This window comes from Bufo bufo, chromosome 7 (assembly GCF_905171765.1).
Source record: "Bufo bufo chromosome 7, aBufBuf1.1, whole genome shotgun sequence".
NCBI classification, from domain to species: domain Eukaryota; kingdom Metazoa; phylum Chordata; class Amphibia; order Anura; family Bufonidae; genus Bufo; species Bufo bufo.
Genome location: NC_053395.1, coordinates 30,380,918 through 30,453,006, shown reverse-complemented (window position 1 = coordinate 30,453,006; position 72,089 = coordinate 30,380,918). Strand labels below are relative to the sequence as shown.

At 48.1% G+C, this 72,089-nt stretch overlaps 1 protein-coding gene across 3 annotated transcripts; it reads right to left on the bottom strand.

Moving 5' to 3' along the window:
* Nucleotides 1–23,561: 23,561 nt before the first annotated feature.
* On the bottom strand, nucleotides 23,562–65,958 carry USP31 (ubiquitin specific peptidase 31). Of its 3 annotated transcripts, XM_040439336.1 has the most exons (16): nucleotides 65,358–65,958; nucleotides 56,359–56,484; nucleotides 55,483–55,571; nucleotides 55,236–55,328; nucleotides 52,395–52,530; nucleotides 50,987–51,131; nucleotides 46,208–46,376; nucleotides 44,310–44,421; nucleotides 43,728–43,822; nucleotides 42,243–42,320; nucleotides 35,698–35,827; nucleotides 35,421–35,540; nucleotides 32,758–32,983; nucleotides 32,037–32,195; nucleotides 31,803–31,955; nucleotides 23,562–30,061 (listed from the first exon to the last, which is right to left on the bottom strand). In XM_040439336.1, exons 1-16 carry the CDS (start codon nucleotides 65,877–65,879, stop codon nucleotides 28,662–28,664), a joined length of 3,753 nt encoding a protein of 1,250 aa, XP_040295270.1. In that variant the 5' UTR covers nucleotides 65,880–65,958; the 3' UTR covers nucleotides 23,562–28,661. The 3 variants fall into 3 exon arrangements, with proteins under 3 accessions (XP_040295270.1, XP_040295272.1, XP_040295271.1); XM_040439338.1 differs by lacking the exon at nucleotides 35,421–35,540; XM_040439337.1 differs by lacking the exon at nucleotides 55,236–55,328.
* Nucleotides 65,959–72,089: the final 6,131 nt, after the last annotated feature.

Here is a 72,089-nt window from a genome sequence, read left to right as displayed (position 1 = left end):
GGGCAGTATAACTACCCCACAAGTGACCCCATTTTGGAAAGAAGACATCCCAAGGTATTCGCTGATGGGCATAGTGAGTTCATGGAAGTTTTTATTTTTTGTCACAAGTTAGTGGAAAATGATGATTTTTTTTTATTTTTTTTTTTTTCTTACAAAGACTCATATTCCACTAACTTGTGACAAAAAATAAAAACTTCCATGAACTCACTATGCCCATCAGCGAATACCTTGGGGTGTCTTCTTTCCAAAATGGGGTCACTTGTGGGGTAGTTATACTGCCCTGGCATTCTAGGGGCCCAAATGTGTGGTAAGGAGTTTGAAATCAAATTCTGTAAAAAATGGCCAGTGAAATCCGAAAGGTTCTCTTTGGAATATGGGCCCCTTTGCCCACCTAGGCTGCAAAAAAGTGTCACACATCTGGTATCTCCGTATTCAGGAGAAGTTGGGAAATGTGTTTTGCGGTGTCATTTTACATATACCCATGCTGGGTGAGAGAAATATCTTGGCAAAAGACAACTTTTACCATTTTTTTATACAAAGTTGTCTTTTGCCAAGATATTTCTCTCACCCAGCATGGGTATATGTAAAATGACACCCCAAAACACATTCCCCAACTTCTCCTGAATACGGAGATACCAGATGTGTGACACTTTTTTGCAGCCTAGGTGGGCAAAGGGGCCCACATTCCAAAGAGCACCTTTCGGATTTCACCAGCCATTTTTTACAGAATTTGATTTCAAACTCCTTACCACACATTTGGGCCCCTAGAATGCCAGGGCAGTATAACTACCCCACAAGTGACCCCATTTTGGAAAGAAGACATCCCAAGGTATTCGCTGATGGGCATAGTGAGTTCATGGAAGTTTTTATTTTTTGTCACAAGTTAGTGGAATATGAGACTTTGTAAGAAAAAAAAATAATAAAAATTTTTCCGCTAACTTGTGACAAAAAATAAAAAGTTCTATGAACTCACTATGCCCATCAGCGAATACCTTAGGATGTCTACTTTCCGAAATGGGGTCATTTGTGGGGTGTTTGTACTGTCTGGCCATTGTAGAACCTCAGGAAACATGACAGGTGCTCAGAAAGTCAGAGCTGCTTCAAAAAGCGGAAATTCACATTTTTGTACCATAGTTTGTAAACGCTATAACTTTTACCCAAACCATTTTTTTTTTACCCAAACATTTTTTTTTTATCAAAGACATGTAGAACAATAAATTTAGAGCAAAATTTATATATGGATGTTGTTTTTTTTGCAAAATTTTACAACTGAAAGTGAAAAATGTCATTTTTTTGCAAAAAAATCTTTAAATTTCGATTAATAACAAAAAAAGTAAAAATGTCAGCAGCAATGAAATACCACCAAATGAAAGCTCTATTAGTGAGAAGAAAAGGAGGTAAAATTCATTTGGGTGGTAAGTTGCATGACCGAGCAATAAACCGCTAAAGTTGTGGAGTGCCGATTTGTAAAAAAGGGCCTGGTCTTTAGGGGGGTATAACCACTTAAGGACCTTAAGTGGTTAAAATGTATTGGCTTTGTTTCCCCCGAAGTCGCACAAGAGTTCAGTGAATTCATTCTGTATTCATTTCTGCATTTTTAAAAACCAAACCCGACTTCTTTCCAAGCTACAAATTGAAGGGAATCTCCAGATATCATATAATGTTTACATCAATGACACCCCGGTAAGGTGACCAAGATTGGAAATTGTAGAAAAATCTTGTTTCTAAGGCTTTCTTGACTACATGATGTAGATACTTTACTGCAACAGCTGAAGATAGGAAACACGAAGCTTGACAAGGTAAAGAGCGCACAAACACGAAGTAACCATTATGTAAGTCTAAAATGTAGTTCTGGCTAAGTTTTCTTTTTTAAGGCACTTGAAGAAAGGTTGGCCACAAGAGGTGCTGTTCTATCCAGATCGTCATCTATATGCAATCTCTGACTAGTAGATGTGTGACGTGAAAGTGGATGGTGATTTGGATCCAGGGTTTATCTAGACCACCAATGGATCATATAATGGCACCTGGTTCAGACATATAGTCGTAATCGGCCTCTACTGGAACAAGGCCACAAAGGTCCAGCAGAAGACAACCCTATTTGGAGCTTCATGTGGAGTCATCCATTTGCTCTAGGGTCTAGAATTAAATCTCAAATAATCTATTAGAGATATGTCCCCTAGGTGAAATATTCTATAGCAATAAAAACTGTAAGAAAGGCGCCTCGTCGAACAGTATGTTTGCACAAATGGAAAGTTCGGTTGACACCAGAAAACAATTGCTTAGGTGCTCATCTTACTTAGTTGTGCTATAGACACAACTCCTCCAACACTAGAGGTGCGCTGCAATCCCGCGAATATAGGAAGGGGCATCCAGCTGGCCAATGGTCACTCAAACAATGGAAGATACCCAGCGTGACTCCACGTGTCGTGAGCCAGTTTTTTTCCATTGAGTGACTACATGTAAAATACACATGTTCTGTATAGCTGGATGGTGGTCCTATATCATTATTTCATCTGCTGGGCCCAGAGTATCTAAATGTGACACTTTGTTCCAACATGAAAATCTTAAAGAGCACCTTTCAGTAGGATCAACCCTATTAAACCAAGCATACGGCGTGGTAGTGTTGATCCTGCTGATTACAATTATACCAGTCTTAGGCTACTTTCACACTAGCGTTCGGAGCGGATCCGTCTGATGTCTGCACAGACTGATCCGCTCCTATAATGCAGACGTTTGTATCCGTTCAGAACGGATCCGTCTGCATTATAACTTAGAAAAAAAAACTAAGTCTGAAAGTAGCCTGAGCGGATCCGTCCAGACTTTACATTGAAAGTCAATGGGGGACGGATCCGTTTGAAGATTGAGCCATATGGTGTCATCTTCAAGCGGATCCGTCCCCATTGACTTGCATTGTAAGTCTGGACGGATCCGCTTGCCTCCGCACGGCCAGGCGGACACCCGAACGCTGCAAGCAGCGTTCAGGTGTCCGCTTGCTGAGCGGAGCGGAGGCTGAACGCTGGCAGGCGGATGCATTCTCAGTGGATCCGCCTCCACTCAGAATGCATTAGGGCCGGACGGTTGCGTTCGGGGCCGCTTGTGAGCCCCTTCAAACGGAGCGCACGAGCGGACACCCGAACGCAGGTGTGAAAGTAGCCTTATGAATATTAGTTGTGGCGTTCCCAATAATAAAAGATTTAGGGGGCCATTTATTAAGACCGGTGTTTTAGACACCGATCTTAATAAGCCCTTGCCCTGGCGGTGGATCAATCAAAGTTTTTTTTAAAGACGCCGGCCTCTACATAACTTCGGTGCATCCACCTCCCCGTCTAAATGTAAGACAGCTTCCTGGCTGTTTTGCATTTAGACCATTTTCTACGCCAGCCTGTCCCCTTCCCCGCCCACGCCATGCCCCCTTTTTTAGACCTGGCATGAGCGGGAAAAAGTCGCAGATTGTGGTGCAAATAACCTTTGCTCCACAATCTGTGACAGAAATACGCCAGAAAACTGGCGTATATCTGATAGTCATGGGTGCACCTAGCCTTTCTGCTGCCTGAGACGAAAACTGAACCGGTGCCCCTCCCCCCCCCCCATTCCAATTTCTTAACCTAACTCCTTTGCCACAATAAAAGCACTCATTCCCCATGGCCCTTCCGCTGCCCCCCTTCTTGCCTCTACCTGGTGCTGCCTGAGGTGATCACCTCACCTGGCCTCATTGGTGGTGCACCCCTGCTGATAGTAAATGACCCCCTTATTCTTTATGCACATGAGGTCTTCAGTGCACCGAGGGGGCAGGGCATAGCTCCTCAGCTTTTCAGTACTGGTCCAGCCCCTTGGTACACTGAACACTGCATTTGCATAAGGAAAAAAAAAAAATTTTCTCGGGAACTCCACAACCGATTCTCGCAAAACAGGTATCATTTTAATCAGCATGATCATCCCTACTTGGTGAAATAGGGTTGATTCTGCTGGCAGGTGCTCTTTAAAGGATTTATTCCACAAAAAACATTTATCATCAAGCTATCCAGTTTCATCAGACATTTATCACCTATCCTATGGGGATAAACCCTTTAATAATTGTCAGAAAGAGTTGCCATGAGGACTCTGAAGCTAATTAGCTGCAAGCGTTGGCTATATCATCAGAAAGATAGAGAAGAAAGGTTTTTTCACATTGGCTATGCATCTAGAGGGGATTTTATATCATGCGTTTGGATGCCTTGCACCTGTACTTAGGGTACTTTCACACTTGCGTTGTTTGATTCCGGCAGGCAGTTCCGTTGCCTGAACTGACTGCCTGATCAGGCAAACTGTATGCAAACGGATGTCATTTTTTCTGACTGATCAGGCATTTTTCAGACTGATCAGGATCCTGATCAGTCTGAAAAATGCCTGATCAGTCAGAAAAATGCAATGCATTTTTTTCTCATTTTTAAAGGTCTGCGCATGCGCAGACCGGAAGGACGGATCCGGTATTCCGGTATTTTGAATGCCGGATCCGGCACTAATACACTGCTCAAAAAAATAAAGGGAACACAAAAATAACACATCCTAGATCTGAATTAATTAAATATTCTTCTGAAATACTTTGTTCTTTACATAGTTGAATGTGCTGACAACAAAATCACACAAAAATAAAAAAATGGAAATCAAATTTTTCAACCCATGGAGGTCTGGATTTGGAGTCACACTCAAAATCAAAGTGGAAAAACACACTACAGGCTGATCCAACTTTGATGTAATGTCCTTAAAACAAGTCAAAATGAGGCTCAGTAGTGTGTGTGGCCTCCACGTGCCTGTATGGCCTCCCTACAATGCCTGTGCATGCTCCTGATGAGGTGGCGGACGGTCTCCTGAGGGATCTCCTCGCAGACCTGGACTAAAGCATCTGCCAACTCCTGGACAGTCTGTGGTGCAACGTGACGTTGGTGGATAGAGCGAGACATGATGTCCCAGATGTGCTCAATTGGATTCAGGTCTGGGGAACGGGCGGGCCAGTCCATAGCATCAATGCCTTTGTCTTGCAGGAACTGCTGACACACTCCAGCCACATGAGGTCTAGCATTCTCTTGCATTAGGAGGAACCCAGGGCCAACCGCACCAGCATATGGTCTCACAAGGGGTCTGAGGATCTCATCTCGGTACCTAATGGCAGTCAGGCTACCTCTCGCGAGCACATGGAGGGCTGTGCGGCCCTCCAAAGAAATGCCACCCCACACCATTACTGACCCAATGCCAAATCGGTCATTCTGGAGGATGTTGCAGGCAGCAGAACGTTCTCCACGGCGTCTCCAGACTCTGTCACATCTGTCACATGTGCTCAGTGTGAACCTGCTTTCATCTGTAAAGAGCACAGGGCGCCAGTGGCGAATTTGCCAACTTGGTGTTCTCTGGCAAATGCCAAACGTCCTGCACGGTGTTGGGCTGTAAGCACAACCCCCACCTGTGGACGTCGGGCCCTCATATCACCCTCATGGAGTCTGTTTCTGACCGTTTGAGCAGACACATGCACATTTGTGGCCTGCTGGAGGTCATTTTGTAGGGCTCTGGCAGTGCTCCTCCTGTTCCTCCTTGCACAAAGGCGGAGGTAGCGGTCCTGCTGCTGGGTTGTTGCCCTCCTACGGCCTCCTCCACGTCTCCTGATGTACTGGCCTGTCTCCTGGTAGCGCCTCCATGTTCTGGACACTACGCTGACAGACACAGCAAACCTTCTTGCCACAGCTCGCATTGATGTGCCATCCTGGATAAGCTGCACTACCTGAGCCACTTGTGTGGGTTGTAGACTCCGTCTCATGCTACCACTAGAGTGAAAGCACCGCCAGCATTCAAAAGTGACCAAAACATCAGCCAGGAAGCATAGGAACTGAGAGGTGGTCTGTGGTTACCACCTGCAGAACCACTCCTTTATTGGGGGTGTCTTGCTAATTGCCTATAATTTCCACCTGTTGTCTATCCCATTTGCACAACAGCATGTGAAATTGATTGTCACTCAGTGTTGCTTCCTAAGTGGACAGTTTGATTTCACAGAAGTGTGATTGACTTGGAGTTACATTGTGTTGTTTAAGTGTTCCCTTTATTTTTTTGAGCAGTGTACATTCCTATGGAAAAAAATGCCAGCATTCAGGCAAGTCTTCAGTTTTTTTCGCCGGAGATAAAACCGTAGCATGCTACGGTTTTCTCTTTTGCCTGATCAGTCAAAATGACTGAACTGAAGACATCCTGATGCATCCTGAACGGATTGCTCTCCATTTAGAATGCATGGGGATGAAACTGATCAGTTATTTTCCAGTATAGAGCCCCTGTGACGGAACTCTATGCCGGAAAAGAAAAGCGCTAGTGTGAAAGTAGTTACCCGATGACCGCATCCACCACTCTCTATGCATCTATCAAGGTTAATTCTTGATCAGAATGAATTAAAAATCGAGTTAAGTAATTGGCGTTCAGCGACGGTATGGAATTGTGTTATGGCTAATTGCATTGTAGGAATTATATTTATTAAAACGTTATAATGTGGGACTCATAATCCGTATTACATACCGTTATCTTCTCTGGAGGACATGGAGAGATGTTGCCCGATGTCTTGATATATTATATCTGACCTACATTCTGTAGTCAGTGATTTTATAATGTTATTCCTTGCAGGGAACATTCCTGTCTATGCTGATCTAGCATACAAACCATAGCATGGTATCAGAGATATGAGGCAGGAACGGCGGGGAACCATGGTCTCTCCTTATAATTTGGAAATCCCTTTAAGGGATCTCCAGCCTACTTCCCATTTAATTATGTGTAAGCCATTCATAGTCTTCAGTGTTAGCTGCTTCTTTGAGGTCCTCTAATAGGGAACAGGTGTCTCCGGCTTATCTTCTCTGTCTACTGGGAGTTTCATGGTAGTCTGAAGTTCATCTCCAAGCTCTAGAGATTCATATAGGTGATGATTATTCTTATAACCCACAAGGGAGGTAGGTAGGTCAAGGCTGTGTTTTCAGAAAAGCAAATGGTGCTCATGCCTAGTGGTCTCAGCCACACTCTGTCTTCTGCCACTGACTAGTTTTTTCTGGACAGTGCTCACCTCAGGGACTCCACCCTTTAGGAAAGCGTCCTCAGATGTGTCCTCCATTTCCTTTCTGTTTGGCTTGAGATATCTTGAAATACATGGCACCAGATCACCAGATTAGAAATAAAAAACCTTTATGTTACTCTATTGGGCATGGCAAGTAAGCAAAGGGTTTTTTTCTTCTGTCAAAGCTTGTCATCTTGCGCCATCCATAAGTGGATATCTCAAGACAAGAAGAAAAGTAAGGAGGACACGTCTGGGATGTCTACCTCACCTACAGTATACAGTATACCACCTATTTTATACTCGCTGTGATCACAAACTCCAGCTCGTTTGCATTACCAATTTCAAGTTTAAAAACTATTTACACCTTCAGAGAAATTTTTATGATTGCATTTTATTCATTTTGGGCTAAAAATAATTTTTTTCAAATGGTCCTTATTAAAAATGCAATAGTTAAAAATGAGTCTGTTAGCAAGCTGTCACTTTTATGTTTTCCTTGAATCCCGTCATCTAATGGCTCGTGTAGAGCTCTTGTCTCTGATCTCCTGACCTCTTAAAAACTTATTTAAAGCCATATTCTTATCAGCTTGAAAGACATTGAGCTCTAAAGGGGTCTTCCAGGAGTTTTCTACTGGGTAGGTCATCAGTATCTCAACGGTGGGGGTCCGACACCCAGGGAGCCCCCACCGATCAGCTGTTTCAGAATGGACCAGTGCTCCTGTGAGCACCACTGCCTTCTCCCTGCTCACCAAGCACAGCACCGTACATTGTATAGTGGCCGTGCTTGGTATCACAGTTCATTCCCATTCACGTCAAAGAGGATGAGCTGTGCCTAGGTCATGTGACCGATGAACGTGACATCCCATGGCCTAGGGAAAGCTGAGAAGGCGGCGGCACTACTGCAAGTGCTGGTGCCTTCTCAAACAGCTGATCGACGGAAGTCCCGGGTGTCAGACCCCCACCATTCAGATACTGATCATCCGTATCAAAGTCTGGGAAAACCACTTTAATGAGTGTTTATGAGGTCAGGAGATCAGAGATAAGAGCTACACGTGTGGCGTCAGATGGCGGGATTCAAAGAAAACACAGAGACAGATTCTAAACAGACTGATTTTTAACACTTAAAGGGCTTCTGTCACCCCCCATTGTGCAATTTTCATTTGTCGACATTAGCTATTTGTTAATGTCAGCTGAGTGCAATCATACATGTCCTACCTTTGTCTGTGGCTTATTTATTGTAAAAATCATACTTTTATCATATGCAAATTTCTTTACTACCAGCAAGTTGGGCGTGTACTTGCTGGTAGCCGCATCCGCATTGCTGGTAGCCGCCGCATCTGCCGCTTCTAGACACGCCCCATCTCCTCTTGATACACAGGGCCAGCGAGCGCTCTCCTCCTCCCGTTGGCCCCGTCTGCCGCTGAATGCCTGCGCCGTAACGTTCCTCGATCGGCGCAGGCGTACTGAGTGAAGGTCGCGTGCTTGCCAGCTTCTTCCTCAGTGCGCCTGCGCCGATTACGTCACACTACACCCAGAAGAGAAGACTGACGATTATCGCTGATGCCGGCAGTCTTCTCTTCCGGGTGTAGTGTGACGTAATCGGCGGAGGCGCACTGAGGAAGGAGCTGGCAAGCGCGCGTCCTTCACTCAGTACGCCTGCGCCGATCGAGGAACATTGCGGCACAGGCGCGGGAATTCAGCAGCAGACGGGGCCACCGGGAGGAGGAGAGAGCGCTCGCTGGCCCTGTCTATCAAGAGGAGATGGGGCGTGTCTAGAAGCGGCAGATGCGGCGGCTACCAGCAAGTACACGCCCAACTTGCTGGTAGTGAAGAAATTTGCATATGATAAAAGTATGATTTTTACAAGAAATAAGCCACAGACAAAGGTAGGACATGTATGATTGCACTCAGCTGACATTAACAAATAGCTAATGTCGGCTAATGAAAATTGCACAATGGGGGTGACAGAAGCCCTTTAACATTTTCAATAAGGACCAATTGAAAAAAAATTTTTTAGCCTGAAATTAATTAGGTGCAATCATAAAAAATTGTGTCCATAGCATTTAAAGTAGTCTGAAATTCCTTTTCCATCTCTAGGGATGTAGATCATTTAGCTTAGAACCAGCAATGAAGTAGAGGAGCTACTTGGCCCCAATGCAAAAACTATACCAGAGCCTTCCAACCAGGGCTGAATTTGGCATTTCTGGGTCCCTCGCCCTCACACCGCTAAGCTCTACCCCCATTGGCACACTAACAGCTGCACCCATCCTTCCTTAGAGCTGCACAGGCAGTGTGTCCACCCATTTGGTTTGTTTTTAGGCCAACGTCTTCAGGTCAGCAGGGGGAGGCCCCCCAATCTGTGGGGGCCCAACCATTTGCTTGGTATGCGTATTGGTAAAGTCTGCCCCTTCTCCCACATACCATGTGTTACCTATACCACTGGTGTCTTCGTCTGTGGCAGAGGAGCCTTAGGGCCCCATTCAGGTGGCAGGGCTGGGGTCCAAATTCTACCACTGCATTCCTCATAGCTACACCCCTACAATGGAGGTAGGTGATATATTGCTCTATACGAAGTGTTGACTGGTAGATCCCAAAATGGATTTATGAAAGCCAAAAAGAAGACACTACTGACCCCATCCAGGGAGGACAACCTCCATCATGTGCTCCCCGCCGAGGCTCTACCTCTGTCCGCACTTTGGGTTTAGATTAGTAGAGCATTCGTTATCTTGGTTGTAAATATAATTAGAATCTCGGCTTTGATTTATTAATATCTGATTAGATTAAAGGTTTAGTCATGTCGCCTAGAGCTGCAGGGGATTATCGTAATATGATTTTTCTCCCGGTCGGCAGCCCTAACGATGTCTCTAACATTAGAAATCTAATTCCTTACATAGGAGCGTGAAATTCACACCCGGTTATTAGATCCGACCCCAAATCTGTCATCTGCATGGGAACTCAAGAACATTGCTCTTTGACGAGCATAACTTAATCTTCATCATCCAGGTGACTTCATGGGCCGAGATGCCGTGTCTTTACGAGGTACCCAAATTTACCCAATAGTCTTAGCCTTGATGTCATTTCTTTGAGTTTTGCTTATTGAAGGGGTTTTCCAGATTGCATCAACATCCTGTAAAATAATCCTTTATGAAGGTGGCTGTATTCTTGTAATGTATTTCTTTCACCTTTATTGCTCCTATCTCCCGTTCTGGGCTGTGATCACATGACCATGTCCATAACATCTCCTGTGATGTTATGTCCATGGGCGGAGCAGTGATAGGGGAGTGTCTATGTAACTAGCTGGGTGGGAGGAGCTATAACCTAGCTGGGTGTTGTTAGGAGCTGGGCTTGAGACGTGGCAGAGGAAGGAGAAGTGCATCATGGGTTTGGTTGTATACAGGAACAGGAAGTGCTACATACAGGATGGAAACAAACCAGAGGGATTGGTTTACATGGTGAAAACGAGTCAGCAGAGTCCAAATTCTAAAAAAAAAAAAAAAAGCATAGGGAAAATGTACATGAGGTAACAACTACATAAACATATCTGTTAAACCCCATACAAATCCTAGAAAACCCCTTTAAATAGACTGTCTGATCTCAGACAATGGGGGCATATCGCTAGCATATGCCCCCATTGTCTTATAGGTGCCAGTCCCAGCGGGAACGGAGCCCCGCAAAGTGGTGGCTGGAGGACTCCGGTCCGGCCACCACCAAGCGCTCTCCCTATAAAAGTGAATGGGAGCGCACTGCGCATGACCGGCCACCGCTCCCATTCACTTCTATGGGCCCCACGGAAATAGCCGAGCCAGTGCTTGGTTATTTTTGGCGACCCCATAGAAAATGAATGGAGGGCGGCTGCGCATGCACATCTTTGCGATATGACCCCAATGTCTGAGATGAGACAACCCCTTTAACTCCTGCCTGGTAACAGTATATAGTAGTTCGCTCGAGCCGCCATACTGTTACAGCGCAGTGTTGACGCCAGTGCAGGAGTTGCTCCAGCTGTAAGTGGTTAGAAAAACATGATTTTAGGCTTTCGAAAGGATTCGTTCAAAGTAAACTATCCAATAGTTGGTGTAAAGTTTTATGAACAGGTTGTCCCCTCTGGGTCCCTTGAACCCCCTGTGGGTGCACATGGATCACGTTGAGTCCACCATGGAGACAGATCCTGAGCCAGAGACCCCCCTCAATGATCCATGTGCCCTATTAGGGCGTATGGAAAGGGGGTACCGCCATTTTATTACTGGTTTGCTTTGATGGCCGTCATTGGACACCATTTCTGGCAGAGCAGGCTTCTTCTTGGTATCTGGGGGGGGGGGGGGGGGGGGGGGGCTTCCTGTGACCCTGCTTGGGATTTCTGGACGGACAATGTTTTTTTATTAGCCCCCAGCATTATTGTACCTGCTTTATCCATACAGGAGAGAGGCCTCTGAATCAAATGTTTTTTTTTTCTCTCGCAACCTCTAAATGAGATTATTAAACGTGCTCCCCAGGACTTCAGCAAAATCAATTCTTATCGATCCACTTCCTGAGATGCCTCCGAACAGCAGCTAAAAGAATCCTCAGAAAACGTCCTCCTCACCAACTAATAAAAATAAATCAGTTTAACAAGAGACCAGCCCGATAACGTGCATGATCCAGGGGCCAGGGGGGAACGCCGCGCTGTATGCCGAAGCGGCTGAACATCCACAGCTGGACCAGTTCACAATCAAATCCTTCTATGGAGCCCGACACACACAAGATTACAATCAAGTGTAGGATACGCCTACGGCACAGATCATCAACCTTCAGCCCTCTGGCTGCTGAAAAACTACAACTCCCAGCATGCACACAAATGTATTTTCATTCCGTGTCCGTTCTGGGGTTTTTTGGCGGACAGTATACGGAATCATTCATTTCAATAACATTTCCTATTATTGTCCGCATTATGGACAAGGATAGGACTGTTCTATTAGGGGCCAGCTGTTCCGTTCCGCAAAATACGGAAGGCACGCGGATGTCATTCGTTTTTTGCTGACCGCAAAATACATACAGTCGTGTGCATGAGGACTTACTCGGCTGTTCTTGTAACTCCCATAGAAGTGAAAGGAGGATTCTGGGAGTTTTAGTTCCAGAACAGCTGAGGTGCCGGAGGTTGCTGATCCCTGGCCTAGGGGTTCGCAGTTATATGGAGTCAGAGCGCAATATTTTGCCATCACAAAGAATACCATGCGGTGGGATCTTTCAAGATGGTCGCAGGTGGCTGGTGACTTTTTTTTCCTTTCGAGAAACATTGAAGTTGGTTACAACAATGCCATAATTGTAGGGTACGACCACATGGCACGGCCGTTCTGCGTTCCAGTACCGTGCGGCCGCAGTGGGCTCCAATTAAAGTAATGAAGACATCTTTTTACGGAACAGACATATGGATGGTTCATGTGTTTTCTGCATCCGTATGTCCGTTCCGCAAAAGGATAGAACATGTCCTACATTTGGCCGCAAAATATGGACCACGGACCCATTGAAGTCAAAGGGGGTGCAAAAAATGCGGAAGCAAAATGGACAGTATTTGTATTTTGCGGATCCACAGTTTGTGGACGCCAACATACATACAGTCATGTGCATGAGGCCTTACAGTGATTCACAGGCGATGCCCTAGCCTAGCCTATAGCTAAAAGCGACCTTGCAACCATCACAAAATGTCCATCGTAGTTGGATTGTATGTGTTGTCGCAATGGGGCAGATTTACTAATGAAAACGTGCAAGAATTCTGGCGTACATGGCGTCCGCCACATTTAAAGAAGGACCCTCCTGACATGTCTGTTGCAGTAACTACTTGCATTCCCTATGTAATAACAATTTTGGAGCATCCATTCTTATGGCTCTAAACCCTAACCCTCTATTATTCCTGCTAGAAGTTATGAATGGATTGCGAGCAGTTTCCAATGAATGGTCCAGATGGGTGTTACCAGTTGGGGAGGGGATATTTCTGTCAGGGTTGCTAGTGTCATACTGTGCAGGGACACCCTCCCAACTGGTAACACTAAGAAGGAACTTTATTGCAAACTGATGGCAATTCATAAACTTCTAGCAGGAATAATAAAGGAATGGCAAAACATGGAGTCATAAGAATAGATGCTGCAGAATTGTTATTACATGGGGAATGCAAGAAGTTACTAAACCAGACATGTCAGGAGAGGAGACAGGTCTTCTTTAAAAAGTAAAATAAATATATTTAAATGTAACTATAAAAAATATAAATAAGGCCTCATTCACACGACCGTTGTTTTGGTCCGCATCCGAGCCGCAGTTTTTGTGGCTCGGATGCGAACCCATTGACTCAGTGTGCTTTCCACATCCGTTGCTCTGTTCCGTGGCCCCGCAAAAAATATATAACCTGTCCTATTCTTGTCCGTTTTGCGGACAAGAATAGGCAGTTATATCAATGGCTGTCCGTGCCGTTCCGCAAATTGCGGAACACACACGGACGCCATCCGTATTTTGCGGATCCGCAATTTGCGGACCGCAAAACACACAACGGTCGTGTGCATGAGGCCTAAAGCTGTAAATATAAGTAAAATAAAAAAATACAAAAATAAAAGCATATCAGACACTTTTGTGACGTATTTGACAAGATAAGTGTGGCTTTTTTGGGGGGGAAAGGGGAGCGCCCTAAGAAATTAACCAGGGATAGTCTTTCATACGCCATCTCAGTATATAGTCCACTAGTGTGATATGCGCCAAATAATTAGGAGGCGCACACTTCTTGGGGTGGGAGGTCCAGCTAAAATGACGCAGGATTCAGATTTAATTTATGCCAGGTTTCCATAGGGCATATACGCCAGGCTATACCCGGGCAGTGCTGTAATCATCCCATACAGGGCACATTAGCGCTGAGTACTGGATGCGTTCAGGGCGGGAGAGTGGAGACAGGGCTCAGAGGATCACAGCTCATAAATATTCCCCCCCGCTAACATGTCATGAACGTTACAGCCGCCAACACATTGACAGCGGCCCTCCAGGGGCCTACTCTCATGTCTGTACTACATCCTCATCCTCCGCTGTCTCCAGACTATATTATTAGTGACTATGCAGAGACATTTAGACATTGCGGGAGATTTATAAAAACTGGTGTAAAGGAAATAGCAACCAATCAGATTCCACCTTTCATTTTCCAAAGAAGCTGTAAAAAATGAAAGGGGGAATCTGATTGGTTGCTATGGGTAACTAAGCCAGTTTTTCTTTACACCAGGTTAATAAATCTCCTTCATTATATATACTGTGGGGGAAATTTATTAAAGCTGATGTAAAGTAGAACTGGATTAGTTGCCCCTAGCAACCAATCAGATTGCAGCTTTCATTTTTCAGAGCCCCTTTGGCAAATGAAAGGTGGAATCTGATTGGTTGCTATGGTCAACTAAGTCAGTTTTCCTTTATACCAGTTTGTTAAATCCCCCCAATAGACATTATTGGGGTCATTTATCAAACTGGTGTAAAGTAGAACTGGCTCAGTTGCCCACAGCAACCAGAGTCCACCTTTTATTTTTAACTGCTCCTTTGGCAAATGAAAGGTGGAATCTGATTGGTTGCTACGGGCAACTAAGCCAGTTCTACTTGACACCAGTTTGATAAATGACCCTATATATACACTGTATTTTATATATATTTCATACTTACCAACATTTCAGTTGGTAAAATCGGGGGCGTATAAGCACCACCCCTGGGAAAGCCCTGAACCCTCATGGAGACACTCACTTGTGGGCAGGGTTTATGTTCGCCCAACCCAATTATCCCTCTGGGACAACGCAAATTTGCTGGGACTGTCTCTGAAAATCAGTTGGCAACGATGATATATATATATATATATATATATATATATATATGGGCTTAGACCCCAATACTTGTGATTGGTGGGCACCCTGCAACCCAAGATATATCACCACTCCAGCGGCTAGCTAGCAAAAACAGCACCACCCCTGGGAAGTGTCTGGTACTGCAGCTCAGCCTTAGGTTATTAGTGAGGGAGGCAGGACATACAGGAGCGGAGCATTCGCAGGGGGCTAGGTTACAGAAAAGTAGCTTTGCAGGTCCATCGTGAGAATGTCTTGGGCCGGGATATGCCGGAGCACTTTCCGCATTCATCTCCCTGACCCTTCCCTCCGACATCTAAGCGTTCCATCGCCTTTACGGCCTCTTTTTATGAGACCCTCCACATTTATTGCATTGCCGGTCGTTTCAGGATTAACTGAGCGTCGCCTCCGCTCCAGACATTGCGTGAATCGGTTCCTAGATCGGAGCTGGTGATGATCCATTCCTTGCAGCGAACCTGGCAAGGCTCCACTCCCTCCGCACTCCATTAAAGGTTGCTTTATTACGAGCCCCGTGAGCCGGGAAGAGGGGGGGGGGGATTGGCGGCGAGCAGAGCGGTTTGAGCTTTGTCACTAGTAATTCATGCTTGCAGTTGTTAATCAGATTGGTGTTCATGGGACAGTAATTCCTTTCTCAAGAGATTATCCATCTGATCGGCTGAAGCTTGCGGGGAGGGGGGGGGGGGGGCTCAGAACGACCAAGAGATTTGTTGTTTTCTAATTTCTTTTAACGCGTTGTATTTACAGGGATGAGGATGCTCAAGATGACGGCCGACAGACCCCCCAAGAAATCCTCCCTTTTCACACTATTCCCCAAAGGGCGACATAGCTGCAGATCTGTAAATCTGCTGGAATAGAACGAATGAGCTTCCATAGTGTATTTAGTACGCTGACACTTGCTCAGCCGTTCTTTATTAGTGGAAAATACAGTTTATCGCATTGTTCCCTTCGGGGAAGTCTGCGGCGGCGGCGCCTTCACTGTGTGAGGTTCAGTGACCAAAGCAAGTGGAATTGATTGTATTGATAAATGTTTACATTCCCTATGAAATAACATTCCTCCAGCCAATTCTCTTAGGAGTGTGCATTGTGCCCTCACCTCTGTTATTCCTCTTAAAAATGTATGACTTACACTGACTACTGGGTATTACCTTTCCCCTCAAGGGGTTGGGTCACGAAACATAGTCTATTTTTTTTCAAACCAGCACCTGGATCTGAATACTTCTGTAATTGCCTGTCATTAAAAAATTTGTATAGCTACTGAGCTATTCAATAAAATGTATCTGTATAGCGCCACCTGCTGTTTGTTCTTTTCCTTATTTTTTGTCCATCTCACTGAGCTGGGCTCATGTACACAGCCGTTGTTTTTGTCCGCATCTTTTGGGAATTGGATGCAGATCCATTCACTTCAACGGGGCCGCAAAAGATGCGGAGAGCACACCGTGTGCTGTCCGCATCCGTATGTCCGTTCCGCGGCACCTGCAAAAATAAATAAATAGAACATGTCCTATTCTTGCCTGTACTACGGACAAGGATAGAACAGTTCTATAGAAGGCCGGACGTTCCGTTCCCCAGAATTGTGAACGCACGCGGACAGAATCAGGGTCTTGCGGATCTGCAATTTGCGTACCGTAGATACGGCAACGGTCCGTGTGGATGAACGCTTAATCTTTAACTGCCTGCAACCATATGTTCTGCTAGGACAGTGGTCGGCAACCTTCGGCACTCCAGATGTGGTGAAACTACAACTCCCAGCATGCTCCATTCACTTCTATGGGAGTTTTGAAAACAGCTAAGCAAGTGTGCATCCTGGGAGTCGAAGTTTCACCACAGCTGGAGTGCCGAAGGTTGCTGATCCCTGTGCTAGGAGCTATGGCAGTTACAGGGAGAGAGCTGCAGCTGAAAGGCCACGCCCTCTTGGCTGCTAGGCTGAAGATAATCTATCAAAACCATTGGAGCAGTGAATGGGGAGCTCTTTGGGCCCATGTGAGGTACAGGGCTGGTTCTGCTTTGTTAGAAAGAGATTGTCACGTACTATATGATATCAGATTTTGATTTTTTTGCATCAATTATGGCAATAACCCCTTTAATAGGGTGTAACCGTACACAGTCTATGGTAGCACTGATTATACTGCATAACCCTGGGTTCACACCTGAGCGTTCTGAAAGGAGCGCTCTGTATGCGCGATTGTACGGGCGTTTACAATCGCGCATACAGAGACAAGCGAACACACATTGTCGCGCATTCCCGAAAGTCTATTGTACGGGAACGCGCGACAAAACGCCCCAAAGAAGCTCAAGTACTTGTTTGAGCGTCGGGCGTTTTACAGCGCGATCGTACGCGCTGTAAAACGCCCAGGTGAGAACCATTCCCATAGGGAAGCATTGGTTTCTCCTTGTTGTGCGTTTTACAGCGCGTAGGAACGCGCTGTAAAACGCTCAGGTGTGAACTGAGGGTAAGGCTACATTCACACGACCGTAGTGTTTTGCAACATAATGGGCAGAGTCTCACCCCACTGCACTGTGTCCTCTGAGAGCATCCATGACAGATCAGTGACACAGCTGCTGTCCCCTCACACTGCAGCGTCTCCATGTTCTTCTATGTGAAGCAGCTTGAGCCTGTCTGCCTTCTGTACCGTCAGCTCTTACATGCAGGAGACCAGTGTGAAGCTACATCTCAGAACTACACTGGAGAGTCAGCACACACAGATAGTACAGGCTGGTTTATAAACCTGCAGCTAATCACTGTATACACTCACCTACTATATATCTGCACTCCTGGTTCTTTACATAGGGGAGAGATTATGTCTTCAACAGAATATATGGATATACAGAGTGAGGGGGAAGAGCTTGAGAGCTGCCAGGACGGATTTGATTGGTGATATCACAGAAATTCAGCCACATGGGAGAGACTGAGTTGCTGATTACACATTAAAGCAAGATATTAGACTTGAGGTCACATGACCAGGTTCCCATAATGAAAAGGTTTAAAATGTATGGATGAAGCAGAGTTAAGATATAACAAAATTACACTGCTAGTATACTGGAGGTGAGTTAGTAATATATGTAAAATAAAAAAAACAGAGCGCTTCTTTAAGACAGTAGTTTTAATGAAAAACAGGCTGTAGACAAGCCCTTTCTATAGAGTACAGCTAACATTATATTATCTTTTGGAATTACTCTGGAAAGGGGTTGTCCTACCAGTAAATACTAATTAATCACCACCAGTAGAACAAATATGACAATGCTCACAATTTACATGCATGGAAAAAGGTGATGGGGTGCAGACTTATTCCGCCCCCTGGTGTTCAAAGTGCACAGCAATGTGTACGTCCACCTAATGAGCTGAGTGCTGGTGGACACACATGCTCATTCACTCTCCCAACTCCCCCACTGCTGGTCCTAGAGATCCTCAGTTCACTGAACAGCAGCTTGTACAAAGGACCAGGAGCTCTGTAAAAGCAGAGCAACGAGAAGACTGATTTGTGAACAACCAAGTACTTTCCTTTTTAATCCTTGGTACAATTATCTACAGAGGAACTTACTAGGGACTATAGAGAAGGCTGCAAGAAGAGGAAGGAGATTGACTGGAGAACTTACGGGGTAGCTGCCAGAAGGGGAAGTAGAATAACTGGTGGCGAAGTGGAGTGCATGCAAACATTTACTGGTCACATGACTGGTTGTAGAATACCACTCCGGATACGCAGGTCTTCAGGAAGAGTAAGGTTTATTATGGCCAGCCAGGAGCATTAGCACAATTTATATATACGTGATCATCCTAAACCTGTGATGGCTAACCTCCAGCACTCCAGCTGTGGTAAAACTACAACTCCCAAGATGCACACTTGCTTGGCTGTTCTCAGAACTCAACAGAAATGAATGGAGCATGCTGGGAGTCATAGTTTCACCACTGCTGGAGGTTAGCCCTCAGTGTCCTAAACTACACATACATGTCTAATCCTCATCGGATGGGTTCCACTCTCTATGCTACAATAATGCACCTCCTTTGTCCTGTCCAGTCTGATTTATTGCCCCTCGCCTGAGTTGAAATAGAAGTGGTCCTGGCGGTCTACTGATGAAGCCAATCGGGGCCACATCTGGTTATACACGCTGGCCATTCAAATGAATGGAGACTGTGTATAGTATAGATCAGGGATGCTCAACCTGCGGCCCTCCAGCTGTTGTAAAACTACAACTCCCAGCATGCCTTAATAGCTGTAGGCTGTCCAGGCATACTGGGAGTTGTAGTTCTGCAACAGCTGGAGGGCCACAGGTTGAGCATCCCTGGTATAGATGGTCCCGAGCGAAAATTCCTTTGACAGATTTCCTTCATTGTAAGGTTTCATGCACACGGCTGTTGCCCGTATGGCGGCCCTCAAACAGTGGGTCCACAATATGTGGGCACCGGTCGTGTGCTCATCGCATCATGGATGTGGACCCATTTATATGAATAGATCTGCAATCCGGAAAGTGCGGTGCAGAGCGGAGGCATGGAAGCACTACGGAGTGCTTCCGTGGGGTTTCTCTCTGTGCCTACTTCTATTTATTTGCGGTGGGGACAAATCAGGAACCCATTCAAGTTGAATGGGTCTGGATACATCACGGGGGTGCCCATGCATTGGAGACCGCAAATTGCATTGTGCAAAAGGCCTAAGGGTAGGTTCACACAGCTTTTTGGAAGAGGTTTTCAGGGAGCTTTTCCTGTAGGCCTTTCATTAGCCAAAGCCAGACGAGAATCCAGCAGGGAAGGGGGAAGTACAAGTCCTTCCTTTATATTTCCAATTCCTTTCAAATTCACTTCTTCAAAAACTCTGTGTGAACCCACCCAAAGAAACCCCTTATGGAAATGCTGTTTAAGCGATGGTCTAAAATCCTATTCCCTGGAATAGGTTCACATTTTTCATTTGCAGTCCCGCAACCAGTCAGTGATGGGAAATCGCCCAAGATTTCCGAGCGCTCTGAGATTATCGTGCGCATTACTGACAAAACTCATAAAGCTTTAATCTCGACTTCCCTTCATCATGAAACTTCATTTAAATCCATCAGTTAATGCGTTTTGAGAAATAAAAAAAATAAAAAAGAGTGCATCAGTGGGGCGTAATATTGCTTATCTTTAACCATACGAGCGCAAAAAAAAAATCCTGCGTTTGATTCGTCTCTGGAGCATTGGATTAGGTGAGAGGCAGCACAAAAGGGGAGAAAAAAAGGCGCACTGCAGTCTATCATATTTCTGGAATTAGTGTGATAAAAGCTTTCAAAAATAATTTTAGGTTATGAAGCACAATCTAAAAGTGGAACCTGCGGTGTCAGAGTGAAGACCTTAATGAAAATCAAATAAACTCCATGAAGCAAGTCAGGTTCTTAAAGGGACGGAAATTAACAAAAAGATGTAACAGCGTGGCTGCACTGCGTAATCCTGTATACAGTATAGAACATGGTAAGGGGGAGTAATGTCGCCGGTATGCCCCGGTAAAGCTGAGCCAGAGGATGGAATTGGGCCAACTGAATGATCCCTCATGTGCCCCTATTTGTACTAGGGATCTCAAACCTAGGTCGCAAAACGACCATGTCCAGGAGTCGTAGTCGGAACAGTTGAGAAGCCACAGTTTGGCTCACCCCATAGATTTAAAGCTATGGACACTAGTTCATTAAGTTATTTATATTGGAGCTCTTATCTAAGGTCTGATTGGGGGTCATTCACATTGGAGTCTGCGCTTAGGGTCCTATTAACATTGGGGGTCTGATCTGAGGTTTAATGAAAAATGTTTACTCTAAAAACTAGGTGCGTCTTATAGGGCGAAAAATACAGTTAAGTAGACATTCTTTACATAGGTTCACAATAAAGCCACCTTAGCTCACGGTATTACATCAGAACGGATAAGACACGCTAAATTAACGCTGCCCCTCCTTGTGAACAGAAAAAATATATAAAAAATTAAAATAAAGCACCGATGGGATGAGCGCTTAAAAAAATTCAAATGATGATCCATTTAATACTGTGCCCTCGATATTGAACAGTCAGAATTATATTTTCTTTAAAACAAATACATTTTCAAGCACAGATGAATTAATATGAAAGCGGCTCCGCTATAATTGGGCACCGTGTCACAGCACAACTCATTATCGCCCTCTAGAGGGAAGATGAAGCATAATGCTACTTAAAAAAAAATAAAATTAAAAAAATACTCAGACTCCGGTTTATTTTTGTCCATTTTGATGCTTTAATTTCCGCATTATAATATCTTTAACTACAGGTTATCAAACGTGTCTCCCACAAAGAAGCATTCTTGAACGTAAAAAATATAAATTCTGCATATTAAAAGTGCATACACCTGGCATAATAAAACATAAAAATAAATAAAAAGGCATTGTTACACCGTCATGCACCAGGCCCGACATATTAGAACCAGTGTTCCCAAAAGAGCAGAGTAGGAGAGATCTGGGAAGGGGCGAGCGATCCGTGTCCGTCGCACGCTCTCCCAAACTCGCAGGTAGCAATTTTCAGATATCTACAATCCAACAAAATAACAAAAAAAACAAAAAAAAAAACTCACATTTGAATATACTGCATAAATGAGAAGGCAAATTGGTAATAACACCGTAAAAAAGGGAAAAAACATGGGAATCAAGCAATCGTATACAAATCCAGTGTAGCAAGAAGGGTCCGGACACGCACATGAGATGGAGCTGCTCCTATAAAGGGTTGTCCTCAAAAGAAGTCCAAGAAACCGATGGCACAACGTAATCACTCTGGGGACAGGAGGTATGAGAACCTGTAGGCCTCCAAGACCAAGTCCCACAGCACCATGGGAGGGGCCATTATGTAGTGCGTAGGTGCCACCTCTGATATGTCCCATTTTCTAGGCAGGGGTGCATCGGGTCTCATCACAGACACTCATGATGGGGAACTAGACCATGGCGATGGAGCCACCATAAGAGGCCACGCGCTGTGGATGTCCGGCACGTGTAGCTAATGCCCCCAAAGTGGTCAACAGTTGACCAGAGCACCGATCACTGGCTGCTCCTGCCCTGAATACAAGATTTCAGCCTATTTCGATTTGCCCTTGGAAGGGAATGTTCATCAATTAGCAGCAAAAATTACAACAGGAAAAACACAACATAGAAGAAATGTATTGTAATACTTGGGCAGCCAGATATAAGAAGGGGTCTGCAGAATAAAAGGTATAATGGTCCACTGAGGTCCTGACTATACAGCACAACGGGAGGGCTTTCATGAAATTGTAATCCACCCCCTGCCCCAAAAATAGCGCCACTCTTTACCACAGGTGGTGCCTGGAATTACAGCTCAGCTCCTTTTAAGTGAACGGGGATGAGATGTAGTACCAGAAACAGCCTTGTGGGCAAGAGTGGGTGTGATTTTCATGAAAAACACAAAAATAAAATAAAAAAAACTTATTTCTAACAGAGCTTTCACGGCGGCGATACACATCTCAGGTCTCACTAGTGACACACAAGGCTGAAAGGGTTGGATAAATTTAAAGGGGTTCTCCGAGACTTTACTGGTGACCTATCCTCAGGAAAGGTAATCAATATCAGAACAGCGGGGGTCCGACTCTGTGCCGAAACCAGGCGCCAGCTCTGTGCACCATGTAGTGGCTGTGCATCTCCCACTGAAGTGACTGGTATGGCCCCTACACAGTGAAGGGAGCCGTGTAGTTCTGGTTCCGCGCAGCTGATCGTGGGGACGCCGCTGATCCGATATTGATGACCTAGGTCGGCAAGCATTACATCTTGGTGAACCCCTTTAAAGGGTTGTACGCTTTTTAATATTGATGACCTATCCTCAGGATAGACCATCAATATCAGATCGGCGGGGGTCCGAGCCGATCAGCAGGTGTAATGACAACCGCTCTATCCCCATTCACTTCAACGGGCAACCCCTTTTTTTTCCCACAATGTGTGGCTAAAAATTGCTAAAATCTAAAAATGTATACTGTAGAACTGGGTGTGGAAAGTCCACAGCATTTGCAGTAAAGCAAAGTGAATGAGATTTTTAAGAAGGGTCACCCACCCACGGCATGGGCTTTGAATCCGCAGCTTGTTATTTAAGCTGTTGTTTTACCCCCTTTGCAATGCAGAGGATGAAACGCAGGGCAAATCCGATGCAAAACATTTGCATGTAAATGATGCAGATGTGTGAAAGATTTTCCACAACAAAATACACCTTATCAGATTATGGCCATTTTGCTAACCAACCTTCAATGATATCATGGAGGTCCATGTTTCACCAGGTAGGAATCAACTGCAAAACACGTTGGAAACACTGCATGCACTGAACAGCCAGCGTGAGACCAGACAGTGCACCCAAATGTAGTACTGGTGCACCGTTACTCAGCGTGGATCTGGCGCTAATAGATAATATAGTCCAAGCTGTGCAACCGCCCACTCCACAGAAGGCCATGGAAAGCTTTGCTACTGCTGTCTAAGGCCTCATGCACACGACAGTATGTATTTTGCAGTCCGCAAAAAATACGGATGACATTCGCGTGCATTCCGCATTTTGCGGAACGGAACAGCTGGCCCCTAATAGAGCAGTCCTACCCTTGTCCGTAATGCGGACAATAATAGGACATCTTCTATTTTCTTGCGGAACAGAAATGGAATGCACATGGAGTAACTTACTCATTTTTTGCGGACCCATTTAAATGAATGGTTCCGTATACGGTCCGCAAAAAAAAACGTAACGAAACGGCTACGGAAAGAAAATACGTTCGTGTGCATGAGCCCTAATGGTGAGGATGACAATGTCCTGTATGAAGGGCTGTAGCATCCGTACGACATAAAAGCTGCAAACAGACGCTACAGGCCCTCGTCTTAGTCACAAGATCAGTCACCTTCAATTTTGGACCTTAAAAAAAACAGAAAAGAACAGGTCAATATACAATTTTATGTCACAAAAATAGTAAGCTGCACTCCAACCATTGTTAAAAAAATAAAAATAAAAAATAAAAAGGTTTGGGCCCTAAAGTGAACATCCACCATTTGCCCTGCATTATGTTCAGAGCTCCAGATCCCCTGCATAGGGCAGAGTGAAATGAAAACATGTTTTGCTACTTGCAGCCAGCACTGCATACAGTGTTATTACTGAGCTCAATGTATAAACAGTATGCAGTAAACTCCTGAGCTCCCTCTAGTGGTGGCTGCAGGACGAAAAAATGTTCACATTTAAAGGAAGCCCGCCACCAGGAAATTCACTGGTACACCAGGCACAATGCCTTTTAGGACTATCTGAATGTAATACCTTTAATTTAGCGATCCATTGCTTCGTTGTGGAGGAAAAAGTCCTTTTAATCCATATGCACATGAGCAGTTAAGTGCACTGAGGACTGGCCCAAGCCACTGTGCACCCCTGCTCCTCCTGCATCCTCTGCCGGCCCCTCCCTCTCCTTCCTGATTGACAGAGTTCCTGCATAGTCATCTAGCCTGGACCTGTCAATCATGAAGGAGAGGGAGGGCATAGCAAAGGAGACAAGAGGAACAAGGATACACGGCGTGGCTTGGGCCCACCCTCAGTGCACTTAAATGCTCATTTGCATATGGAATAAAGCATCAGATCGCTAAGTGTAAGATACCATTACATCCAGCTGAGCTAGGCATTATACCTGTGTATGAGTGAATTTTTTGGTGCCCGACTCCCTTTAACTGCCAATGGAGAAGCTTTGGAGCTCTGTATCAGAACAGTGACCCTCTGGCCAGTATTAAAAAAAATTAAGGCGGCAATCCGTACAGAATTTAGATTGATGAAGATGATGCCGACAATAGGTAGAGAGTCACTTTAAACAAATCATTTCTCAGTCATTAATCCAATGTGAACTTCCCGGCAATAAAACGCCCCGGGTGACACAATACCCACCATTACCTGAACGGCAGAAGGAATTTTACACATGGTTTCTCATCCGCAAGCTTCTGCCGCCAGCCATTTGATCAATAAGGGTCGCAGAAAGTGCGACCTTGTACAGCTGGAACAACGCAATGCCTTCGAAAGCCTGGGGCAGCGCAATGATCAGAAGCCAAGAAAATAAAAAGAAGTCTGCCTAACATCCCAGGCATCGGCGCCACGCTGCCAAAAGCCAAGGGAGGATGGAAATGAGGAAGCGCTATGCAAATCGGCCTGCACAACATTTAGCGGAGCAGGCGACTCTCTAACCTGTGCAGTCCGCTCTTTAGTGTACAGGATTTTCCTTTTTTTTTTTTTTTGCAGATTGTTCCTCATTTGCATAAAGTTTGCATTCGGCGGCTCAGGGCTTTTCCGGCCCTTTAGGCTAAACGACCGTTCTGTAGTGTAAAAAGAAGACAATCAAACCAAGATGGGGAGAAACAAAGAAGCTTCTCCTTGAGGCTGGAGTCACATGTGGCGTAATTTCACAGCACGGACAAAATCCACATGCGGAATCGGATGTGGACATGCCACGGATTTAACACTTTGCAATGCAAAAAGCGGAATCAGCAGTTATTCCACCGCAAATCGGCCTGTAAGATGTATATTTGGAGGCGGATATGTTCATGGCGTAAAATTACTGCACTTTTACACCCATCTTTGGTTAGTTTCACACCTGCGTCTGGCTGTTCCGGCTGAGAATGTGAGGAATAGACCAGACAAACGCTGCGGGCAGTGGTTTTTGTCCAGCTGATTTCCAGCATATTTGCCGGTTAGCAGCCAGATCTCTGCAGGACTCCATTATAATCAATGGGGTCCGGTGGGCAGGCGGCAGTATCCTGCAATGGCGGATCCAGAGAACTTCGGCCGGCTGTTCTATGGTGGAAAGTAGCCTTAAATCTAACACCTTTAAGTCATCCCCATTCACAGGATAAGGGATAACCATTAGGATTGCTGGAACCCTCACTGGAACCGATCACGAGAATGGGGCCCCCGTATCCCCCTGAAATGAACGGCGCGGCCGCTCCATTAATTTCTATGGAAATTCAGGACACAGCGTGCGCTGTACTCTGCTCTCCGAAATTCCCATAGAAATTAATTAAGTATCCACACGCATGTGCAACTGGCCGTTCCGTTCATTTCAGGGGGTACAGGGGCCCTGTTCTCATGATCAGTGGGGGTCCCTGCGGTAAGACACCTACCAATCTAATAGTTATCTCCCCTATTCTTAGGATAGGGGATAACAATCTAACTGGAACACCCCTTTAACTGATCATTGTTCCAGGGTGGCCCTAAAACATTCATTTGGACTTCCTTTATAAAAGGGGTCACATAATGAAAAGTTTGCCACTTTTTTTCGTCATTTCAAGATCTCAGCTTGCCATCAGTGAACGGAAGGACTGTTCATACCTAAAGGGTGTAAGCTTGTCATTTTCAACAGGCGCACCACTTATCAGAATGCTCTTCTCAGCCTTTGAATGTGGACAAAAATGTTCCCAGTTTACTGACAGCAAGCAGAGATCTTAAAAATGGTGAGGAGCTGAAGCAGAGCCGCTTACATATACCCTGGACAGTGGCAAATGCGGGCTTTTAGACTTCCATGGGCCATTCATATGAAGCTATTCTCACCTAGAAGTTGGTTGGCGGTCGGACCACTAGGCACACGCTGATCTCCAAGCTGAGTGGGTCAAGCTCCTCTACGGGGAGGGTGGAAACAGCTGCCTTCCTGGAACTTCATCTGACAGACCATGAAATTCCAAAATGTGAGTGAAAAAAAGTTGCATCCCTCCAAGTCAGGATAAGAACTGACCGCCTAGTGCAGGCATGCTCAACCTGCGGCCCTCCAGCTGTTGCAAAACAACAACTCCCAGCATGCCTGAACAGCCTACAGCTATCAGCCTGCAGCAGGGCATTTTGGGAGTTGTAGTTTTACAACAGCTGGAGGGCCGCAGGTTGAGCCTGCCTGGTCTAAGAGAATCTAAGAGCTCAGGGCCTCATCTTCCCAAAAGGCAGGTGGCTGTGAACTCCGCCAACCGGGCTAGGAGCCTGTCATCGGTCCAGCAGGTGAATACAAAAAAAAGCATAAAAGATGATAACCTTAGGTCAACGATGGCTGGAGTAAGATACTGAGAGCAGATACAAGGGATACAGAGTAATAAAAAAAAACAAAAAAAAAGGAACAGAAAGCTGTCATCCTGTGACCGTCACGACATGTCAGTAACACAACACACACCACAAGATATGTCGGAGGTGAGAGCACCGGGTAAATTACCGTTATTAGTTTGCATAGGTTACGAGTGCGTGCACATTCAAACACTGCCATGCAAAAAAAAAAAAAGTGCCTGAGCAAAGGGACAGAAGACTAGGGAGAGGTCCAGCCGTTCGTCCAGTCGTATGCCAGCCTGTGCTACAAAAAAGGAGGAAAAAAAAAAAAGACTCAGATCCACTCTCCTTTTTCACCCAAGCAGCAATGAAAGGACAAAATATAAAAATGTAAACTAATAAAAACAATTCACGTTGTGTTCACTTGATCTAAAGGGAATTTTAGTGTTTTACTGTATTGTACTTCACAGCTATACTAATAGGGGGCAGCACCATGTGATTGGCAAACCAGAAGTGGCAGATATGGCGGTCTGCCGTTAGGAAAAAAGAAAACAAAAAGCCAACCTTTTGGAATGTCATTTGCTGTACAGGAAATGTATAAGAAAGTCTTCCTCTCCGACGAATGGTCTTCTCCGTTCTTTGCCTGCAATCTCCGAATACTGCTACAAAAGCTGCCCTGGGATATTACAAATCCTTCCTGAGGTCGAAGAAGGGAGTTAAACACTGGGGTGGTGCAGGAGAGAGAGAAAGACACGTGGAGCCAGGTCATCAGCTAGGAAAACATGAAACCGTAGGGCGCACACGTCACAGCATGACCAAAGCACCTAATGCGGGGACTGCTCCGCGTGGAAGAGACCTCAGTCTTGCAGGGCGGTAACTAGGAAGCGGCCACGAACATCAAGTGCATGGAATGGCGTTTTATATCGAATAGTGGTGAGTATACAGTGCAATGGTACTGCATAGAGTGGAGATATGACATGAGAGCGCGCAAAACGCTACACTATCGGACAAGGATGATAGGATTTCCACAAAAAAAAACTAAAAAACTAAAAAAAAACACCGCCACAATGGGGGAAGGGCATGTATGAACCAAGGCAACCAGCAGTGGCAGTCTACCAACTGACCGGGCATTGGTTAGCTTAATCTCTATGTTAACCGTTATGATATCAAGTGATTATGCAGGAGTGGGAGCAGACACATCAACACAACAGGTCCTATATGCCGCCCTATAGGTGATATAATGATGATGTAATGGAGAACACCCTGAAAGAGTGCTCCAGATAACTTCAATGGTGTATGAACAAGGGTCTACCAAGATTAGCGCTCCCCACCCCTTAGCGTAAAAAGTCACCCAACCTTCCTCCTACTGTCCTCTGTGCTAGAGTCACAGCCGAGCTTTGGTAAGGAAGATAAGAAGAATAAAAAGCAGCATTCTGTTAGCAGAAGAGAAAAAAAAAAAAACATAATTCCTCCTCTTCCCTGGAGAATTAGGACAAAGCGGGCAAGGTTCAGCAGGACTGGGGCCGAGTAATTAAAAGTTTGGCTGGTAGGGCATGGCTTACTCCACCAGCAGGTTTAACACCACAAAAGTCAACTTCCATGCGCAAGCAATGCTGGGAGAATACAAGGACAAGACCCTCAACCCCACTAAAGTTCTTTAAAAAAAAAAAAAAGTGCATACATTCCCAATGGCGTAGGCAGGGACAGCTTCTCCTGCATGGATCTGCAGTCAGGACTTGTGGCACAGCTGCCCCTGCACCCTGGGTCACTGAGCTTTAGGCAATGGCTTTGACGAAGATGGGAATTTTTTAAGGTACTTGTCAGCAGTCTTTTTCCCACCAGGAGATGACTGGGCTTGTCTTTCATCAGGGGAAGACTTGCTTTTGTTCTGAGGTAAGGCAGAATGCTTTTTGGGACTCGGGGCCACCTCGGCCGTTGGGGAGGATGGCACAGACTCTTGCTTCTCTTGACCTACACCCTTGGTTCCTGTTGGTTTCTTAGACAACAGGCTGGTCTTGCCCAAGTCTGCTGACCGTCTGTTCTCCTTCTGCCTCAGGGCAGACTTAAAGAAGCTCAGTCCCTTATCTTCTGACTTGCTGTCCCGCTTGAGACTGGACCGAGCTGCGGTCTGAGGTGTGCGGAGGCTAGCCATGGAGGAACTTCGTACAGTACAACTATCTGCTGGAGTGCCGTTGCTCTTGGTATTTGCAGCACGGGCGGCGCTACAGGGTTTGGTAGCACAGGCTTTGTCTGAGCCCAGGCTTATTTTAGATCCCTCCCTGCTAAGAGTCTTTTCAGGTGCTCTATGCTTACTAGACGAACTGGATATAGAGGAGGTTCTAGACGAAGGAGCGGGTTTCTTAGGTGCTGGAGACGAGGTGTTTCCATGTGCAGAACTTGAGGATTTGAGCCTCGGCTGAGACACAGGGGTGGAGGCTTCCTGTGGTTTCCCGGTGTCTTTCTTTTGATGTGTAGATGAACGATGTGTAGGAGTTTTGACTTCACTCCTCTTGGTCTTGGAGACAGGTTTTCCACTACTGCTAGGTGAAGCGGTCATGGTCTTCTTACACTCTTTCTCTGGGGTTCGTGTTGCCTTTTCAGTCACAGCTGGAGCTTTACTGGTCACAGGCTTCTTAGTCTGTACTTCCTCGCTCTGTGGAGACTCACGGACAGGGGACGAACTCACAGAATCACTTTGATCGACAAAGGCGATGTGGTTATTGTTATCTATAGGATCCAACGAGTTACTACTAACCAGCTCTGCCGCAGTCTTGACTGGTGGCTCCGAGGTTCCAGTTTTCTTAACCACCTGATCTTTCTGAGCACCACATTCGGCTACTGCCAACGGGGCCCGGGATGCTGCGCGATGCTCACGTCGAACCCCTTCAAGATGATCATGAAAACTGCCAGATAGATTGCGAAGGCTTCCAAAACAGGATGTTGATACGTGGTCATCGCCCTCGCCGATCTTGCCGAGGGAAGACCCGTGTATGGGAGAGTCTGAGGGGTGGCGGCAGGATGTGGCTGCGCGCAGGTGGAGTTTCGCTGCAAGTGACCAAGATGGTCTAAATCCATTCTCATTGGAGACGAGAGGACTGGTGATAGAGGCTCGACCGGAGCTCTGGCGCTGGACGCTGCGGACAAACGGCCGGGAAGAGAAGCCACCTAATGGATGAAAAATACATTAAAAGCCCAGGCATGTAAAATACAAGTCAGCAAATTAAAAGGTATTGGTTAGAAATATGACCACTAAATCAGCTTACATGGATGGGGACAGTATCTGGCTGTCAAGTCTTCCAAATGGCAAAGAAATTTTGTTTTCCATTACAGTAAAACTGAGCAGATTTGCCAACTGGGAGAACAATCCATGGAGCTTTAGGCCATAGTCTATTATCTGTACTGGGAACCAGATAGAGTCTGTCAGCAGTTCTGACCATGAAAACTGCTGACCGCAAGGAGGAGCAATGCAAAAACACCTACAGTGATGGTCATGCAAATTCTGGCAGCAAGACACGAAGTGTCCAACAGGAGGTCTTCTCATGTTCAATGTCCAGGGCTCTCTATAATTGAATGCTTCCCTTCCCTCCATTCTGAGTGTGCGCTATAGCGGTCTCCTAGCTGTCACTTAGAGCGGAGCGGAGGGGCTTGAACGGGTTCAGGGCACTGAACGTGAAAGGTCCGTCTCTTGGACACTTGTAGTCTTCTGGGATGAAACATCAATTTATTGCCATGTAATCTGCTTGGCAGTTACTCTAGAGCAGGCATTCTCAAACTGCGGCCCTCCAGCTGTTGTAAAACTACAACTCCCACAATGCCCTGCTGTAGGCTGATACCTGTAGGCTGTTCGGGCATGCTGGCAGTTGTAGTTTTGCAACAGCCGGAGGGCTGCAGTTTGAGGATGCCTGCGCTGCACATCCCGTCACATTTATAGTGTTGACAGAAGTTTGGAGGGCTCAAAACTGCTGACAGACTCCCTTTAAGTAGAAATGGGGGAGGTCCAGTCACTGCAACTGCTAAAAGGTGTCTGTATTACAGCGCCTGAAATCCACAATCATATTGGCTGTGATCAAAAATTTGGCAGAAAACAAATGTGATAATTACTTCCAGAGAACCATGACAATGACAAACATTTGTAATGCGCTTTTCTCACAGTTAGGGCTCGTGCGCACAAACGTGTGCCGCCCCTGCCGTGCATTGCGCACCACAAATTGCAGTCCCCAATGCACGGGCACCTCTTGTGTGGCCTGCGTTGACAAATGCAGACCCATTCAACTTGAATTGGTCCATGACCCGTCATCACTGCAAAAAAAAAAAAAAAGCATGTTCTATTTTTTTGCAGTGCGAAGGCATGGACTGAAGTGCCACGGAAGTGCACTATAGTGCTTTTGTGGCCTTCTGCTCCATATCTTCCAAATTGCGGAACCATTCAAATGAATGGTTCCGCATCCGTGATACAGTGCGCACGCGGCCGGTGCCCATATAGTACGGACCCGCTGTTTGCGGGCTGCAATATGGCCACGGCCGTCACATGTTCATGTGCATGGGCCCTTACTCAAAGCACTGGGATAGATGTGTGGCTGCGGCAACTCCCTGGGAAGTCAGTGGCTGCCATATAGCTGTTCGATCCCCAACGCACCCTAGGGTCAATTTCGTAGGAAGCCAATTTGCCAATCTGTATATTTTTAGTGTTGAGTGTAGGAGAAGACAGGAGCACCTGGCGTAAATCCACGCAAACACGGGGAGAACATACAAACTCCATGCAGATGTTGTCCCCGATCGGATTCGAACCCAGGACGCCATTGCTGCAAGGCACCAGCGCTAACCACTGAGCCACCGTGCTGCCAAATCATCAACATTGAACCAGTTTACCCTTAAAAAGATATTATAGTATACAGTTATGTCTCACCATCGTCCTCACTCCTCTCCCCCGTCAGTTCCACAGACTCCGCCAGGGATGCCAGAGATGTTCTCCTAGACGAGGCCGCTGATGCAATACTGGGCTGTCGGCTGCCGGGTAATCTAGAGATCCAGTGATCACATAGTGAGGAGCTTGTGGAACCTGCAACGTACAAGAATAGAGATTTTCGAGGATGTGCTTGAACCCATAACGTAATGAAATGAAAGCTGTAAGACAACGTACCTGCCACAGAACTGTTTGCCGACCAGGATGGCACAGCCGCTCTGCGCTGGTAGAAGAGGATGTAGGCGGTTGGTTTACACACTTCGTCCTCTGCGAGGGACTGTACTTCACTGTCATCGAAGCAGTACCACAAGCCGTCCACAGAGTTCTTACAGTATGCTGAGACACAGACATGCTGGTTACACCAAGAGTCGGACTTCTTTAACAGTTCCCAAGCAGGACAGATTATTAATGACATGTGCTCCATTCAATATAAAGGGGAAAGGGGGGGGGGGGTTAGAAGGGGTGTCGGATACTCAATTTAATGCACTCAAAGGCAACATACAATCAACACCAAAAGGGGCATTCTGGTTAGAGAAAGCTATCCCCTATCCACAGCATAGGGGATAAGTATTAGAACAGTGGGGGGGGGGGGGGCCTACTGCTGGGACCTCCACCAGTCAGAAGAACCCGTACCCCATGGAGCCCCCCCAGAAATGGACAGAGAGGCTGGTCGGAAAGGCGTGCCACCGTTCCATTCATTTATATGGGAGCGCCGAAGATAGGCGAGCTGTATACTCTGTTACTCCGTCCATTTCTAGGGGACTCCACGGAGCACGGGGCCCCTGTTTTTGTTAGCGGTGGGGGTCCCAGCATTAGGATCCCCACCAATCAGTTTAAGCCATGGCTCCTGTAAAATCGAAAGCAGCACTTGCACATGGATTTTGCCCCCCCATCATACCTGTATAGTGCCCTCCCTGCATGGTCCCATGGTGGTTGCACACAGCATAAAGGTCATATATGAAGTCCTCAGGGTCACGCCCCAGGCCGTAAGGACGTCTCCACGGTGACCAGTGTGACGGGAGGCTCCAAGAGCTTTGACTGCGCTTGACCACATGGGGCGTCATATCCAATCCTACTAATGGGAAGCGGACCATGTTCTGCAGCTTCACCCTTCGATCCCCATCCTGCGAAAAGGAACATGTTAGAGACAGGACGACGCCAACGACTACGTTCCAGGCTCGTCCCAGGTTTGTGTTAGTAATCTAAGTGTTTAACCCTAGATGAAGCATCTCATCTTAAGTCTCTGCATTGTGCCGTCCCTCTGCTATTCCTCACAGAAATTTATTTTTACATAGTTCTTAGCGGCCCCCAATGCCACCGTCTCTGATGCGCTGTGGCCCCATTTCCTGTTCAGCTGCATAGTAGTAAATGAAGCTGGACAGGCAAAAGTACATGCACCGGGACCCGGGCAGAAGAGCCGGCAGCATGTGCAAGCACAGCAGAGACGGTGGCATCGGGGGACGAGTGAGTACATAGGTTATAATTACTAATTAGGTGAAATGGCCGGAGAGCCCCTTCAAGTTTAAAGGGGTTTTCAGGGAGTTCAATATTACCCATCCTAAGCAGAAGCTATCAATATCTGCTTGGTCGGGGCCTGACTTCTGCCCCCCTGCCAATCAGCTGTTCGAAGAGGCCAGCGATGTCACGTTCATTGGTCACCAGGCGTATCTGTAGCTCAGTCCCATTAAGTGAATGGGCCTGGGCTCCAACGCCATGTAGTACAACAAATACCAGAAATACTATAGAAACAGAGCGTACATCCAATCCTAATTAAAATGTAAATTAATCCTTATTAAGCACAACATTAAAATACTGTATATAATAAGAGAAACCTTATATAGGACCTGTATATGTCCTCCCATAAATGTGTGCGAACTAGTCCAAAATAAGGACAGTCGTGAAGACCTGGACACATTAGAATGAGCTAATCCATACAAAATAAAAACGTGACCTCCAATGATAAACATGAAGTAACAATACAGCAATAGGCATCTAGTAATCTAGTGAGCACACAAATTCTGCCCCACGTGTACAGCTGGAAAAAACAGCTTCCTCAGGGGCCTCCTGAAAAAAAAAACTGCTTCCTCAGAGGTCACTGGGCACAAAATACCAAGCACAGCCACTATACAATGTACGGCGCTGGTCTTGAAATTCTGGGAGAAGGATGCAGCGCTGACTGGAGTACCGTGGCCTCATTGGCAGAGGTGCAAAAGTCACTGCTGAGGATAGGCCATCAGTACTGAACTCCAGGAAAACCCCTTTAATAAAATACAGATCATAGAGCAAGTTCACAGCCATTGGATCAGCTCACATAACCAGGGAAAGTTTTCAAATGAATGTGCGACCATGTAATGAGCGGCCAGGCTGATAATGGTACAGCGAGGGTAACACTTTGTAGGAAACCGCTCCCCCTTTATGACATCCATGTGCCATAAAATATCATACAGAAGCATCATAATATCGCCAACAGGACAATGTATAGCAGCTGTGTAATACATTTTAAAGGGGTATTCCGGCATTTGGGTGAGAAACGTGAAACAAATAAAAATAAAAAAAAGTCTCCAAAGTCGTTACGCAAAGCGCAACAGTACAACACTAATACTATATCCTAAAGGTATAAATACCTCTCGTCACATTGTTGGGTCCCTCCTTCTCTGTGCAGGAAGAGTCAGCAACCTATGCGTGTAGCAGACTGTAATTCCCCATCATGCATTGCTGCCATTTATTCCAGACTATACTCTTTCCCCTGTATTTCCCCGGCTATGTCCTCATGTGCACCTCATATTGTGCTCCCTCACATGAGCAAACAGTTGCATCTTCCTATAACTCCTAGTGTGATGGAACTGAGCTCAACCACCAAGCTGAAGCTGGACTACAGATGGTAAACCCCATGCAGCGAGTTAAAAACAGCACATTTTGGGGCAGTAAGGGGTGAGTGATTATGTGGGGAAACTACTGAAATTTAAAAAGGGGTTTTCATGACTTTAATACTCTGGATAGGTCATCAGTATCTGATTGGTGGGGGTCCGACACCTGGGACCCCCGACAATCAGCTGTTTGAGAAGGAGGCAACAGCAAACCTGTGAGCGCCGCAACCTTCTCGCAGCTTACCAAGCACAGCGCTCAGCCCCATTAACGTCTATGGGTCTAGGCAGCGCGTAGGCTACATGACCAATGAACGTGTCATCACTGGGCCTAGGAACAGCTGAGAGAAGGCCATGGAGCTACTGTGCCTTCTCAAACAGCTGATCGGCGGGGGTCCCCACCGATTCAGGAGATAGAGCATCAGTATTAAAGTATCGGAAAAACCCCTTTACTATATATTGAGAATTTTTTTTCTTTGAACCGCATACATTCAGCAGGAGTTTATACCGGAATACCCCTTTAAAGAACTACAGGCCCCAAACTGGATTTTAGGACTTATTTCCATGCATTTGGCGCAGGAGTGTCCCGAGTCTCTACATCGGATCTGCGGTCAGTAAGTTAGTAAAGCTTTCAACATAAGCAGCTAATGGTTACGGCGACCGATAGTTATACTTTGCAGAGTGGACGCCCTCTTACCTGTCGAAATCTTTTCAGGTGTAGTATAAGCACATCAGGCAGGGTCCACAGGCTGAGTTTAATGCTGCCCTGTTGCAGCTGTTTACAGTGAGGGCAGCGCCAGGCATTGCCGGGAGCCAGCTGCAAATAGGCGGCACAAGCGGGTCAGGCAGATGGATTTGATAAGCATAAAATATACAGCACAGGCGGCAAGTATTCAACAGGAAAACAAAATTACTGAAATGAGAGGACACGTCACACAGACTGGCCCTTACGGCGCCATAGACTCTCCACTAACCTGCTCCTCTTTGGTATACAGCTGGAAACACTGGGAGAGGCTGCAGCACTGCGGCTGATGGTGCAGCTCCCGCTGCAGGCGGACGCTCTCAGAGTCGGGGACATATTCCTCTTCTGTGTTCCCGAAAAGGCTGCAAAATTTAGCACAGGGCGGATGAGACCATCGTTTAAAAGTCATTATTGTCCATCAGTCATCTATATGAGGTTTCTCTAAAGCGAGAGCAATAAAATGGGAAGAACGAACCTAATCGTACGGCTTAGCTGCTCATACCGTTCACATGTATATTGGGTGAGGCTGGCAGTTTACATCACAAGTGCAAATCACCTTCCACGACTTTTAATTGCTGCCATAGTTATTAGCCTGACATGTTAAAAGGACAGACAGACCCCGTCATTACATGCGCATACAGCAAGGAACTCCCATTGTGAAACGCAAACCAATATTTGTTTCTCATTGCCAAACATGGTGAGAACATACAAAACCCACGCAGAAGTGATTGCAGAAGGGCTTCTCCAGCCCCTCTCTCCTGACCGATCTGACGCTGGAATGGAGAGATGCTGCTACAGGCCAGGGAGGGGAGATGGGATGCTGACGGGACGTTCGGCATCCGACATAGTGATGCACGTGCCCCATTGATTAAAATGGGCACCTGCACAATACTTCCTAGGCATTGGGCATTACTGTCTCTCCACAATTGATGTCAGATCGGGGAGTATAGAGGGGGCCGGACAATCCATTTAAAAGTGATATACCAAAAATGTCTGATAGGTGTGGGTGCCAGGAGACCTGCATCTATCTCCAACAAAAGGGGCCTCCCCACCCCCACCTGGTGAGGTGATTACCAGCCACCGCATTCAGATAGAGAATGATTGGAGAAGAGGACATGCATGGCCATAAGTCTCAAAAGAGATAATGGAGATAATTTTCGTCACACCCTAAGAGTTGTAATGAGGTGGAAATGTGCATGTACGACTACGGTGTGGAGGAATGGAGACTCGGCGCTCAATCTATTGATTGGTGGGGGGTCCCAGGCAATTAAACACTAATCACCTCTGGATGAAATATCAATGAATTTGGTAGGAACACTCCTTTACCATTCAGGTCCAGAGTATTTTGGGCCTATATGACAAGACACGGTTTTTGCACGTGTCTGTATAATGGCTACAACTTCACTATTTGTTGGGCTAGCGCCGTAATTTCGGAAGCTTTTTTTTCTGTCAGCAGTTATGCACCTATGACACTGTCTGACCTGTTACATGTGCACTTGGCAGCTGAAGGCATCTGTGTTGGCCCCATGTTTATATGTGTCCGCATTGCTGAGAAAAATTGTGTTTTAATATATGCAAATGAGCCTCTAGGAGCAACGGGGGCGTCCCTCTGCACTCTGATTGACCAGGCCAGACAGTGTAAACGTGATCATGCCTGGTCCCGAATTCTGTTATAGTCTTGCGCTTCAGTATCCGGAACATGCGCAGTACAGAAAAGAGGCTCGCAATACAGAAGAGAACTGCCAGAACTGAAGAGCTCAGAGCAGATCGAGACTTTAGCTGAAGTCAGGGCCAGCTGTCATCACTTTTACACTGCCTGGTCCCATCAATCAAAGTGCAGGGGATGCGGCAGTAGCAGAGCCTCTAGGTCAGGGCTGGCCAACCTGCGGCTCTTCAGCTGTTGCAAAACTACAACTCCCAGCATGCCCAGACAGCCTACAGCTATCAGCCTACAGCAGGGCATGGTGGGAATTGTAGTTTTACAACAGCTGGAGAGCCACAGGTTGGCCAGCCCTGCTCTAGGTGTAATGGTAACGCCCCCGTTGCTCCTAGAGGCTCATTTTCATGTATTAAAACATCATTTTTCTCAGCAACGTGGACACATATGAACATGGGACCAACACAGATGACTTCATGTGCCAAGTGCACATGGAACAGGTCGGCCAGTTTCATGGGCACAAAACTGCTGACAGATGCCCTTTAACGAACAATGCAGGTTTCCTTTCTATTTTTTTATTACATAACTTACGCTTTTTAGAATTTTTTGGCTTATAGCTTGAAATAATTAGCAAAAAAATGTGCTATTTTTACTTTTTATGTATTTTTACTTCTGGTAATACACAGTTATTATAGACTTATACAAGTTCGTTATTGTCTACCGCAATATTCCACATCCAATTTCGGGTAATTGGAGGGAAAATTTTTGGGGGTGGGTTATAAATTGTACATTTTTACCCCCTGCCCCACCCCTCCTCAAAAGATCAGAAAAGACCACTGGGGTACTCTAATTTTATATACGTTTTTCTCACTATACTTTTTTTACTAGCAGAGTCTTTATAGCAGTCCCTGTTACAACCAGCTACAATGAGCGGTGTCACTATGAGGGCTGCTCTGTGTCTAATTGGATCCAGCAGCGGCCTCCTTATCCCATCATCCTAGCGATCACATGACCAGTCACATGACCACTGGGAACAAGAGATGCGGTGGCACAGAGCTAGCTATGTGGTGAAAACCGCTTCTGACTTCTCCCCGGCAGCATAGGAACCTGACAAATCGGCAGCCTTACCACTTGGGCAGCCAGCTAAAACCCGAAAACATGCAGTGGCCACTTCTAATCCACAGACGGACAAGGCAGCTTTTAATATAATTATTGGGAGGTATTGTCACACTTCATTTTGCATGCTTTTTATTTTTTTACAAAATGTTGCACTTTGATGCAAAGCAGCATGAATGGCGCTGATGAGCGTATGAGGGTGATGCATGCGGGGGTATAGGAGGATTCGTTTATTTTAGAACCCAGGTTTTATTTATTTGAGCATGTAAAAAAAAAAAATATATATATATAATGATCCAGACACCCCCCTGAGAGCTAAGTTGTGGCTCAGTGGTTACGTGCGTTAAGCGACAGGATTTCACACGCTGTCTGCAAGAACACACGCAATAGGGAGAAATCACTGCAGCCGAAGCTTGCTTGCCGCAGTCACACGTAACATCTGAAAAAGCAAACGCCAGGAAATTGTCAGTGCTAAAAACTGGTTCTTAGGGAAAGGGATTACGGCGGCTGATGAGATGCGATTTCCCGCAAGCATGTTATTACTCAGGGTAATGCTGTAAATGAGGAGGGATGAGGAGGAGGTGGGAGGCAGATTCTTGCTGAGAGCTGTCAAGCCGCACTCTCTTGGAGACTAAACCTTTCCTTGTGTGTCATGCTGGCGCTCCATTCTGGTGCCTGCAACGTGACATCATTTAGGTAAGCACTCTGCACTCATTTAAAAAGAGGACCTGTCACCGCTCCTGACATGCCTGTTTTAATAGCTTCATGCATTCCCCATGTAATAACCTTTCTGGAGCATCTATTCCTATGGCTCTATGTTGTGCCGTTCCTCTATTATTTGTACTAGAAGTTATGAAAGAATTGCTAGCAGTCTGCAGTAAGGGTACAGAGGGGTGGTAACCAGCTGGGTGGGTGTGTACCTGATAGTCTGACACGGGCAACACTGATTGGATAGTGTGAGTCTGTGCAGGGACACACCCCCAACTGGTTACCACCCCTCTGTACCCTTACTGCAGACTGCTAGCAATTCATTCATAACTTCTAGTAGAAAAAATAAATGAACGGCACAACATAGAGCCGTAAGAATAGATGCTCCAGAATGGTCATTACATGGGGAACGCATGGAGCTATTAAAACAGACATGTCAGAAGAGGTGAAAGGTCCTCTTTAAGCAGAGGTGACATTTACAACGGTGACAATTAGCTGTTTAACAATGAATAAACGGTGGCCACTCAATGGTTAAATCCGGCTTCACACAGATCGTGGTGTTGTCTACAATCTAAAGGCCGATTCCAGTTGGAAAACTAGAAACCTGGACAACCCGTATGAGGTTGCACCCTTTTCCTTAGGCCGGTTTCAAACAACAGTGTTCAGTCCGTGAAATAAGTCCCGCGTGACGCCCACATTTCCTGGACTAATCTCGACTTTGCCGATCCGATCTCATGGCGATGAATGATGCTGCGAGTTCCAGTACTGTGCTCCCATCACATCATGTGATTACAGTGTTCCAAAAACCAAAAGGAGTAATACTCACCTTATCCGTACCCCTGCCGGGTTCTGTTCACCAGGTTACGACACATGACGGCTGCGTCCACACGCTGGTCACAGGGGTGATCTTATTAGAAGTCAACGCTGGATCCTTAGAGAACAGAGACTGGTCAGGAACAAGTGTTGACACTGGAGCAGCTCGGGACTGGTTTGTTGAGAATTATTGCATGCTATTTGCAAAAAAATTATGGGTATGTTCACACGTGGTGAACATGCTGCAACATTTTCTCCATGGAAATGCGTTTGGAAAATTCTGTGTATTGCAGCAAAGAGGATGAGATTTTATTTTAAAAAAAATTGCAGTGTAATCTGACCTAGGGTGTGGATTTTAAAGGTCCGCTTTCCCATCAAATATTTCACGCTCTGTGACAAAGCCACACGTCATACATGCAGATTTTGCCGTGGATGTGTCACGGATTTTGGGGAGGAAAAACTGTCAACGTGTGGCCGTAGTGTTGGCTAGGCACCAAGTCCCTCAGTGACTGTGGTCTCAATGGGCCTGCATAAAAATCTGAGTAACTGCTGATGCTGGGTTACACCATGTATTATAGTCTACAGCTGAATTCACAACACTGCAAACTGCAGAGCTGAAATCTTCCAGTGTCCCCTGCTTTCTCACTGTCCGCACAGACCTTGCTCTGGCGATTTGCACTGTGGAAGGAGTCTTCGGACCACGCACGGCAAAAGGCGGACTCTGCTTCTCGGCAAAGCGGCGAGGGGTGTATCCATCAGAAGGTTAGGTGGCGTAATTCTAGAACAGGCGGCAGAATTATGAATACAGGCTGTAAGTAGCTTTGTGAGGTTCTATGTATTCATGTCCGAGTGCCTTGACTGTGACATCCAGATTGTGCCAAGTAATGTGTACCAGTAAAATTATATGTCTAAAGCAACAGACTAGCGCCTCGCGGTGTCGATCCGGCCTCGAGTATCTTCAGACGAGCTCGTGACTGAGGCAATTACAGAGCTGTGCTTAAACATCACAGGTTAGTAGACATCCTTCAGAGGCAGCGTAATAAAACCAGACAGGTGTAGCCTATACCGGCGGAGCCATCAAAACAGCTCGTCAAAGACAAGGACGATCCTGTCTGCAAATAGCTGGTCCAGATTCTGCTCAATTTTAATTTGCTCCATTAGTGCCCATTAGTTTGTGTGCTTCTTGAAGACATCAAGTGTGACATGTAATGGGAGAAGCAGGCTGGATCACCACCACATTTAACCGCTTGTATATCCTGTTATTTAACAGCTTCACAGCTAAATGCAATCTACGGTTTCCTGCCATCAGCCATTACAGGCTGCAGAGAGAACAATTTAAGTGTTTTTCAATGGGATGACTAATAGGAAAAGCCAGAAAAATCTCTGCCCCTATGATCAGTATCTAACCTCCCTTCTACGCAGAAATAGTCAAAAATCACAAGGGGATTGTGAGAATAACAAAAGTGGTTGTTCAGGATTTTACAATTACTCAGGATGGACTCTGATCAGCAGTGGTCCGATACCCTGCGTCCCCCCCGATCAGCTCTTCTGCAGCCGCTCCAGTGTCTGAACTACACAGCTCCTTCAAGTACACAATGGACAAGATGGGCAATTTCGGCACCGGAGCCACTGGAGAACAGCGGATTGGCAGGGGTGCAGTTTGCTGGACCACTGCTGGTCAAAGAGCGATGGCCTAACCTGCACTCGTAAAATCCTGGGCAACCCCTTTAATAGGGTCATCAAGAATTAGGGAAAAGGGTTGTCTTTTATATGCTCAGAAACAGTGCCGCCCTCGACTCTGGGTGGAGACTGGTATTGCAGCTCAACCCCATCCATATAAATACGAATTGCAATACCAGCCACAGGCCATGGACAAGAATCTCTAGCAATTATTAATATTGTGTTTCGTGCCCAATGTCGAAACCATTTCTGAAAAATGTACCATACTGTAGTTTGCAGAAAAAAATTATATATACACCACATAACCTATAACAATTTCTTCACTATCATATGCATTCAACATTCACCAGCCAAATGATTCTAAAAATATTATACATTCATAGGTATTAGTTTCCAGGGGGGTCGTCTCATCATGTCCAGATTCAGAAGGGGCAAGACCAAGCCCCCTAGAGCTGGAGCTGCCCCACTCCGGATAAAGCCTCGTTCACACGTCAGTGTTTTGTTCAGTGACTTCCATCAGCGATTGAGAGCCAAAACCAGGAGTGGAGCCTCCACAGAGATAAGGGAAAGATGTGCTCCTGTTCTGTGCTTAGAGCCGCACCTGGTTTTGGCTCAAAATCACTGATGGAAATCACTGACCGAACACTGACTGTGTGAATGAGGCTTAACAGAGATCCAAAGCAGGGAGCCTCCCGACCTAGGATGTTGGTTTTCCCTAGTAGCAGGGCTTCTGGAAAGGGGTGGTCTCTCTACCGAGAAAACCACCTTACAGACTTCATGAAGACGTGTGTATCTGTACTCACTATTCTTTAGTTTCTCTGTCCCATTCCACCACCAGCTTTACATGGGCAGCCCCGCCAATACCACAGGATTTGAGAGCCCTGAAAACAAACAGAATTACTTCATATAGACAAATGAAGCGTACATTTCCCCAGAAGAGCAAGAGCTGAGCAAACAGGAGACGAGAAGACCCATTTCTCAAAAATAAAATATGACCATTTGCACTGTCAGGTCCCAAAACACCTGTACTATTAAAAATAAATGCATCTTTCCCATACAGTGAACGCCTTAATGAAAAAAAAATTTAATAAAATAGCCGATTCGCATTTTTGTGTTGCTTCACCTGTCCAAAAAAATTTAAAAAAAGTCGTCAAAAAGTCAAACACACCAAAATGGCATCAATAAAATTAAGATTGATGGCTTATTTTTTGCATGGCAAACAGCTCAGAATATGGAGATGCAAAGTTTTTATTTTGTTTCAGTATTAAAAACGCAAGAAAGACTATAAAAATTGGTTCTATTGTAATCATACTGACCCGCAGAATAGAAGTAACAGGTCAATTTTACTGCATAGGGAAACCTGTAAAAACAAAACCCGTAAAACTATGTGGGGCCTCTTACCGCTATGCAAACTGAAAAAAAATAAAAATAAAAAATAAAAAAAAAAAGTTATGGGTCCGGGAAGGCAGGAAGAGAAACAAAAATTGAAAATCTCCCACACTGAAAGAGATAAAGAGGAGCTGTCCCCTCTGATGACAGGTCTGTTTTAGTAAATACTTGTTTTGCTTATGTAATAAGAATTCTGAAGAGTCTACCTAAAAAAATAAATAAAAAAAAAGGGCACTTTCACACTAGCGTTTTTCTTATCCGGCATTGAGTTCCATCACAGGGGCTCTATACCGGGAAAAAAAAAACTGATCAGTTTTATCCTAATGCATTCTGAATAGAAAGCAATCCGTTCAGGATGCATCAGTTCAGTCCCTCTTACGTTTTTTGGACGGCGAAAATACCGCAGCATGCTGCAGTTTTCTCTCCGGCCAAAAATACTGAACACTTGCCGCAATGCTGGATTAATTAAGGCAAAAAATAAATAAATACCAGATCCGTTTTTTCCAGATGACACAGGAGAGACTGATCCAGTATTTCAATGCATTTGTCAGACGGATCCGCATCCGGGATGCGTCCGACAAATGCCACCCATTTGCGACAGAACTGCCTGCTGGAATCCTCTGCCGCAAGTGTGAAAGTACCCTAACACAGACATGCCAGGAGAGGGGACGGGTCTTCTTTAATTCAAAGAGTGACGTATCCATTCGGAGAAGCAGAATCCGGACAGGGTGTGCAGTACAATGTTCTACCTTGTCCTGACTGCTGAAGCTTTCTGAAGTGTAAGCCCCTAACTCATCTCAAGAGTAATGCGCCAGCTTCAGGCATTTGCTCTGTTCCTTTCTTGCATCCCAGGTTATTATAAAAAAAACACATTTTCCTGCATGGGTGTTAGGATTTACCTTTCCACTGTGGGGTGACACAGAGGTTTTTCTTCCTGAGGTAAGAGGTAAGTTATTCCGACAGCTGTAACCACCCGGAGGCTGAATGGACACACCTGGCATTAAAAGTATACATAAAACATAAACAAGGTGTCAACGCCTGGTTAACACGACCATCAAACGTGACGAATACGACAAGTCAACAGTATGAAAAAATTATTAGCACTGTATCCCCTAATAAATGTCATGATGTGTAATGTGGTGTTGCGAGGAGAGACGGCTCTCCCTACACAAGTTCCAAAAAAGCTACTGATGGGACACAGGGTAAACCTTGTAGTATTGCAGCTCAGACCCACTGAAGTAAATAGGACTCAGCTGAAGTACCACATGCAACCTATGGGCAAGAATGGTGCCAAATAAAAGGACGACTCTTGCCCATAGGTCATGTGTGGTACTGCAGCTCAGTGCTTTATTTTTTAATTAGGTCTGAGCTGCAAAATCAAACAGTGTATAGGAAGAGGCGCGATGTTTCTGGACAGAAAGACATTTTTGATAATGTCCTTCAGGTTTAAAAAAAAAAAAAAAAACACGGACACGGCTCACCTGTACACAGACTGAGGGCCGCAAGGAATACTGCATTTTCTCCAAGATCTCTTTTTGCAGGACGTCCCATGTGATGTTCCTCTCTAAATGTAGAACAAATGGCTGGCCGAACCTATAGGAATCCAAAGTCCATCATAAAGCATTAGACCACTGTGATATTACACTACAGAACAGTTCAGGCGCATTCACACTACAATTACGGTTCTTTCCAGAAACAGATTTTTAGATAAACTGGAACAGTTACAAAAACTTTTGTTTTTTTTGGCAGAGATCGCAAAAGAGGTGGGGTTTAGATGTCGTAACCTGCCATTTTTGGACAAGGGGCGTGTCAGCGGGAGGCTGACACACCCACTGATCCGTTAAACAGATTGAAAAACATACTGCTGCCTGCGATGGGTTTAAAGGATAACTGTCGCATATATATTTTTTTGGGAGTATTGGATTGTGGTGATTAATATCTCCTTGGTCGCCCTATTTCAACTTCTCACTGTGTATTCAATTACCCCTTAATTCCACATTTTTGTCCCCTGTACTGCCTACTTTTACCTGTGCTTAAAATAGGGTTGCTAGGCAGGTCCGTCTATCCGCTGCGTGCAAGGTCAGATTACAGACAGCCAGGGACTGTAAGTAAATGATTAAAGCCAGGTCCTCCCCAGCAGCTGATACCAGTGCCTGGGCTGTGTGCACTTCTCCCTGTCCCTGCGCTTGGCAGACGCTCCCTCACTCAGCAGAGCTGGAGAAGGCAGAGTTGGAGCAGCGCAGACCAGGGAAGGGAGATCTGCCATCTGCTCAGTGTATAAATGAAAGCAACATGTGGTAAGAGGACCCCTCTGTGCTGCAGGAGATTAACCCTTTAGGGGGAGGGCTCTGGTTACTGACACTTTTGGGGGGCTATAGTTACTGGATAGTGAGGGCAGGCGGGATTAGCCTCAGGGTGAGGGCAGTGGCGGCCATCTTAACTGAATAGTGAGATTGCAGTTTTATGCAGACTGGTTGCTAAGAGCCGAATCTTATTAAATATGGGGTAAGTCAGTCTAATAGTAACTGATTCTGGAATATCATGTTATTAGTAACTACATATATGAAAATTGAAATTAGGGTCTAAATGTGACAGTTATCCTTTAAGGCCTCATGCACACAACCGTATTTTCAGTCTGCATTTTTTGCGGATCGGATGCAGACCCATTCATTACAAGGTGGCCACAAAAGATGCGGAAAACACTGTGTGCTGTCCCGCATTTGTTTGTCCATTCCACCGGCCCGCTAAAAGATAGAACATGTCCAAAATAGACAAGGATAGGTAATTTCTACTGGAGTTTTAATTATTTTTTTTAAATGGCAGCATGCACACACCCAGGATCCAAGTTTTGCGGATGCGCTCTTTACCGACCGGAAAACACATACTGTCATGTGCATGAGGCCAAACGGATCCTTCTATTACTTTCATATGTGCCCGGACTGCTGGGAAAAATGAAGTTTTAATACATGCAAATGAGCCTATAGGGGCAACGAGAGTGTTGCCTTTACACCTAGAGACTCCGGTCTTTCTGTAACTGCCGAGCCCTCTGCAAATTAATTGAATTTATCAGAAGTCAGGGACAGGTGTAATGAGGTTTCCACTGACTGGTCCTGTCTATCAAAGTGCAGAGGGCGTATCAGTTGCAGAGAGAGCAGAGCCTCTAGGTGTAATGGTAACGCCCCCGTTGCTCCCAGAGTCATTTGCATATAATAAAACACCATTTTTCTCAGCAATGCGGGCACATATGAACATGGGACCAACACGGATGCCTTCAGCTGCCAAGTGCACATGTAACAGGTCAGCCGGTGTTGTAGGTACAAATCTGCTGACAGATGCCCTTTCATGGAAAACAAAACGTGGGGGTAAAAGAGCATCTTACCTCTTGCCATGCTGCCCGCTGTATGACCTGTTACACACCAGGATTACAATACGATCTCCTATTCCAAACCTATTCATGGAGAGCCGCGTTGAGCCGGAAGAGTAGTGAGAAGACCGATGCTGGTCAATCCCATTCCTTATGTAATTCTGGTTATTGTTCACACAGACTCCTGTGACAGAAAAAAAGCACTGTGAATAGCAGCAAGCTGACAAACAACCGAGGCCCTTTTCACACCACACTTGGCTCCAGTTGCAGAATCAGAAATAAAAGAATGTCATCACTGACAACTTGTCTATCCACCGCCGCTGGTTTCCTGTGTATCCGGGTTTTGGCAGCACCTGGCTGTCCTTAAATAGGCAGCTGGGCTCAGAGGCCATGTCTCTGTGTTGGGATCTGGGAGCCTTGTGTCTGGATGAAGGCTTGCTACCTGTGTGGTGTGAAAACAGGTTGGTGCTGCCATCAGCAAGGACTCGGAGGCAGAATTGCCGCATGGTGTGAATTACCACCAACACCACAAGGTGACTTTTTGTTTGAATATGACTGCTTGTTTTGTCACTTGCCTAAAGTGTGAATAAAACACTGAACTGTTTGATCCAAAGAACTTGTTGTTGTCTCTATACTGCGTCCGCTAATCCTGTTTACCAGTGTGAGTCCCCACAATTGGTGGAGGATGCGGGCAAGTGCAGTGAGGCTGTCGTGAAGGCCGAAATATATTAGTTTTTCCGGGCACGGTTGTATGTCTTACATCAAACCAGCAAGATTACAACCTGTGTCTCTCGACAAGATGGTAGCTGTCATGAAAGCCCTCGTGGAGGCTAACTTGCAACAGCGGGAGGCTAATGAGCAGCAGCAGGAAACCAATCAGCTGCTATTGCAACATGTGATGGCTTTACAAGCGGCAGGAGCATCCCAGAGCGTCCACGATGCCTGAAAAGCGGTCCGTGCGGCGATCCCTAAGATGACCCCTCGGACGACGTCAAGACCTATCTAGCGGTGTTCGAGAAGGTGGCCATGAGGGAGAGACTACCCCGAGATCAGTGGGCTGAGGTCTTCGCTCCATTCCTGGCATCCGGACCCCAGCAGGTGTTTTTCGACTTACCAGACGATCAAGCGGCCGATTACCCGACAGTAAAGGGTGAGATTCTGGCAAAACTGGAGGTGAATGTGTTGGTCCGGGCCCAGCGGGTGCATCAGTGGGAGTTTAACCCGGCTGAACCCGCGAGACCTCAGTATTATGATCCGTTACACTGGTTGCAAAAATGGCTGCAGCCTGACATGCTGAGTTCCACTGCTATGCTTGACCGTCTGTTGGCGATTGGCTTCTGGAGGGCTTTGCCGTACCCTCTCCAGCACTGGATCGGCCAGGTGTCTCCTGGTAATGCCCTTGAGATGGTCGACCTGGTGGAGCGCTATGAGGCTACCAGGAATCTACAGAGGGGCAGTCAAACCCCAGAAATCTGCACCCCAGACCCGGCGACTGGTGCCAGCAAAACCCGCCCGGGATATACCCCCTACAGACCTAGCTCCGATAGTCTGCTGGCAGTGTCAGGAGCATAAGGGCCGACTGTCCCAATCGGGGCGAACCCATGGATACTAACTATGGCTACCGCCACTCCTATGCCAGGAAGCTGTGTGCAACAGGTACCCCAGAGACTATAGACAATAGCCACCTATGCCAGGTGGAAGTGGGAGACACTCTGGAGGTAGCTCTGCTGGACTCAGGGAGTCTGGTGTCCCTGGTAAGATTCCCTGGTGCAGCCTGTCGAGTATACTGGCTGAAAATTCGGTATTGTGTGCATCCATGGAGACTTAAAGGACTATCCCACCTCCCTGGTGTCTATCCACGGTGGCCAGGAGGTGGACCCACGAGGCGGCCGTCGCCACCAATTTACATTATGAACTCATAATAGGGAGAGACATTCCGGCACTGTGGCCTGCTATGAGAGTGACTGATACCCATGAGGCAGTGGTAACCCTAGCTGAGTGGTCAAGCTCAAGGGGGAGACCAGAACCCTGGGAACCTGAGACCGAAGGGCCAGCGGTAGGGGTGACCGCCACTTCAGTGGAAAAGGGGGAGACAACCCCGCTAAGTGTGATGGTGGGAGACGTGGAGGACTTGCTGCCGGGTCTTCAATTAGCAGACCTCAACGTCTCAACGTCGGGACCCAACCCTATCCCACGCCTGGCAAATTGTACTTCTAGTAGATGGTGAACCACAACAACCTGGGCCAGAGTCAGTGTTTCCCCGTTTTGTGGTTCATCAGGATATGTTGTATCGGGTAAACCAACTAAGGGGTGAGCCTATTGAACAGTTGGTGGTCCCCAAGGCTTATCGCAAGCTTGTGTTAGATCTAGGCCAACACGTTCTCGGGGGTCACCTGGGGCTGCAGAAAACTCAGGATCGTATTCTACAGCGGTTTTACTGGCCCAGCATATTCAAAGAAGTGGAAGAATTCTGTAAGTCTTGCCCGACCTGCCCGATAACTAGCCCCCAGCCACATTTCTGTAGTCCCTTAGTACCTCTCCCGATTATCGAAGTACCGTTTGACCGAATAGCTATGGACCTCATAGGCCCAGTACCGAAATCCGCCAGAGGGCATCAACACATCTTAGTCATTCTAGACTACGCCACTCGGTACCCGGAGGCGGTGCCACTGCGACATACCTCGGCCAAACTCATAGCTAAGGAGTTAATGGAGATGTTTTCCCGAGTGGGGCTACCTAAAGAGGTTCTGACCGACTAAGGGACCCCTTTTATGTCCAAGGTGATGAGGGAACTCTGTAAGTTACTGCACATAAAACAACTACGGACGTCCGTTTACCATCCGCAAACAGACGGTCTGGTAGAACGGTTTAACCAAACATTAAAAAAATATGTTGATAAAGGTAGTGTCTAAAGGACTGGGACCTCCTTCTGCCCTATCTCGTGTTCACAGTGCGAGAGGTACTCCAGGCCTCTACTGGGTTCTCGCCCTTCGAACTGCTATATGGCAGACACCCTCGCGGTCTCTTGGACGTGGCCAAAGAGGCGTGGGAACAAAAACCCACTCCACATAAAAGTGTCATTGAGTGCGTTACCCAGATGCAAGATCGGATGGAGACAGTGTTGCCTCTTGTTAGGGAGCATATGGAGGCAGCTCAGCGAGCCCAGAGTCGGGTCTATAATCGTCAGGCTTGGGTCTGGAATTTTAACCCGGGTGATCAGGTTCTGGTGCCGACCGTGGACAGTAAGTTCCTGGCTAGGTGGCAGAGGCCCTACGAGGTACTCGAGAAAATTGGAGATGTAAACTACAAGGTACACCAGCCAGGGCGGCGAAAGCCGGAGCAGATCTACCATGTTAATTTACTCAAACCGTGGAAAGATAGGGAGACCTCTATGGAAGACAGCCCGTGGCCGGGTTTTCTAGGAGAAGAGGTACCGGCCCTTCTGTCTGATCCAAGAGAGGCGGCTGCCACAGTAAAAGTTGCTGACAGCCTCTCCTCTAAACAGACTCAGGAGGCCAGGGAGTTCATTAGTCGCCAGACACAGATGTGTTCTCGGACCTCCCTGGACGCACTTCCATAATCCAGCATGACATTGTCACTGAGCCTCAGGCAAAAGTCTGATTAAAACCATATCTGGTACCCGAGGCTCGGCGACAAGTTATATTGGAGGAGGTGCAGCTAATGCTGCAACTAGACGTCATTGAGGAGTCAAAAGTGAGTGGGCCAGTTCTATAGTATTAATACCCAAGCCGGACAGGGCGTTGCAGTTTTGTAACGACTTTCGAAAACTTAACGAGGTTTCCAAATTTGATACGTATCCCATGCCCCCAGTGGATGAGCTCATCCAGAGGTTAGGACCAGCCCAGTATTTGTCTGTTTTGGACCTCATGAAAGGGTACTGGCAGGTGCCCTTAACGGAGGCTGGCAAAGAGAAAACTGCCTTCATCACACCTGAGGGAGGGGCTCTATCAATATAAAGGTCTTACCCCTTGGTCTGCATGGCGCCGCCACCACTTTTCAGCGACTAATGGACATTGTGCTCCTTGTGCTTCGTCCACATCGGCGGTACGCTTCGGCTTACCTGGACGATATTCTCATCCACAGTACCGACTGGAAAAGTCACCTACCCAGAGTGCAGGCTGTAGTGGACTCCCTTCGGAAAGCTGGCCTAACCGCTAACCCAAAAAAATGTGCGATAGGGTTAGAAGAGACTAAGTACCTGGGATATGTCATTGGGCGCGGAGTCATCAAACCCCAAGTGAACAAAATAGAGGCGATACGGAATTGGCCCCGATCAATGTTTGCAGTTTTTTCAACTGAAAAGCTTTTCCCCTCTGAATACAACTGTCCTCAATTTTGGAAACCACTGTTCACATTGGCATCAAAGTTTCATTAGTTAGGCTCTGTCCTGCCTCATCTTATTCCCGGTGTGCTGTATGCATCTTTTGCGGCCCCATTGAAATGAATGGGTCCGCACCCGTTCCACAAAATTGCGGAACGGGTGCGGATCCATTTACACGGTCATGTGAATGCACCCTTATACAACAGAAAGAGCACATTTATCTACATCAAGAGCTCAGCAGCAATGATATAGACCAGGGGTAGGCAACCTCAAGGCACTCCAGCTGCTGTGAAACTACAACTCCCAGCATGCATACTTGCTTGCTTTGCTCTTCTAAGAGCTCTTATATAAATGAATGGAGCATGCTGGGAATTGTAGTTCCACAGCAGCTGTAGTGCCAAAGGTTACTGATTCCTGATAGACATTGCCTGCCCTGCACAACTCCTAATTACCTCTCTGGCCTAGGATCCCATCAGAAGTGTAGATATCTGGAGTCTCAAATGCAAATATACAGTCGCTCTCCTGGATAGCATCCAAGTCATCTGTGTCAGAGAAGGAGCGATGGAAGCCATCAAAATACATTTCAGTTATTACTATCTGGAGTGAGAGAGAGAGAGAAAGAGGAGAGCAAAGATGTAAGATGGACACAGGCAGCACACAGTAAAGAGAGAAAACGTGCACCTCTCCCGCTATAGTAATTACACCCTCTTCATTAAAAAAAGGTTAAAAATGACAGATTGTATCACATACAAAGAACTACTGAAACGGAATTTCCTGAAGTTCACAAATGTAACATACAACTTGTATATTAATGCAGTATAAAGTATGGCGGAGAGAGTATTCACACATAGAAATATTACACTACATTGTAAAATTTTTATTGGGGCGGAGATCCATCAATTTTTTTATTTGTATTTGAGAGTTCAATATTGATGGCCTATTCTCAGGATAGGTCACCAATATCTAATCAGTGGGGGTCCGACTGTTTCTTTGACCAGTGAAGTCACATTCATTACACAGCTCAGTCCAAGTGAATAGGCCTGTGTAAAGCACAGTCACTGCACTACGTAGGGCTCTGTGCTTGGTCTGCTGTGAGGAGGCCGCAGACCGGGAGTCGGACCCACGAGCGATCAGATATTGATTACCTATATTGGGGATAGGCCATCAAAACTGAACCCCCGGAAAACCCTTTAAACTGTGTACTTCTTGAGCAGTTTAGCTCTTCTGCCATGGACTACAAGTCCCATCAAGTTATGGACTGCTTAAAGAGGTTGTCCAAACCTTATAATGCCCGGGGGGCCCCTCACAGGTTGTACTTACCTTGTTTCCCAGGACGCAAGTCGCTTCTGATGCCGGCACAGCCGCCACATAATCTCGTGGGCGATGCTAGGGAGGCTCGTTCCAGTCACAGCATATTTTGATCCGCGCGACGGGGAGCTGATGTGCAGGCGTCAGAAGCAACACAGGTGCCGGGAAGAAAGATAAGTACAACCTGTGTGAGGGGCCCAGGCATTATAGGGTTTGGATAACCCCTTTAACACACCCTATATTATGTCGGAGGTGAAGTGATGAACATTATACATAACACAGGGGTGCACAACCTGCGGCCTGGGGGCCACATGTGGCCCTTGATACCATTCTGTGCGGCCCCAACCATCTAGTAACAGAAATGCATGTCTATGTCTTGTGGCTGCTCACATGTATTTTTCATGTAATCCCCCATTAGATGGGAGTCCTGGAGGTGTAACCAGACATTAATAGTATATATAGTATGTACAATACACCATAAATACAATATTTCAGTTCTTAATACCCCTTTTAATTTTATTTTCGGCCCACGTGACAGGGGGCTTCGTTTACCTGATCGGTCGGTATCTTAGTCTCCATCGATATGGCTTCCCGTAAACGCACTACATTTCCAGACAAGGGAACAGCAACGCCAATGCGCATGCAGTGCGAGCACTTCCCCTGATAAACCACGGTCACGTAGAGAGGCCTATGGACATGTAGAAGAAGAAAAAAAGGGGGGGGGGGGGGGGGTGTTAAAATTTAATGACTCCTAGTCGCTTCTCAGAGGAGTAAAAGAGGGACGGCACAAAACAAGAAAATTCAAGTATTCACTATACAGATGATATGCACACCCAACCAATATAGTTCAAAGGCAAGGAAGTGCGGCGGCCATAGACATAGCAGGCCCATAACAGATGAAACATCTGCAGAATGAGGAAGAGGAGATATAATCCTCTTATATAACGGATCAGTGTTGTATCAGGAAAGCACAATGTCTCGGCCGCATTCACTAGGTTAATACCTGAATTACAGACTTCTTTAAAATCCCATCTAATCTTTAAAACTGAGCTCCATCTCTGAAAAAATGTCCAGCAGTTCTGTAATACGCCGTTATCTGAATATCCCAGGACTGAGCCCATAAGGACAGGTGCACAGGCATTAGATTTCATGTGGATTTCCGCTGGTAAAACCCACAGTAGAATACAGTACCAGGCAAGGCGGTTTTAATAAATCTCAACCACACGCGGCTGAAATTTTCCATAAATTTTCCACAAGTTTTATCTAGATTTTTTTATCTAATAAAAGTATTTTTTTTTTTTAACCATTTAGTAGTCCCACAAGGGGATTTCAACAGGTGATCTTTAGATTGCTTCTATAATACACTGCACGTGAAGTACAGAGTATTATACTGTCGGTGCTATACTGACAGGCACCAGCAGGGTGCACCAGAGAGGCGCAGCTTTATGGGCATACAATGCAGGCAGGCTTGGGCTGCTATGTGATGGCATCTGCACCCCGTTATCTCATTCGTGCGGTGCCGATGGGACACAGAGGGAGCTGCCTCCCTTCAAACCACTTAGACGCTCTGGTCAATACCGCTTGCAGCATCTAAGCGGTTAAACGGCCCAGATCCAAGCTCTACTGCATGACAGACCTAGAATTACCCTGCTTTCACACCTGAGCGTTTCTCAAACGCGCGTTTTACGCGCGTTTTTATGCACGTTTTTTGCAATAGTAAACGCGCGTTTGACGCGCGTTTGTGTGATTGACTGCAGTGTCCTATGGCCACAAACGCGCGTCAAAATGCCCCAAAGAAGCTCAAGAACTTGATTATGCGTCGGGCGTTTTACAGCGTGATCGTACGCGCTGTAAAACGCCCAGGTGTGAACCATTCCCATAGGGAAGCTATGTTTTTCATGTGTTGAGCGTTTTACAGCGCGTTTGAACGCGCTGTAAAACGCTCAGGTGTGACCTTAGGTTAAAGCCCAGTAATGACTGCATTAGAAACCCGCAACTTCCCCCATTCCAGCAGTTGTAAAACTCCCAGCATGCTCCATTCACTTCTATGGGAGTTCTAAGGCTACTTTCACACTAGGGTTGCTTAAATCCGGCGTTCAATTCAGACAACGGAACTGCCCGCCGGATACGGAAAAACATGTGAAAACTGATTACATTTGAATCCTGATCAGGATTTTGATCACAATGAAAAAATGCATTGGAAAAAACGGATCCGCCATTTATGGACTTTAACTTTTTTTTCACATTTTTCGGGTTTAACATGCAAAAGACGGATCCGGTTTGACTGAACACACGGCGCCGGATCCGGCGTTAATGCAAGTCAATGGGAAAAAGGAGGGATCCGGCGTTCAGTCAAAGTGTTCCGGATTTTTGGCCGGAGGTAAAAATACAACATGCAACGGTTTTCTGAAAAGCCTGATCAGTCAAAAAGACTGAACTGAAGACATCCTGATGCATCCTGAACGGATTTCTCTCCATTCAGAATGCATTAGGATAAAACTGATCAGTTCTTTTCCGGATTTGAGCCCCTAGGACGGAACTCCGCGCCGGAAAAGAAAAACGCTAGTGTGAAAGTACCCTAAGAACAGCTGAACAAGTGTGCATGCTGGGAGTTGTAGTTTCACAAAAGCTGGAGTGCCGAAGGCTGCTGATCCCAGCCTTAGGCCTCATGCACACGGCCGTTGTTTTGGTCCGCATCCGAGCTGCAGTTTTGGCGGTTCGGATGCGGACCTATTCACTTCAATGGGGCCGCAAAAGATGCGGACAGCACTATGTGTGCTGTCCGCATCCGTTGCTCCGTTCCTTGGCCCCGTAAAAATATATATAACATGTCCTATTCTTGTCCGCGCTTTGCCGACAAGAATAGGCAGTTATATTAAAGGCTGTCCGTGCCGTTCCGCAAATTGCAGAACACGCACGGACGCCATCCGTGATTTGCGGACCGAAAAACACACCACGGTCGTGTGCATGTAGCCTTACAGTGTGTTCACAATGCGTTTTTTCACTAATGCCCGCTAGAAGACGTAGATTGTTATTCTTCATGGGCGTAAAAAATGCAAGGAAAAAAAATGCACACTAAACGCAATCGCAGAAAAAGCTGATTGAACTTGCATGGAAAACCATAATTGTTTTTCTAAACAGATCCCGACACAATCTGAATCAATCGTGAGAATGTAATTGGCTAGGATAAATCGTATGGAATCGGAGACGCACAGAGGTACAGTATAGGCCCGAATTTCTATGTGCTCAGTATTACGAATCCCTAATACAGCCATATGCGCGAGGCCTAACGCTATGTCAGCAATACAGATCTCAAAAGGCAACAGGGCATAACAGGCATGAGATCGGCGACGTCTTGTACATTATAGGCTGAAGACAGGGGCTTATTCTTACCGTGTATGAGGCAAAGGAATTGGCAGAGAGATGCAAAGGAAAGGGTCAAAAGTGTTACTCTGTTTCTGACAATGGGGGCACGTCAAGGAGGACCTACAAGGAAAGAGTTAACAGTGAAAGCAACAGACGATGCATTAGAAGACAAGAGCATTGCCATATTACACGGACAGACCAACGTGGTTATAAGACTTGTTAAGGGGAAGGTAAAAATAAGAGACTACACGCTGGCGGACGTGGCGCACAATACCTATACTGAGCTTGGAAGAGTTCCTGAACAAAGGTCCCGCTGGTTGGAAACGCTGGACCCTCTCCGGTCAGATCTTCCTCCACCGGAGGCTGTAAAATAATCACATTTAGTCAGAACCTCAATAAAGGACACCTACTTGCCCAAGTACAGGATAGTCGTAGCCACTGAACATGCTGGCCATCATTGTCTGAGGCCGACTGGTAAAGTCCTTGCAGGAAAGCCAGCGGCCGACACAATTACAGCCAGGGGCACACCCTAACATTTTCACAGCAGATTTCTATTAAAAAGTAAAAAATAAAAAAAATGCTTAATTTCTAAATTAACAAGATCTCATGCACACGGCAGACCCATGTGTCCGGGGCCTGTATGAGCGCACACACAGTCCCGCACTATGGAGCCATAGGAATTGTGTGAAGCCTCCGCGTGGTACATTTTATTTTCCTGTTGGATTCCAAATGAACCTCTGTACGCCATACAGTATGGCTGCATAGACATTCATAAGTGCCATACTATAGCCCCATACAATGCAGAATATGTAGACAGCAATAATACAGCTGTGTGCATGAGGTGTCAATTGTATGCAGCCAGAACAACACAGACTTCTATGGGGCCATACTGTACCGCCATATGTATGCCACCAATTTCACAGTTATACAGAGATGGACTCCAACAGAAGAAGAAAAAAAACATCGGACATCAGATTATGCGGATCTTCTCCGCGATGCACAGGGGCTCCGTCGTGTGCATCAGACTGTCAGATTCCCCTACATCTCTGCATCGCAGGCTCCCTCTCTCTCCATTACACTTCTCCTGCAGGGATGACCATGCAGACTGTCACACGTGGTGGACACGATAAAGGAAGCGGCTATTACACACCCGAGGCTTGTGCTTGACGAGGATATTCAGGTCTTCGTGCACCCGGTCCAGAAGCCACAGCAGGAACTCCTGGGCGTCGTGCTGAGAGGTGCCTCGGTACTGAAGGGCGTTCCTGGACACCACCGTCTAAGGGCAAAGAAAAGAACATCGTTTCGTAGGGAATCAATTAAGCATTTCTTTAATTTATACAATATAAAGGAATCACATGTGATCAATAGGCCTATGTTATTGTAATATAAGTCTGCAGGGCTAAGGCTACATTCACACTAGCGTTAATATTTTCTGGTATTGAGATCAGTCTGACGCTTCCGTTTTGTCCCCATTGTCAATGGGGACAAAACGTAACTGAACAGAACAGAGTCCTGGGATGCGGAGCGTTTTCTCTGACAATAGAAAACGGATCGGTCCCCCATTGACTTTCAATTGAGTTCATGACGGATCCGTCTCGGCGATGTTAAAGATAATACAACCGGATCCGTTCATAACGGATGCAGGTGGTTGTATTATCAGTAACGGAAGCGTTTTTTGCTGAACCCTGCCGGATCCAGCAAATACACCCGTATAAAAGTAGCCTAAGGGGGAGAGCTGCCAAAATGATTCAGCAGAGAAAAAGAGGGAGAAAGAGAGAAAGCACAACAGAGAGCGAGCAAGAAGTAAACAGCAAACAAGATCGGGATTTGTGCTTTAATCCCTTTTTGTTAAAGTAGTGATCGCCAATCTGTCCGACTGCTGCAAGAATGATAGACTGTGTGAGAGATAGCGAACAAGAGAGAGAACAAGACAACAAGCGAGACAGTAGGAGGGCAAACAAACTACAGAGCAAGCATGGGACCAAGTGAAAGAGAGCAAGCAAAAAAAACAAAAAAAGAAGGAGAGAGCAAGTGACTAAGAAAACAAAACAAGAGAGCAGGAGGGGAGCAAGCAAACAAGAAAGAGCGCAGGATAGAAAGGGAACAAGAGAGCAAGCAATAAGGCAGGAGATTAAGAACGAGAGAGATAAGAAAACAGCAAGCGAGACAGTAGAAGGGCAAACAAACAAGCAGGCAAGCATGAGACCGAGAGAGCAAGCGAACAAGAGAGCAAAAGCAGGAACAAGCAAACAAGAGAGGAGCAGGAGAGCAAGTGAGAGCACAGGAGAGTAATTGAACAAGAGAGCAAGCAAGAGGCCAGAAGAGCAAAAGAGAGAGAGAGAGAGAGAGAATAAGACAGCAAGCGAACAAGAGGGCAAACACAAGAACAAGCAAACAAGCAAGAGAGAACAAGTGAGAAAAGAAGAGCAAGTAAGAGCTGGAGAGCATGTGAAAGAGTGCAAAGAAAAGGGCAAGCGAGAGAGCAGGAAAGAGGGAGAATAACAGAAGAAAAGGGCAAGCGAACAAGAGTGCGGGCAGGAGGGTGAGTGAGCAGAATGGGGATTAGTTTTGATCAGTATAAGGGCTCATTCACATGACCGTGGTCCGTTTCCGCATCTGAGCCGCATTTTTTGAGGCTCAGGCGCGGACCCATTCACTTCAACGGGGCCGCAAAAGATGCGGATAGCACTCCATGTGCTGTCCGCATCCGTCGCTCCGTTCTGTGGCCCCGCAAAAATTATAAAAGTCATGTAATATTCTAGTCCGTTTTGCAGACAAGAATAGGCATTTCTATAAAGGGCCGTCTGTTCCGTCCCGCAAATTGCGGAAGGAACACAGGCGGCATCCGTGTTTTGCGGACCGCACAACACGGCACGGTCGTATGAACAAACCCTAAAGCAGGGCTAGAAGTAGCACGTCTACAAGTCTGCGAGCGACAGGTTGGAGACCACCACTAATGACCACACTGGCGGGGTCCCGGGGATCGCCTGTAGCCTGCAAGCAGTGTGTCTTCCATTAATATTCTGGGCGCTCGGCTTTTAAGCTTTCGAATGGCACACCACAGTGTCATGTCAAAAGCACTTTGCACTGGATGAGGGTGAGTACTGGAGGGATCTCCCTGCCTAGGAGGGCGCACAGAGCCAAGCCTGGCACACCAAGCGTGCCGCAGACCCACATTAAACAGACATAAATCAATGGAAAACATACAAAGTGCCCAGTGGCCGTCCAAGAGCTTGTGAATGGGGATGATTAGCTGGAGATAAGAGAGGGCCCGGGAGAATCCTAAATGAGTCTTCTCCCAGTTTCCGTGGTAACAGAGCTTTGCCCGGCGCCTTCACACTGGCATCATACTGGAAGGGCACTTCTGAGAGCGTAATTGCCGGTTATCAGCGCGGCGTCCGATTGCCGTGTCTTTTGCAGCCAATGATTTTAACAACCAACATCCCCCGACCCGTTACGGCGGCGGCACTTAACGGCTCAATTGCTGCGCGATCACAGATACCTGCGTCAGGAAGAAGCGCCGCGGTCAAGTCATACGCCGCCAGCTGCAGATAAAACATCTAGTAATAGCTGGTATTATCCCTGGGAGGCGGCATTATCTGGTATCACAGAAGAGAACACATCTTGAGACTTGAGGATATAAGACGTTTACTTCTCCACAACGCCGTTACAAAAGTCACACACGTCGTTTAAATATTTCCGTCGGCCCATAGAAATGAATGGAAGCCTGGGCAGCGCATGCGCGGTGTGCTCCCGTTCACTTCTATGGGAGCAGCGCTTGGTTGTGGACAGGCCCCGGGAAATCTGGGGTCCTCCAGCCACAGCTCTCCCTGCTCCGTTCTTGTTATAGGTGCGGGTCCCACTGCTAGCGATATGCCCCCATTGTCTGAGATGGGACAACCCCTTTAACACATAGGCAGGGGTCCGAGTCCCGGCACCCCCACCGATCAGCTGTTCCAGGAAGCGGCCATGCTCACCATAGCTCTGGTGAGTGCAGCCGGCTACCCGCAGCTCCTCCAGCACAGCGCCGTACATAGTATAGTGGCAGTGCTTGGTATTGCAGCTCAGCCTCAATAAAAGTGTTTTTCCAGGATTTTACTACTGATGACCTATAGAGGATAGGTCATCAGTATCTAATCGGTGTGGGTCCGACTCTTGGAACCGCTGCCAATCAGATGTTTAAGAAGGCAGCGGCGCTCCCGAGCACAGTGCCATACATTGTATAGCGGCTGTGCTTGGAATCGTGCTCAGCCCCATTCATTTCTATGGGGCTGAGCTTCTCCTAGGCCAAGTGACCAATGAAGTTGTCGTCACTGGCTTAGGAAAAGCAGAGAGGAGGCCACAGCCTCCTATCCCGAGGACAGGTCATCAGTATGAAAAAAATCTCAGAAAACCCCATTAAATTCAATTAGGCCATGTGACTGACGTACGGCGACGCTCACAGAGCTCCAGTCTCTTCTGACAGCTGATCGGCATGGGTCCCGGGTGTCGGACCCCCACCGATCTGATGTTGACCAATTATCCTGAGGATAGGTCATCAATATTATTTCCAGAATAAACACAGGTTAGGACCCCAGGGAATTATCCTCAATTCACCGGATACGATGGGATAGGTATAACTGACTAATCAGTGAGGGTCCAACTCCTGGGATCCTCACTGACCCCGAGAATGGTGGCTCCGCACCCCTGTCCTGATGGAGCGGCAGGTTGAGCGCGCGCCTTGCTGCGCCATTCATTCTGTAATAGACTGACGTAGATAGCCGAGCGCAGGATGAGGGTACAGGACTCAGTGGAGATCGTAGAAGGCCGGACCCCGATCAATCAGTTAGTTATCCCATACCCTGTGATATCCAGTGTATAGGGGATAACCCCTTTCGGTCAGTCAAGTTCTCAGCTCTTGGTTGGAAACAAGCAAGCAGAGATCTTGAAGGCAGTGAGGAATTGGAACACACATTATATTAGATGGTTGACTAATGACAACGATCCAGCTCCAGAGACTGTACCTCCACAGCAAGACATGCAGAAAACCTGTTGGGAAGAGGAAGAAGAGCAGAGATCTGCCGGTGAACACAGCATACAGAGGAGGGATAGGTATGGACACGCTCAGGTAGAACGTGTGGGCGATATTACAAAACGCCTGAAGGATCCGGGGGCCACACCCGACAGCAACAATCAACCTTTCGCTCAAAGAATTTTTACTGGGTCTGTGCCGATCAGAAGCGGCCCCTGTGATAGCAGAGAGGCGTAGGAGAGGCATGCGGGCCCCGAGCAAATGACCAGATCTCACCCGACAGCCCTGACTTTCACAATCGCTGCCTCGTCATCCATTGTGACTTTCCGGGAATGTCAATGGAAATAAAACTACTACTCCTAACATGCCCTACCTGCTAGGCATTATCCCAGTCCCCTGGATTCTTATAGCCACGTGGCTTGTATGTGCGAGTACTTTCTGTATACAGCTCTACGGCTTATGTCGGTGCTCTAGATAAGACACCATCCCTACGCTGTAAGCAAAGGGTCAGCTCCATAATAATACAAGTAAACCCGCCACCTACACCGCAGGCTAAAACACTGACAATTTTTAACTCCGCAGCATGTGGATTGCACCCTTTTCGATGCGACAGATCCTCGCAGGTTTTGGGGCGGTGTGCTCAGCTGGTAGCCTCCGGCGCGGCGACTGTACGTGATTTACATCCGGCCACATTCCTGCTGCCTCCATCACAAGAACTTCTCAGTAATAAACAATCACACGCCAGACTACACCCATTATACTATAGCCTGAGGTGACAGTCAGCAAGCTGGAGCACGACTCCTGCAGCCTCCCAACCTGATGACATGTTCTCCGCCCTGCACGGATGTGGTTGGTGTCTGCAGACGTCCTGGCCGGTTATGTATTGATTGGTACAGGGGCAGCAGTCGGGCGCAGGTTTTGCTTCGTCCTCGGCCACTGCGTTGATGTCACTTGTTCTGCCATACAGCACACATTCCTCACACGTGAAAGTTAACTTAAAGGGGTTCTCCGGGCTTTTAATATTGATGACCTATTCTCAGGATAGGTAATCAATATCAAATCGTTAGGGGTCCGACAACCAGCACCCCCGACGATCAGCTGTATGAGGAGACGGCGCACGCAGTGCCATCGTGCCACCTCCCTTCCCGCTCACCATTGCTGTGTGTATGGCAAAGCAGCAGGAAGAGAGGAGGGAGACGGCACGACGGCACGCCTTCCCTTCATACAGTTGACCGGCGGGGGTGCTGGGTGTCGGACCCCCGCCGATCGTGAGGATAGGTCATCAATATTAAAAGGCCGGACAACCCCTTTAATAAAACAATATTGCTTATATACGCCATCACTTTACAGAAGAATGAAGTGCTGGTTTAGAGCGGAGTCCCCGTCACAATTTTTCCCTGCAGAGCTGTGCTCCGTCTGGCTGATAACAGGGAGCAGCACCTTGTATGTGACTGCACCCGACCATCCATAATCCATCTGAGATGAGACGCTTCTGAAGAACCACAAGTCCAAGCAATACCAGATGAAGGCTGGAGATGCTGGGAATTGTATTTCCAGGGAAGGGGCAACATAAGACAGGATGTGTGGGGGGCCTGACGTACTTCTGGTAACAGACATGAGAGTAGCAGTACTGCAGGACTCGTGATCTCTCCAGGGCGGTAGGTCTCACACACAACCGGATTTTGGGTCCACTTCCCAGCTGCATTTTCTAAGGATTGCACATAGACTCATTCATTCCTACGGGTCTGCAAAAACAAAACGGACAGCACGCAGATGTCATCCGTGTGCTGTCCGCATCCGCGTGTCCGTCCAGCAGATTATAGAACACGCCCTGTTCTTGGCCGCTTTGCAGACAGCATCAGGGGGACCGAGGAAAAAGCGGGATACACAGGGAAGGTGTGCGCAAAACAGATATGGTCGTGTTCAGAACACGATGAGAGTTCTAGTATTGCAGCTCAAGAGGAGCTGGGATTTGTGGTGCCTTAGGAAGGAGATGCTAGGACATGTAGTCTTTCCAAAACAGGGGGGGAAACTGCAAATAGCAGTGTTTACACAGAAGAGGGTGCACTGGGAGTAGTAGTCGTTCCAGTGCAGTGCTTTTCAAGGCAGGGGGGCACGCTGGTGGTAGTAGCCTTTCCTAGGCAATCGGTGTGTTGCGGGAGTACTGGGAATAGTAGTCTCTCCGAGGGCAGGGGGGGGGGGCACGCTGGGAATGGTAGTCTCTCCGGGGCCGGGGGCACGCTGGGAATGGTAGTCTCTCCGGGGCCGGGGGCACGCTGGGAATGGTAGTCTCTCCGAGGGCAGGGGGGGGGGGGGGCACGCTGGGAATGGTAGTCTCTCCGGGGCCGGGGGCACGCTGGGAATGGTAGTCTCTCCGAGGGCAGGGGGGGGGGGCACGCTGGGAATGGTAGTCTCTCCGGGGCCGGGGGCACGCTGGGAATGGTAGTCTCTCCGAGGGCAGGGGGGGGGGGCACGCTGGGAATGGTAGTCTCTCCGGGGCCGGGGGCACGCTGGGAATGGTAGTCTCTCCGGGGCCGGGGGCACGCTGGGAATGGTAGTCTCTCCGGGGCCGGGGGCACGCTGGGAATGGTAGTCTCTGCGGGGCCGGGGGCACGCTGGGAATGGTAGTCTCTCCGGGGCCGGGGGCACGCTGGGAATGGTAGTCTCTCCGGGGCCGGGGGCACGCTGGGAATGGTAGTCTCTCCGGGGCCGGGGGCACGCTGGGAATGGTAGTCTCGCCGGGGCCGGGGGCACGCTGGGAATGGTAGTCTCGCCGGGGCCGGGGGCACGCTGGGAATGGTAGTCTCTCCGGGGCCGGGGGCACGCTGGGAATGGTAGTCTCTCCGGGGCCGGGGGCACGCTGGGAATGGTAGTCTCTCCGGGGCCGGGGGCACGCTGGGAATGGTAGTCTCTCCGGGGCCGGGGGCACGCTGGGAATGGTAGTCTCTCCGGGGCCGGGGGCACGCTGGGAATGGTAGTCTCTCCGGGGCCGGGGGCACGCTGGGAATGGTAGTCTCTCCGGGGCCGGGGGCACGCTGGGAATGGTAGTCTCTCCGGGGCCGGGGGCACGCTGGGAATGGTAGTCTCTCCGGGGCCGGGGGCACGCTGGGAATGGTAGTCTCTCCGGGGCCGGGGGCACGCTGGGAATGGTAGTCTCTCCGGGGCCGGGGGCACGCTGGGAATGGTAGTCTCTCCGGGGCCGGGGGCACGCTGGGAATGGTAGTCTCTCCGGGGCCGGGGGCACGCTGGGAATGGTAGTCTCTCCGGGGCCGGGGGCACGCTGGGAATGGTAGTCTCTCCGGGGCCGGGGGCACGCTGGGAATGGTAGTCTCTCCGGGGCCGGGGGCACGCTGGGAATGGTAGTCTCTCCGGGGCCGGGGGCACGCTGGGAATGGTAGTCTCTCCGGGGCCGGGGGCACGCTGGGAATGGTAGTCTCTCCGGGGCCGGGGGCACGCTGGGAATGGTAGTCTCTCCGGGGCCGGGGGCACGCTGGGAATGGTAGTCTCTCCGGGGCCGGGGGCACGCTGGGAATGGTAGTCTCTCCGAGGGCAGGGGGGGGGGGGGGCACGCTGGGAATGGTAGTCTCTCCGAGGGCAGGGGGGGGGGGGCACGCTGGGAATGGTAGTCTCTCCGGGGCCGGGGGCACGCTGGGAATGGTAGTCTCTCCGAGGGCAGGGGGGGGGGGCACGCTGGGAATGGTAGTCTCTCCGGGGCCGGGGGCACGCTGGGAATGGTAGTCTCTCCGGGGCCGGGGGCACGCTGGGAATGGTAGTCTCTCCGGGGCCGGGGGCACGCTGGGAATGGTAGTCTCCCCGGGGCCGGGGGCACGCTGGGAATGGTAGTCTCTCCGGGGCCGGGGGCACGCTGGGAATGGTAGTCTCTCCGGGGCCGGGGGCACGCTGGGAATGGTAGTCTCTCCGGGGCCGGGGGCACGCTGGGAATGGTAGTCTCTCCGGGGCCGGGGGCACGCTGGGAATGGTAGTCTCTCCGGGGCCGGGGGCACGCTGGGAATGGTAGTCTCTCCGGGGCCGGGGGCACGCTGGGAATGGTAGTCTCTCCGGGGCCGGGGGCACGCTGGGAATGGTAGTCTCTCCGGGGCCGGGGGCACGCTGGGAATGGTAGTCTCTCCGGGGCCGGGGGCACGCTGGGAATGGTAGTCTCTCCGGGGCCGGGGGCACGCTGGGAATGGTAGTCTCTCCGGGGCCGGGGGCACGCTGGGAATGGTAGTCTCTCCGGGGCCGGGGGCACGCTGGGAATGGTAGTCTCTCCGGGGCCGGGGGCACGCTGGGAATGGTAGTCTCTCCGGGGCCGGGGGCACGCTGGGAATGGTAGTCTCTCCGGGGCCGGGGGCACGCTGGGAATGGTAGTCTCTCCGGGGCCGGGGGCACGCTGGGAATGGTAGTCTCTCCGGGGCCGGGGGCACGCTGGGAATGGTAGTCTCTCCGGGGCCGGGGGCACGCTGGGAATGGTAGTCTCTCCGGGGCCGGGGGCACGCTGGGAATGGTAGTCTCTCCGGGGCCGGGGGCACGCTGGGAATGGTAGTCTCTCCGGGGCCGAGGGCACGCTGGGAATAGTAGTCTCTCCGGGGCCGGGGGCACGCTGGGAATAGTAGTCTCTCCGGGGTCGGGGGCACGCTGGGAATAGTAGTCTCTCCGGGGTCGGGGGCACGCTGGGAATAGTAGTCTCTCCGGGGCCGGGGGCACGCTGGGAATAGTAGTCTCTCCGGGGTCGGGGGCACGCTGGGAATAGTAGTCTCTCCGGGGCCGGGGGCACGCTGGGAATAGTAGTCTCTCCGGGGTCGGGGGCACGCTGGGAATAGTAGTCTCTCCGGGGTCGGGGGCACGCTGGGAATAGTAGTCTCTCCGGGGCCGGGGGCACGCTGGGAATAGTAGTCTCTCCGGGGTCGGGGGCACGCTGGGAATAGTAGTCTCTCCGGGGCCGGGGGCACGCTGGGAATAGTAGTCTCTCCGGGGGCACGCTGGGACTCTGCATGATGCACAGGATGTGTTGGGACCTGCAGTACCACCAGCAGAATACATGATGAGAGTTACAGTACTGCAGCTCAGGAGGAGCTGGGACTTGCAGTACCACAGGCAGGCAATGTTGGGGCTGGTAGTCCCTACATGGCCGCTCTTACCTTGAACTCCCGGCTGTGCTGCGGCGTGTACTCCAGGGTCCAGAGGGAGCGCAGGAGCTCGGCCAGCTGCTCGGTCACCTCCCCGCGGTCCTGCGCCCCCGGGCTGGGCAGGGGGCTCCCCGAGGCCTCGCTCTCCTTGTACTGCTCCAGGCCCAGGAACTCGGCGAACAGGTCGGTGTTGCTGAGGCACTGCAGCACGGCGTTCATGAAGCAGGTGTTCCCGTGGTTCTTCAGGCCGGACAGGCCGGGGAGGCGGCTGGGGCTCGGGGAGGGGGGAGGCGGCTGCGGCAGGTGCGGGGACTCCGGGGCGGGAGGCTGGGGCCGGGCCGGGGAGCCGCTCTTGTCCCGGGCGGCGGCGGCATCCTCCTCCTGCTCGGAGCTGAGGTGGGACAAGGTGCTGAGCGTCCGCAGGAAGCGGCTGACTAACCCGCCGCGCCGCCAGAACAGCTTCTTCCCCAGGGAGACCTTCTTCTCCTTCCAGCCACCGGCCGCCGCCGGGGCAGCACCCGCCACCTGCGACATGAGGGCATTCCCGTCCGGGCCCCGGGGCTGCCTGTCACAGGGAGGTGCAGCACTCACTTCCGGTCCGGGGGGCACCCTGCTAAACGCTCCCCTGCACGGTCGGGGCCAGATTGGAGTTGCTCCTGGAAGGTCCGGATGACGTGCGGGTCACGTGGTGCCGTTCAGTCACATGACCTCTGCCCACAGTCTATGGAGGGTGGTGGTCGTGCGGCAAGGGCTCCCTGGGATGTAGGGATGGGGGTTGTAGTCCTGGAGGGAGTCTGTTGAGCTTCATGAAGGGGTCTGCAGGGGTTAATAGGCTGTATGTGGGGTGTGGTGGAGACTGTGCACAGGGTAGGTGATCATGTCTGATCACTGGGGGTCCCACCACAGTGTCCCCCTCAGAGTGGGGGTCCAGAGCCCCCAATTTGTATGCTGTCACTATATTCACAGTCTATGGCACAGGGCTGTCTGGTGGTGGTAGGTGCCCCTGCATTGATTAAGCCACACCCCAAAGGGGCGGGGCGTGGCTTAGCACCGGTTGTTAAAGGGGTCGTCTCCCTTCAGCAAATAGCATTCATCATGTAGAAAAAGTTAAAGGGAACCTGTCACCAGGATTTAGTGTATAGACTAGAGCTGGGGACATGGGCTGCTAGATGGCCGCTAGCACATCCGCAATACCCAGTCCCCATAGCTCTGTGTGCTTTTATTGTGTTATAAAACCGTTTTGATCAATATGCAAATGACCTGATATGTGTCCTGTATCCGGAGATGAGTCCAGCACCGCCCCGCGTCCTCCGAATCTCCTCTTTGCTGGCTGACGTCACAGAGCTGGAGCGCCGAAATCTTTCGATGCGCGAGCTAGTTCGTTCCCTGTGCTGATGCCAGCACAGGGAATGAACATGATGCCGACACTGCGCATGCGCTAGCTCGCGCATCGCGAGATTTCGGCGCTCCAGCTCTGTGACGTCAGCCAGCAAGGAGGAGATTCGGAGGACGCGGGGCGGTGCTGGACTCATCTCCGGATACAGGACACATCAGGTCATTTGCATATTGATCAAAACGGTTTTATAACACAATAAAAGCGCGGAGAACTGTGGGAACTGGGTATTGCGGATGTGCTAGCGGCCATCTAGCAGCCCATGTCCCCAGCTCTATGCACAAAATCCTGGTGACAGGTTTCCTTTAATACAAGGCACTTACTAATGTATTGTGATCGTCCATATTGTCTCCTTTGCTGGTTGGCTTCAGTTTTCCATCACATTATACACTGCTCGTTTCCATGGTTACGACCACCCTTCAATCCATCAGCGGTGACCGTGCTTGTACACTATAGGAAAAAGCGCCATCCCATGTGTGCTCCAATGGTCCTGGCTACCAGAAAGGGCTGTGCTTTTTCTTACAGTGTGCAAGCACGGCCACCGCTGATTGATTGCAGGGTGGTCGTAACCATGGAAACAAGCCGTGTATAATGTGATAGAAAGATGAATCCAGCCAGCAAAGGAGGCAATATGGATAATCACAATACATTAGTAAGAGCCTTGTATTAACTTTCTCTACATGATAAATGCCATTTACTGAAGTGAGACAACCCCTTTCTGTCATAATGTGGGTCCCAGTATTAATAATGCCTCTATTAGTGTCTCCCAGAATTGATAATGCCCCCCATTAGTGCCCCCAGTAATAGTAGTTCCCCCAGAATTAATAATGCCCCGATTAGTGCCCCCAGAATTAATAAAGCCCCATTTGTGCCCCCAATATTAATAGTGCCCCCAGAATTAATAATACCCCATTAGCGTCCCCCAGAATTAATAGTGCCCCCAGTAATAGTAGTGCCCCCCAGAATTAATCATGCCCTATTAGTGCTCCCAGTAATACTAATTCCCTAATCAGTGCCCCCTAAAATAATAGTGCCCATTCTACAGCCTCCCAGTACTATTAGTGCCCCTATTATTTATAATGCCCCCCACTAGTGCCCCCCAGAATTAAGTGCCCCCATTAGAGCCCCCCCAGTAATAGTAATTCCTCCATTAGTGCCCGCCAGAATTACTAATGCCCCTATTAGTAGCCCCCAATATTAATAATGCCCCCATTAGTGACCCCAGAATGAATAATACCCCATTAGTGGCCCCCAGAAGTAAGTGCCCCCAGTAATAGTAATGCCCCCATTAGTGCCTCCCAGAATTACTAATGCCCCTGTTAGTGCCTTCAATATTACTAATGCCCCCTTCTCTGCTCGTGCAAAAAAAAAAAAAGAACTCGCCTCATTCATTTGATTGTGCTGCGTGAACACTCGCTGCTGACTGGAAGGACAGGACCTACGCTCCAGCGTGATGACGTTTCGCAGGTCCTGCCGCTTCCACTCAATGCTGACGTCAAATGGACGAGGTGAGGTGTTTTTTTTTTCCGGCTTGGCCGATGAGTTACCGGCCAGGTGGCAACCCTAGCTTCGCCCTCGCCATCTAAAAGTGTATAATAAATGTCCTTCAGGGGACAATCCGATAGATGGGGTGGGGGTTCGGGATTAGTTAGGGTTTTACAAGACCTGCCATTAATATATGATCATGAGGGTCCATCTCCCAAACTCCTTCTGGTTATCTTAAAGGGGTTGTCCAGCTTTGGAGCCGGCAACCCCTTTTGTCTGGACCTGTCCCCCTAAATGTAAAAAAAAGAAAGGAGGCTCACTTGTCCGCAGTCCTTCCCCACAGGACCAAGAAGCAGCTGGTTCTCGCGACCGCTGCAGCCAGTCGGAGGCCTCAGCGACAGCTTGAATGGTACATCACCGTTGTAATTGGGCCCACTGTGTCACTAGAACAGACCTGACTTGGAGCTCCTCCCAAAGGTGTTGTCTGTCTCCCTAGGTCTTCACCCTTCATCCGCTATACAGAGATATGGACCGTGCTGCAGGGGAACCACCAGGTCACTGCCTCCTGGAGTAGTCTCTGTTCGGTGGCTGCTGACCTCCAGGGGTCAAGAGACACCGGTCTGTGCAGAAAGCACTGACAGATCAGACAAAACCGTAGTCAGGGAAAAGCCAAGGTCAGGGCACGCAGAGTTTGTGCGATCTGGTAGGCAGTCCAAGGTCAGGACGGGCAGCTCCGGGTCATATCAAACATAAGACAGGGGTCAGGTCAGGCAGCAGTCAAAATCCAGAAAACGGTCAGAAGTCAGTACACAGACAGACAAATGTAGAAACAGCACACCTTAGCAGGAACCAAGCAAACTGATACCTATTGCTTAGGCAACCTCCCACAGAGGAAGGTGCCTAAAGTACTCCTGGATGATTAGCCTTTGACTTGGAAAGGTTAGGGTGTGCCTGTGCTGGCCCTTTAAGAGCCAGAGGGAGTGGGGTGGCAGAGCAGTGGCATGGGGCTGTGAGGTTCTAGTCACTAATGGGGAGGGCTAAATGTCCTCGGGGGGTCGAGGATGTTTATTTTCCGTGTCCTCTGTGTTCTATTACATAATAAAGTCTCTCCTTGGATTTGGGTCTCGGTGACTTGGGATCCGTCTCGATTTCTCATATAGGATTATAATATTAAAGTCAATTGGCAGACCACCGGCAGGTCCTTCCATTTACCTGGTGATGCACAGCAAACCTAACCCCTCCAGGACTGCCACCATACTGTAATGACCGACGTCACGCACAGGGAGGGAAAAGGGAAAGCCCTGCCCAAGGGAGAGGGAAAGGTGGTGACCCCTGACTCACCTTGCGGCTGGCACCTGACTGCCCTGACGTCCCTAGACGGGTTCCTCACCCGTGCGGCGATCACGTGCCTAAACCCTGGCTTTCCCTAAAATGAGCCCTAGATAGTGAACGGGCCGGTGGGATCGCTAGTCCGCACCACTGTCACTAAGAGGGAAACACCAGGGAGAGGACAGACAAACACATACACCCAGGTGGGCGACCACAGCGGACCACAAAGGTCCAACAGGGATCCGGAGGGTAACGTTCTGGACCAACAACCAGAGAACGCAGCAACACAGCTCCAGAGGGTCAGTATAGAAGTCCAGGCAGGAAGCTCTATATCTGGCAACCAGAGAAGTGGGAGATGGGAATATAAGGAGGTTGGGAGTGCTGGACAAGGAACAGCTGAGGAGAAGGAGCTACGGATCCCTGAGTGAGCCAAAAGGGTTTGCAAAGCAAACCCAGAAAGCTACCATAAGTAAACAGCCCTATCTTACATAGAGCGCGCAGCCAACCGCTGCGACTTCCTGACCCCGGGTATAACGAAGTCAGGCGTGGTTCTTGACACCCGCGTGACAGTACCCCCTTCTCTACGAGGGGCCTCCGGACTCTCAGGACCAGGTCTCTCAGGATGAGAGGCAGGCATGAAAAACCCGAACTAGCCTGTCGGCGTTTACCTCAGAAAGGTAAGTCAGTGATAAAATCCATTGACAGATGTGTCCATGGTCTACTGGGAATGACGAGTGGTAATAGAGACCCTGCAGGACGTGTATGTGAAACTTTTGCGCGCGCACAGGTAGAACAAGAAGACACAAAATCCAATACATCCTGACGCAACCTTGGCCACCAAAAACGACGAGACAATAGCTCCAAGGTTGATTTACTACCCGGGTGCCCAGCAAGTGCCGAATTATGATGTTCCTTTAATAATTCGAAACGCAGGTTCAATGGTACAAACAATTTCTCTGACGGGCAAGAGACCGGGGCGTCCCCCTGGGCCTCTAACACCTTCCCCTCCAGAACAGAGTGTACCGCAGAAACAACCACTCCTCTTTGAAGAATGGGCACCGGATCACTCACATTACCCCCTCCAGGGAAACTACGAGATAACGCGTCAGCCTTGGTATTCTTTGCCCCAGGACGATAGGTAATCACAAAGTTAAACCTGGTAAAGAATAGCGACCACCTAGCTTGTCTAGGGGTGAGATGCTTAGCTGATTCGAGGTACAGAAGGTTTTTGTGGTCCGTAATCACAGTGACGGGGTGAACTGCCCCCTCTAAAAAGTGACGCCATTCTTCAAACGCTAGTTTAATAGCTAATAGTTCCCTATTGCCAATATCGTCGTTCTTCTCTGCTGCAGATAGTTTTTTAGAAAAGAAAGCACAAGGACTCCATTTGCCAGGAGACGGACCCTGAGACAGCACCGCCCCCACTCCCACCTCTGACGCATCGACTTCAACAATAAAAGGCTGGGAGACATCAGGTTGGACTAGTACAGGTGCCGAGGTAAACCTCTCTTTTAGAGAGGAAAAAGCAACTTTAGCGGCGTCAGACCATTTAGAAAAATCAGTCCCCTTCCTAGTCATGTCAGTAAGGGGTTTTACAATAAGTGAATAATTTTTAATGAACTTTCTGTAGAAATTCGCGAAGCCCAAGAACCGTTGCAGTGCTTTGAGGTTCTCAGGAAGATCCCAATCTAAAATTGCCTGTACCTTCCTAGGATCCATACGGAAACCTGAAGCAGATAATAAATAACCTAGGAACTGTATTTCCTAAACGGCGAAGACACATTTTTCAATTTTAGCATATAATTCATTCGTCCGTAGGACCTGCAGTACTTGCCTGACATGCACCTCATGTGTTCTCAGATCAGACGAATAAATTAAAATATCATCTAGGTATATTACCACAAACCTGGCGATAAGATGACTAAAAATGTCATTAACGAAATGTTGAAAGACGGCAGGAGCATTGGTCAGACCGAAAGGCATAACTAGATTTTCATAATGCCCCTCGGGGGTGTTAAACGCTGTCTTCCACTCATCCCCTTCCTTGATACGAATCAGATTGTAGGCCCCCCTAAGATCAAGTTTGGAGAACCACCTAGCACCCGCAATCTGGTTAAACAGGTCAGGAATGAGAGGAAGAGGGTATGGGTCTCGGATGGTTATCCGATTTAATTCGCGAAAATCTAGGCAAGGACGCAGGCCCCCATCTTTCTTTTTAACAAAGAAAAACCCTGCAGCCACGGGTGAAGAGGAGGGTCTGATGTGTCCCTTAGCCCTCGGAGAAATAATCTTTCATGGCTTGTCTATCTGGACCCGAAAGATTATATAACCTGGTCTTGGGTAATTTTGCGCCGGGAATAAGGTTAACCGGGCAATCATAAGGACGGTGAGGTGGTAACTTCTGACAACCCTTTTCAGAAAAAACATCCTCAAAATCCGAAATAAATGTAGGTAGGGTAGTTATGGAGGCGACTAAGCAATTGCTATTTAAGCAATTTTCTCTGCACTGCTCACTCCACTCCAATATCTCCCTGGCC

What these genes read in the sequence shown, in the direction of transcription:
- USP31 (XM_040439336.1), bottom strand. Translation starts at nt 65,879, where the DNA reads ATGTCGCAGGTGGCGGGTGCTGCCCCGGCGGCGGCCGGTGGCTGGAAG. An exon ending in TGGGATCCTAGGCCAGAGAG is followed by an intron (nt 46,377 to 50,986) that starts GTAATTAGGAGT and finishes TTTCTGTCACAG; the next exon opens with GAGTCTGTGTGAACAATAAC. An exon ending in TGTATACCAAAGAGGAGCAG is followed by an intron (nt 35,541 to 35,697) that starts GTTAGTGGAGAG and finishes GCCTATTTGCAG; the next exon opens with CTGGCTCCCGGCAATGCCTG.